General features: G+C 42.4%; 1 protein-coding gene across 1 annotated transcript; it reads left to right on the plus strand.

The window, feature by feature from the left end:
* Nucleotides 1-23883: 23883 nt before the first annotated feature.
* Nucleotides 23884-54219, plus strand: ADTRP (androgen dependent TFPI regulating protein). Its single transcript, XM_009088176.4, has 6 exons — nt 23884-24209; nt 31405-31539; nt 32962-33063; nt 43501-43616; nt 47371-47522; nt 53322-54219. The coding sequence occupies exons 1-6, from the start codon at nt 24057-24059 to the stop codon at nt 53363-53365; spliced, it is 702 nt and encodes a 233-aa protein (XP_009086424.2). The 5' UTR covers nt 23884-24056; the 3' UTR covers nt 53366-54219.
* The last annotated feature ends 17870 nt before the right edge of the window (nt 54220-72089 follow it).

Here is a 72089-nt window from a genome sequence, read left to right on the forward strand (position 1 = left end):
GTTTCATTAAGTGCCCTCTAAAAGCTGCTGTTTTGAGCATTGCTTTCTTAACTCACTGGGAACACGGGGTCCCTCCATTGCCCCTGCTCAGTGCCACTGGCAGATGCACTTCTGTGCAAGACTCTTGCTGACATTGGTGTTTTCCTGAGCAGCACCAGCAGAGCAGGGCTGCACACAAGCCAGGAGGTGCAGAAGGCAAATGAATGTTTCACGTTTAAAAGTGCAATGTCATAGAGTAGTAGAAAGAAGGAAAAAAAATGCAAACCACCACCCTGGTAACTCTGCTCCCTCAAAAGGATCAAGTTCACTGGCAGATTTAGTAGTTTGAAAGCTAACAATGCTCTTGCATTATTGCTTGAACAACTTGGCCAGATCTTCCTCCCTCTGAAGAGAACTCAGACTTTCCTGGAGACATCTCTGCAGCCATGGGTAAATCCTATTTTTTTGGCAGTACTTAAGCATTACTGGGGATCTCTTTTCATGCACTCAGCCATCCGTGTAAAAACACCATCAAGGTCTCCAGTGCCAAGCACGTAGCAAAAGCTGTGGACATCTACATTAGATGCTTTGGAAATGCCACCACGGAGTATGCTCCTACAGATACTGACTCCAGCTATTTGCTTGCCATTAGAAAAGGGCCTGCTCAGTCCAACACCCACAAATCAAGAGTGTTGTGCAGTAATACAGCATTGTTCACTTTCTTTTCTCAAAGAAAAAAAAAAATCAGATTTCATCGCTTCTTTATGTGTTACAGTTGTTTAAAGGAAAGACTTTGCTTCGAATTTTCCTACAGTCATTTTCTGTCTTATTTTTGTTATGCTTCCAAATAACATTCACTTGGGCATTCACTTGGGAAACACAAGAAAAGGAAAATGTTGAAAAGCTATTGATCTGCCAGGTGGAAAACTCTACATTTCAATCCAGGACTCTTTTTTTTTTATTTTTTCAGCTTGAGAAACAACATATTATCTGTTCAGTAAAATTCTGGAATCATAAAATTGTTTTATAACAAGAACAATCACAAAGACAATTTGTTCTTTGAATTTATTTTGAAGCCTGCACATCTATTGTATGCCATGCTTATATGTATAAGTCAGTTGTGAACACAGTTTTGGGTCTTGTTCACAAAGCTGATTACAACCAGAAAAGAAAAAACTGCTAGCAATGCTAAAATTCGTCCCTATGGAAAAAGCATCTCTAAAATGACTGGTCATGTGCCATGGAAGATGCCAAATTACAGCACCTCCCTTTCCATTAGTCACTCCACAACATTGTTCCCAGTTGCCACATCTTGCTCTTCCCCAGCAAGAAAGCAAAAAGGGCCACCAGACTCCCTGCTGTCCTTAAGTGATAGATTGAAAACATTTCCTTTTTGTTTTGTCTTTTAGGAAGGGGAGAAATGGACCATGCATTTAGAGAGGAGTTTGAGATGCTGCAGTTCTAAATTTCCACAAAATACTCATTGGCAGAACTGTGAGAACCAAGAAGGCTCAGCTTAATGGGGTTTCAACACCCCACGCTACATATATTTTCTCCAACTAGTTCTTAACTTATCATGTCACTTCTTTCCAAAATGAAGTGCCTCTCCTGCACTGTCTGTGGCAAAGCCTATACTCTAATGTCCCCTGGTCCTTCTGCAAATACAGAGGCAGCAGCAGGCACTCATTAATTGCCTACCTCAGCCATTGCTATTGTCAGACCTAAGGGGGGGGTGACATCACAGGTTTCTCTAACTTAATGAACACTGCCTGCACTGCAAGGGTCAGAGAAACCCTAGACAAACATCACCTGATGTTGAAAAAGAGCTTTGAAAAAAAAAAAAAGTCAGAATCCTGTTCTTCCTGTGTTTGCTCCAGAGCGGGTGAAGTTGTAGAGAAAGAACAGCTCTTAAAGGCACAAAGTGGATTCTGGCATGTTTCCCCTTTTGTATTCCAAGCTTCAAGTTGGAAAAGGCTGAATTGAGGGTGGGGCTTTTTGTTAGTTTAGTTGTGCTGCTAGACATATACTTAATCTGTTTCCCTGATATTCCTGTTATGAGAAGTGGCAGCCAGATTTAGGGAGACATTTATCAATAGAGAAAGCAAACATGCAATTACTACAGCATGATCTAAAACAAAGGGAGTTCACTTCTCATTACCCTGAAGCATTGAAAAGGCTCTGCCATTCTTAGTATTCCCTCTCTCTTTCCAATACTAAGTGATTGGGAACTGGCACCCATCCTTTCCCCATGAAGACATGGGAAGTTTGCAAGCTTTAAGTGAAAGCTCTGGAGGTGGAGCACATCAGCCTGGTTGGGGTGAGAAGAGACCTGTGGGGATCACCTGGTCAAACTCCCCTGTTCAAGTGTGGTCACCCAGAGGGGGTGACTCAAAAGTCTTCTGGACAGAACCATGTCCAGAAGACTTTTGAGGATCTCTGAAGATGGATATCTGTGCACTTAGAAGTATTTGTTTACCTCATGTAAATGCACAAAAGTGCCTTATCTTACCCAAACTGTCCTTCCACAAGAAACAAATCCCATAGAACATGGATAGGTTCCCACGTAAGGGAAAACAGAGCAAGCCTGAAGATACTGCATGGTCAGGGTGGGCATTAATTTCTCCCATGACACAAATCAATCCTTTCACTTGTTGTGAGAGAAACAAACTCACTTTCTCTTTTCTCTGCATTTTACCTTTTTTGCCTCTCCAAACACCCACGCTTTGCCTGTGGCACTGGGCCACCAAAGGGAATCACCGAGATGGAGGGAGCCCTCTACCAAGATGCCCAATAACCACACAGAGAACTTTCCAACCATCTTGTCCCATCATGAGGGGCAGTAGGGATGACAGACCTGGAATTTTTACGTGTCAGATGGGTGGTTTTGTGGACAAAGGAGTGACTAAGCAAGTTTCAGTTCAGCCACCTTCCTGCTCTTCCCCTGGGGAAACACAAGCCCATGTAAGAATGAAGAAGTGGTTAAATATGGGATTACTTGACCAGATCTCTCACCAATCTTCCACACTTGGGGATTCCTTCAGCCACCAGTACATACATTTCTGAATTTTGATAACATATACTAGTGCAGCTCTGCATATTCTTGTTAGCCTTGGGACTGTTTGTTTGGGAGTCGTGGTGGGGGTTTTGCTGTTCTTGGGGGGCTTTTGTTTGTTTCTGTTTTCTTTGCCTGATTTTTGCTTTGTTTTGTTTGGTTGTTGTTTTGAGGTTTTGAGCGGGTTTCATTTTGGTGTGTTTTTTGGTTTTTTTTTTAATTTCAGCTTGCTAACTTGTGGACTGTACTGACTTGTGGTGGTGACAAGCTTTTCAAACAATTGCCCCTTATTTAAGGAACTTTTTTCACCATATACTCAACAAAGTACTCTTTGGAACTGGCACAGATTCCCCAGAACTTTCCAGTTTTCCTGTTAGGTGTTATAATATCTCTGCTCCAGCATGAGTGGAAATAATTAGGAGACATCTCTCTGGGCTTCAGCAGACTGAGAACAAAGCTTCCAATTTGCTCTCCGAGACTTTTTGTAAAATCATACACAATAAGTTGCCCTGAGGTGTGAGTCTTACACAAGAAGGTGTCTGGGGCAGCTGGGGCTGAGGCCTCTTTCCCTTATCACTAGCAGGGAGATCTATAGTACTGCTTCACTCTAGTGCATGCACTTTTAAAACAATCTTGTCTTGTATTACAGGTTTGCTTATCCCAACTGCTATCCAAACTTAATTCTTCATTAAAAGGATGGTGTGACTTTAACAGCCCAAATATTTCGGCTAATTATTAATGTTTTTGCCTAGGCTGAGACTTGAAAATACCCTATTAATGAAAAAAAATCAGCATGATACATTTGGCTTGTGTCAGCTTATATTTTTCATTTGCCTCATATCTCAGCTTTGGTAATCAAGTTAATTTTATTTTTATTTACACTTAAGTATCACTGGCTGATTCAATTGCAAAGGCTGAAATAGGGAGGGGACAGAATCCTGTATGAAAACCAGCTGTTGACACTGGAATTAAAAAAAAAAAAAAAGGGAGGGAGAGAGAGAGAGAGAGAGAAAAACATCTTCTGCATTTCTTTCCTTATCATTGCCTAATTTGTGGCAAATCACAGACACATTCCTAGGGATGCAGATGATGACAGTGTCAGAAGACTCATTGTTCCGGAGGTCACAGGAAGTCAGTGGCAATCGGAGGACCCAAGTTTCCCCTAGAGAGATACTTCTAGTGTTTTTTGTATTTGTCCATAACAAGGTGAAATTTAAGCTGACAAAACTGCTTCAAAATCAGTGCCTTGGAAAAGATACTGCATATGTTTTCACTTCTACCACATACATTTCACTTCTATACACATACATCAGGGCTTTTTTCATACTTTTTCCACAAACACAAAAAGTGCCAAAACATGAAATTCTCTATCAACTGTGCAGTCTATCCTGTAAGCAGGCTACAAATCACAGTGTTACTCTTGTCCTTAACCCTATAAAAGTGCATTAGAAAATCTGAATCATGCTGTTTCAAAAAGCTCATACACTAGAGATGGGGTTCAGATGTGACACATTGATATCACACATAAAATATCTCTCCTGCATGATGCTACCCAGCTGAGGGGGTACGAGACCACAGCCCCACTCACATGCCCAGTAAAGCCAGGAGGGAATCACAGCAAGGCACAGGCACAGAATTTGCCTGCCTCTACTGGCAACAAATACTATCTACACACAAACCTCAGGGGTGCTAAAATGCTTCACTCCCAGGAAAGGCCAGGACATCCCAGGGAAGCTGTCAGCCAGACACTGATAAATCCCACTTTCCCAAGGCAGTGAGAGCACCTCAGCCACACTTTAAAGAACATGACTTTTAACCCAGCTCACACAGCCCTGGGACAGCACTGTACTGTTTGCATCTTTTTCCTGAAGTCAACAAAGAAGCTGTGGATACCCCATTCACAGTTGCATCCAACACTCACCCCCAAGTATTCAAGTCCAGGTTGTATGGGGTTTGGAGTAGTCTGTCTCATGGAAGGTGTCCCTGACTGTGACAGGGGAGTGAAACTAGGTTATCTTTAAGGCCCTGTCCAACATAAACTATCCTGTGATTCTATGTCTTACACAGTTTTCATATTCTCTCTCACTCCATAATTCGCCGCTTGATTTGGTTTCACACACTGATGAACTCCTGCATTTTACTGTCTCTCACCTACCAACTCACTTTAGTTCTTTAATCAGGCCATTGCTTCTCTCTGATTCAGCAAGCCAGGTAGTTCCACTTGAGTAACCATCAGCTTTGTGTACCAAAGGCTGCTTGTTTTATTCCTGCAATTTCAATTTTCACTAGCTCTGCCTACCTCCCCCGGCTGCAGTAGGCAGCAACATGAGGAGATGCAGGACACAAGCAGACCAAACAGTCTGTGGCTACACAGCTCTGAGGAAGCAGCTCTGCAGTACAGCTGCAGACAGCAGCTCCCAATATCTTCACTTTGAAGGGAGACAGCTTCTCCATAAATGCTACCCAGCAAAAAACTCAGTCACCCATCAATTGCTATTGATGAAAAATTAAGACCTGAATATCTTGGAATCAAACTCAGAAATTAATAAACTATTCATAAGAAATTACCTCTCTCTTCCTCTGTGTGCATTTTGTTCACCAGCATTTCCTAACTTTTAGACATGTGTCGTCTGACATAATTCATCAAATAACTTAATCTACATGACAAAAATTATGCACATAATTTGGGAGCAGACTCCACAAACACTTAATATTCAAAATTCAAGCTGTGGTGATTAGTCTTGATTGAACACCCAAATCAGCCAGTGTCTTACTGTATTTGAATGATTAACTCCATAGTTTTTGGAAAAAAACTCCACACTTATGATTATGATGAATTCAGAATCTGCTTTTTTGGGACTACTGTGATATTTGCTTGTGATTTTGCCACCCCTCCCTTTTTTTTTGGTTTGAATTCTATGACTCTCTCACCATTTAATCCACTTGCAGACATTAAACAGAAAAGGAGAATGTATTCCAGAAATGTATTCCAGGATGCATTCTGGTAGAAATTTGGAATAGGCTTTTTGTAAAAGCTTTCTGCAACACTTGCTCTGACCTCTGATTTTTCAGGCAAATAATGAATTCATGCTGATGAACAGTGTGCAATTGGATGATACCAAGTCAAAAGTGCTTTAGAATTATTTTTCTTCTCCCTGCTCCATCTTTCTTTCCTAGTATCTGATCCGTACATATGAAAGACCATAATCTGGATGTCTTCCATTTAACTATTTTCAGAGGAACATCTTGAAAGTTTCCTTTCTCCTTCTTAAGATGAAAAGTTCTTTTGAACTCCATTGGCACTTCGGTGCCAGAAATGAGATCAAAATGAAGGGTTTCTTATTTCTTCCCCTCAGTGAACACCTGGAAGAACACCAGAGGCTACCTGATACTCTGAATATCTGCCATTTTCTCCTGGTAGCAGATGGTCTCTTCATCCTTAGACACTGCTGTCCTGTACTACACTTAGAAGCCCAGAGTCAAGGAAAAATGCTCTAGAACAAAAAAAAAACCCATAAAAATCAATTACTGGAATGTAAACATCAGTATAAATACCTAATTTGTAATCAGTTTTATTACATTGTTACAGCAAAATGCACATTTCACCCCTACATGGGAGATGACTGAAGCAGTAAGTATACAGCAAAGCAAAACCACCATTGGAAGAGCACAACTTCCCTTGGAAAACAGCCTTAGAGCAAAATCAGAGAAGCACAAAGCCAAGATGTCAAGTTTTGCTGACATTTTGTTTTGGAAATAACATCAAAAAGTAAATGTTGTCAATACCAAAAAGGAATCTGATAGCAGTATTTACAGTTTCAGTGCACTAAAATAAAGTTGCTTAACTTAATTCCAAAGACACCTTTGCTTCAAAGTTCAGTCAGTCATGGTACCTGACTTAATACCCAAACCCTCAAGAAAAACAGTGGGATGGAAATGCTCCAGTTACACTGAAGAATGCTGAGGAGATTTGAGTTTTATTACTGTAAATTCTTCAGGCAGGAATAGTGCAATTTGGGAATGTTAGTTTGAATTAACATAAAGTCACAGCTGGAAAAAAAATTCAGAAGGGATAGTTAAAGAAAACCTCAATCCTGCACTCAGCTCCTGGTGTGGCAGCAAGGGGAAAGTTGTCCAGGTGCTGCAGATGTTCAACCTCTGCCCAGCAGGGAAGATCTTTAGATCTTTTGGGGTTTCCAGTCTCTATACAAAGGAGAAGGAGATGCTCAACATCCTACTGCCAGTGACAGAGCAACCACAGGGCAGGGACTTCTGCAATAGAAACCTCAAGAGGGCAGAAAGGGTAGCAAGAAATTTGGTGGGTGTATGGAAAAGGGAAGAGCAAACAGGGCCAGCTGCTCCTGGATATGGGGCAAAGGTGTTTTCTTGCGGTTTCTGCAGGAGGGGATTCCCCAGCAGCTATTTATTGCCTTTCTGACTGTAAAAGACAAGACTTGGGGAAATACAGCACAGGGGTAGATGGTACTGAGAAATACCCATCCCTCCATCTCCCATTTCTTCTTTAGATGAGGGAACCAGCTGAAGCCTGCTTCTGCTCCTCTAAGCAGCTGCATCACACACATATACAGACTTTATCTGCATATTTCTTTTTAGGCATCTTTTCACATGCCCAGGAGGAGGACAGGGCACAGGGAATGATTACACTTACAGAGGTAGAAAGCCTAGATTGGTTTCCTGGGAAGAGCAAGGTGAGGTCAGATAAGGTGCAAATTGGCAGAGCTATGCCTGTTTATGCTACAGGGTATTTTTGGCAGAAGGGGAACCCCAGTTTCAAAGTGAGCTTTATCCTACAAATAGGAGCTATCTCATGACAAGGAGCCTATCTCCCATGTGCCTGTAGGGAAGTGAGAGTCACAGCACTCCAAAAAAAGTGATGCCTCCAAAGCCCAGAGAGGAGCGAGAAGAAGGAGTCCTACTCCACCTTGAGGGTTCCTACTAAACACTGCAAGACTGGGCATGGATGAGACCCTGTGCTGCCACCATCCCACTGAATTAAAGGATGATACCCTGCAGTCTTGCTGCAGCATCCTTTTGGGATACTAAATCCCACACTAGCAACTTTTCACCTCCTTCAGGGAGATGGGGCTACACTGTGGCCAAGGATGAGGGTGCTCTTTCCCACGCCAAAGCCAGACCCTTTCTCCCAGAACAGAGCAATTTCATACACCGAGAGACCAGATGGCAAAGCTCAAATGTCATATTAGCTTGTTTCTGAAAAAAAGCCACAGCCCAGGACAAGACTGGCAAAGCAGAGTGAGCACAGCACATGAGCACACACACCCACTCACCAAAACACAGCTGGCTGGGGTTATTTTTAGACCCGATTTGACAGGGTCCCTTTAAATTTCACTGGCTTTTGTCAGTTTGTATCACAGAGCGAACGTTGTTTAAACAGAACACATTATTTTTGGCCCGTGAATCACAGGACCCGCTCGGGAGCCTTTTCATGCAACCCACTGAGAGGCCTCTGTTTTTCTCTGCACCGGATTATTGCAGAAAAACCCTTAATCACCAGGTACGGCGATTGGCTTCAAAGATTTGCAAATTAGGAGTAAGCTACCAAATAGCTTCCTAGGGGCTGTAAACCACACAAATCCCATTGCCATTAATGAGGGCTTATGCCACTAAATGACATCTTTCTGTACATGCACACATGTGTATACACATACACACACACACTCGGAGTGTAGAGCACGCCTGGCTGGTTTGCTCCTGTAGGAGGCACATGGGATTTCCCCGATGTAGCAGCCTTGGTAAAGCTAACTGGCAGGCAAGCGGGGAGATCTCCCGGGGACCCCTCACTCATCCCTCTGGGAGCCAGCACCCAGGGAGCAGCGCTGGTAATTGCTCAGCTGCGGTTCTAAGGGAGATGCTGGCAGAGGAGCTGTGGGAGTGTTACGAGGGAGGGTGAAGCACCAGGGGACTTTTAAGTGTGGCAGGGAAAAAAAAAACACAAAAAAGAAGGCAAAGGGAAAAAAGCAAAGGCAGTTTGTTTTAAAGGTCCCAAAGACCTTTGTAAATACGTGTGCCTCGTGCCAGCGGTGACAGGGATCTTCCCGGCTCCTCCGTGGCGGGAGGAGGAACATCCCCATCCCTGAGCTCAGCGCCTACGTAGGCTCGTGGTTCCCCAGCCCCGCTGGGCTGCGGGCAGCCCTCCTCCAGCCCTGGAGCACCACCAGCACCCTGAGTCACAAGCTGCCGGGGCCGGGCGCCTCGGCCAGCCGACCGCAGCCTGCGCAATACTCGGGGAAAGCAAAACAAAAACAAGGCACACGCACCCCCGCCCCGCTGCCAGCCCAGGATGGGTTTGAAATGATTCGCAGCTGCTGCACAGAACTGTCAGCTCTCGGCTGCATCGGTCCCTTCTCAGCGCCCAGGGCACGGGAGGGCAGGGCAAGGGGAAAGCAAAGCCCGAGGAGGGCACAGCTCGGGGAAAGCCAGTCCTCCCGCTGGCCCATCCCAGTGGTTACTGCCTTTCCTCAGCTTGGGCACTTTCAGACCCACTCATTTAGAATGGCAGGATTATCCAAATCATGACATGCATGTGAAAACGAAAGGAATGCAAGTGTTCAGTTTGGGTTTTTTTTTGTTTTTTTTTTTTTTTTTAAACTCAGATCTACAGATTCTCTTCTGCTCTGAATTTAAAAAGGGGAAGGAAAAGAAAAAAATAAAAAGCTAAAAAACCAAACCCTCCCCAAGAAAAAAAAACCACCATAAAACCCCACATAGCTTCCATGTCCCAAGTTGAAATGAAATAATGCAGCGTTTGCTCTTTTGCGCTGGGGATTTCCAGGACCTTCCTTCCTTCCTCCCTCCCTCCAGAGGACCGGCCCCCGAGCGCGGCCGGGCTGCCCGGCACAGCTGGGCCTGTGTCAGCGCCCCGGGCAAAGGGCAGGGCACCACTGGGCGGCCGCCAAAATAAACTCAGCTGCGGCCACAGTTCCTCCTCACGGCCCTTTCTGTGACGAGGCAGGAGCCTTGCCCAACCCTGTCTAGCCCCATTTTTCTTAACCGAGGCAAACGCTGCTGCAGTTTGTCCAAAAGGGTTAAGGAGAAGGCGGTGGGGAGGGCTGGAGCAGAGCCCAAAAAAGCAATGAGCCTGCGAGGGACAAAAGGCAGGATTAAAACAACAACAATCATTTCCAGGATAAAAATGGTAACTCCTGAGAAAGGATGGCTTAGAAAGTCTCCAGGCAGATGGAAAGTCTCAAAACTTTCTATTTCGTTATTAAAAAAAAAAAAAAAAAAAGAAATAGGGAAATAGGAGGAGAAGCCTCACCTAATGGTCTCTGTTTTATACACTTCTTTCCCAGTGTGGCAGCAGCAGTTGTTCCCTTCACTGGCTGCTCAGCCCTATGGAGCAGGCACTGAACATCACACCCCAGTAATATGGCTGAGCCAAACTCCTTGTCCATTTCTATTTTCACCATCATTCCAGCATCCCAAATTCAACCATTCCAGAAGGGCCCAGGAGGTATCTGTGGTGGGAAGCTCAGGACAGGGGGGCTGAGGTTGCAGGTGAGGCACTGGCCCTACCACACACAGGTCACTTCACCTTTCCTCACTGTAGCCACAACAAACAGTGAGCAAAACAAAAGCATTCAAGTCTCAGGGGAAAGTCTGGGACAGGTACTGGACAAGGACTCAAAGCAACAGCAAAAAGAGACCTGTGAACACAAGGTTGGATAGATGGTTCTTTTCCCCTAGCAAACATTTCCATTTTGTTCACCCTCTGATGACATTGTCTCCTTTGTACAGTACTCTTGGAATCTTGGCCCTCTTCAGCATCTTCTTTGAAAGACATATCATCATCTGGGATTTGTGGATAACTTATCCACTTAAAAAAATACACATTACATACAATTACAGCTGTAGCTTAATAAGAATTGTATTCTCTCCAAAATAAGCACTCTGGGCCAGTGAGCTTCAAGTGACTTTCAAACAAGGTTTACCAAAACAGAAACAAAAGTGAAAGATGATACCTACTTTCTGTATCCCTACCTCCCAAATAAAACAGTTTTGTCCTCAGTGGAAGGTTCCACCAGAAACAGAGGAAAGATAGGATTACATGGAGTCTCCCACATTTGGGGGGGGGGGTGGTGGCTATTGAGAGAGGAAAAGACTGATTACTATCTGCTGTTTCTTCTCAACAGTTGAGAAACAAGGGAAATGAGTTAGTTTTGATACTGGGGACACACAGATCTCAGCAGGTTCCAGGGAGTAGCAGCAAGAGAGCTTTTCCTGAGGTCCTTGGAACAAAAAAAAAAAAAAAAAAAAAAAAAAAAAAAAAAAAAAAAAAAAAGCAAGGGCAAAGGAATTAACACTTTAGTGCAGAGCAAGCATGCTAGTATCACCTAGTTTTGGGGGCAGGTCAGATTCTGGGTTTGGGGACAAGGCTGCTATGTGCAAGCTTTGTCATTTTCATTAATGTCTAATTCCAGTTCCAGATCCTTAGCAGCACACTGGAAATATACTGGATTTACTCAAGCTTTCAATTCACCCTGTTTTGGGTAGGGGCTTAACCAAAGAAATAGCAACCTGCAGGTGAAATGTGAGTTATCACAAGAGTGATTATCAATCACCAGGGTCTCATACAGGATTCCAATGCAGACCGACTCTTCCTCCCATCATGGCATCTGATAGAAATGGAGCAACCCATGGAAGGCCATTCAGCATGTCATCCACATGCATGGACATGATATATCAAAATAAACACAGGGACTCCAGAAGACAGAATGCTCCTCCCTGCTTCACCCAGCCTTGGCAGGATATCCTCCTTTAAGGAATTAATATCCAGAGGTAACAAGGCCATTTTGAGCTGCTGCTCCTGACCTAACTGCCTACTTGCACAGGTGATCTTCTACATTTGAAAAGCAGAATACTTTGGAAAAAGTTATGATCCAGCTTCCTGGAGATTGTTTTCTCTTTCCTCTTTCCATGCCTTTAGGCTGCTTTCTCCCTTGCCCTCCTTCTTTCTTCCTGTAGTTCTCATTATATTTTTGAATCCTTGACTTCACCTTTTCTTGCCAGCCACACTTCTCTCAGTGACCTAAATTCAAATCTAAACATCGAGGCTCATTGAAAGAGAAGGTACACTCAGTGAAACCAATTACACAGAACAGACAGCTTATTTCTCCATTGCAAAAAGACACTTTAAGTGAGTTTTAAGAGTCCATGCATATCCCACAGGATGGCATGGCTAACTTCAGATTTGCAACAGCAGTCCTCAAACTCATCAGCTAAAGATGCTCAGACCACTGCACTACTGAGTCAGTTCAGGACCCACTTAAATCTATGTTCTCCTACATGTTTCCATATATATTTCTGGCATTATTTAATATTTTCTTCTATATATTTAGAAAAAATTACCAAAGAGTAAATGAGATATCCATTTGCTGCTGACTGTATGTATTACAAGTCCCAACACTGAAATGCAAGGCTCCTGCTGTAGATTGAAAAACCTGTTATCTTCTGTCTCCTGTAAGCTGGAGCCATTACTGGAATGGCTTCTGCAAGTCCTGCATAGCCATGAATTTTGTGGAGTCACTTGGAAGTTACAAAAACTTATTCTGTGGAAGAAGCAGCTTTGGGGCAGCTTAGCTTTCTTTATATATATATATATATATATATATATATATATATATATATATATTTAATTATCCCTGTAGATGACATTTTCACTAATCTATAGCAAAGTCCTCACATGCCCTGACTTTCGTGTTGTTGGGAAACAAGCTTCTGTTCCACTAAGATGCAAGCCATCTCTGTTGCAGCTCAAATCTGCTCAATATTTTACACTTCAATTTCACTCTGCGCAAGATCTCCTCTGGAACTGGCTTCCAGCAGAGCAATGCAAAGCTGCACCAGCAAATCCCTCTGCCAGCTGTGGGTCCCAAACCTGCCAAAGCTGTCCTTGGAAGGAGCCCTTCCAGTCCTTTGCAGGGTCTCTCCTAATTGACTTTCACTGTGCTCATGGAAACCATATCCAGCATGATCCAGCCTTTGCTACCTCCATGGATGATGCCCTGTTTTGCCTGTGTGCACACACCCCATGAGGATGCATGTCAGGGCTCCTCTGGAAGGACACTCAGGCATGTGGCAGGAGGGAAGTTCAACAGAAGGCCTCATCTGGATAGCCAGGGGAGCAGGGCTGCAGAGTGCAGCACTTTCTACCTCCCACACAGTACAGATGCAGCCCAGGTGGCTCAGAGTTTTTATTACTGCACTGATGCAGAAGCTTGAAGGAATGTAGATTTGGACAGTCTGGAAGTCATTATCCCATGGTGCTGTCTTTAGCGTAGCTATTCTGCCTTGGACAAGCTCCCTGAAAATGTGCACAGGCTAACTCTTATGCAATAATAAATGAAATAGAGCTTTACATAAAAATAGCACTTGCCAGGGTGTATAGATTTGTCTTTGAGGGAAATATGCATTGCTGAATTACAAGAACTGTTGTGGAAAGCAAAGATGCTCTGCTCAAGGTTGTTACTAGATATCTGCAAAGAACCAGAGGCCCAACTTCATTCAGCACAGACCCTCCTTGTGCTGTGCAGTCAGCAAGATTCACATGTGATACTTGACCTTCCTGAACTGCATATTTTACAGCTCAATTTTTTTTAAAAAAAGCAAAAATAAAAGCAAAAAAGACACTTCAAAGCATCTTCAGCATGTGCTGCAGGCATGTTCCACATCCTAGCTACAGCTAGTGGGATTGAACCAGACACTGTCAGCAGACAGTAGTTTGATCCAGTCACTGGGGTCCCAGCAAAGCCTTTCTTCTGGAAGAGCATCAGTTTGCTTCAGCTGTCACACCAAGATGACTAGCAGATTACAAAGCTTATAACTTTTTACATGTTAAGAGTGTATTTTTTCTATTTTCCAGTCACAGAGCAAAAGTTCTTTCCCCTTTGAGTGTCCTAAAACACATTAGATTTTGAGTTCAGAAATTTACATCTCAATGGAGAGGAGAGAAAGACAAAGAAAAGGGTAAAAGAGCAAAATGTCTGAAACTGGGAAGGCTCACCCTTTTAATGTGGCAGCCTCTGTTCCTCCCATTGCTGTGTGAGCTGCGAGTCCCTTCCTTTAACCAGCTAGGTCTGCTATTTGGTTATTCCTCAGTTGTCATTCTCCTCTGTTTGGCTCCTGGTTTCCTCATGAAGCAATACTGCCCAGTTTCCCAGCACTGAGCCCACTTAGCTGACACCACCACCTTTCCTTCCAGCCAGGGCAGTCTGAACCAGGTTCTCTTGCTCCACAATGACTACAGCATTTAGTGAGAAGAGCAGTGGCATCTGGAATCATGCTTTCTGTGTGAGTGCACCAGCAGGCATGAGGAAAGAGGTACAGACTGCTGACATGCGTGGCTGTGAGAGCTTCTGCCACCCAAGTCAGTGGCACAACACCGAGCTAAAGCCGAGGGCACAGGCAAGCCCTGGGCTTTCAGCATCAGCACAGTATCACCTACTTTTCCCCCTGTGCTTTCTGCATACGTGCTGGGCTAAACTCCAGGGTTTAATTTACCACCCACTGCGCAGTTTTGCAGAGGAGGAAGGGATCAAAGATTAGTTCAACAACATGAAGTTGTCACTAATGACGCAGAGGCCGATATTTCCTCTTGGCAGCCCGGAGTGCCGAGAGGGCTGGTGCTGGCACCTCCTTAGGTGACACCAGCCCCACTCTCCATGCCAGAGTAGCACCACTGGAAGGCAGCACTGCCCAGACCCATATACATTTGGCTGCAGGAAAAGCTCCAGGTGTGGTATCCCAGGAAAATGCCAGCTCAGCTTGCATGAGGCTGGTGCTGATGGTACTCAGGGAAAGCGTCGTCCAGATCTGAGGTACTTTTGATTATTTTTACACTCTTATCCTCCCCCCACCATATATTTTCCTGCCTTGATCACCAACACTGAGAGGAGTCATCACAAGGACTGATGGAGTCATTATAAGAAATCTGATTCCTGCTCTCAGACACCTGCAGCATCAGTCCATGTTAGCATGGGGAAAAATTTGTGAAGAAACAAAACTCTCTGAACTCCTAACTGTTCTTTGTCTTTTTACCAGCTTCCATCTACTGTGTTGGAACCAGCACATCTGCACTGCTTGTCTAGAAACTCAGGTTTCCTTTTTCAAAGCAAGGGAGGTGACACCCTCACTCTCCTTCCTTAAAGGGTCTGGAATGCACTCAGAGAAAGCAGTACAGCACATCACCTCCGAGTGCTACAATTAAACACCAGCAGAAAGCTCCTGAAGAAAACAAGCAGGCAGCTCTGTCCTGCGCTCTGCAGATGAACTCAAGCTCACTGCCAAACACAAGCAGTTCTCTTGCTGTGTGAACAGTAAACAGTAGAATTAGCTGATAACCAGCATCTTGAATTTGGCAAAGGCCCACTTTTTTTTTCCACCCCCACTTTTAGGAAGCAAGAATGCATGAAAACTCCAAGGCTTTGAGATGGAAAGCGAACAGCAAACACTGCCTCTCTTCACCAGCTGATCCCAGAAACATAAAGGTGTATAAACTGCCCTATGCTTTCACTAAGCAGCTAAAGCACATGACTGAGAAGGTTCAGATCCTGCAAACATATTTAGTGTTAATGAAGCACAGCATGATTTCAGAGGGCAGGGAAAAGGAGGCAGCACAAGAGCTTCATACCACATGGCCTTATTCCAGTCTCAAATTCCTCACAAATACATCTGATTATCTGACCATAATCAAATGAAATGTTGCAAAAACTGGAGGCACTTCTCCTCAGCACTGAAAATAGCTGTAAGGAAAGGAAATGTGCCAATGTGCATCATGTAATGGAACTGACAGTGGGAGAAGGAAACTTTAGGTGTATGAAAAAGTGGATTTTGTGGAGCATATTTTTTTTTGTCTTTTTTTTCCTCCTTCTTCCCCTCACTCAAGTTCATTTCTACACAGGATAACTCCTGAAGGATAACACTTTGTTATGGGAGACAGCCAGTCTTATGAACAGCTACAGCAAAATGCCCTGTGAGAAACCCTCACTAAATCAATCCAGTCCATGAAATTGTGACGTGCTAAATCAAGTCAAGAGGCCCTGGCTGTAGATGCAAAGGTAAGCCACAGCTGCTCCAGGAAGAACAGAGCTCCCCATTGCCTCTCACTCCCCTGCAGAGGGCAAGCTCAAGCTGTGCCCCAAGTGCAGCCTGCAAAGCAAGAGACGGGCTCAGAAGCAGAAAGAAAGTGCTTGTACTGCCACCTCCCTCACACGTAGCACTGCTAGAGCACAGGTACACTGCAGGGAGGTACTGTGGGCCAGAGCTTGGTCATGCCTGGCACAGCTCTTTGGGCAATACACATCACTACTGGACTTTAAGGAGGTGGGAGAAGCCACCCAGGGAGGAAGACCTGTGAAAATCAGGAGCTACAGTGAGTGTGGATACATGTGATAACTAAGAGGAAGCTGGAGGGAGTAGATTGACATCCTCAGAAAGGTGGTGGTGTTAGGAAACATCTTTATGTGGGGGTTACCAGGGTCCTGGTGATGAGGATAAGAAGAAATGAAGCAGAGGCAGCAGGCCACTTCAGCCTGGGGAAGCAGGGCAGGGCTTGCCCCTTCCCCATCCCAACTTCTCCAAAGAAACAAGAAAATTCAGAGAACTTCCCAGGGTAAAGGGTTTGAATAATAGGGGCAATTTGCCAGCTCTTCACAGTTGCAGGAATACTCATACATGGCTGGTGAAGAACAGCAGCCAAGACACTGAGGTGTCATTGGTATCACACACGGCTTCCGCTGCAGGATTTGCTTTTTTGTTTGAGAAGGGGGAGATGAGGAGCAGCACTGACTTGGTAAGCCCAACATGTGCCTGCTGACAGTGCCCAGCTAGAGTCTGATTGCCATGGCAAAGCCTCCCTGGAGAGCTGAGCAGGGGGTTTAGGCTGTGCCTGAGCCGGAACAGCCCTCTGAGTAACCTCTGCCCCAGCAAGGGTCTACTAGCAGCTGACTGCTCAGTACACAAGTAGGATTGAGAGCCACAGGCTGTGTCAGACACTGCAGATATTTTTTGTGAAAACCACAGCAGTGGCTCTTGAGTGGGAAACCCACTCTCTGTACCCATTGCTTGAACAGCAGTCACACGAATCCACTGGTTCAAACTTCATTATGTTGTTGCCATCATTAAAACATTGCAACCTTTGTTTTATCCTGTCTCTGACAGACTGAAAACATTACTTTGTTCTTCAGTGGCTGGTAGTGAGCAGGAACTGGACATGGATTTGGTGTACAAAGGATATTAGTGTCCCCAGGGAGAGGAGATCCTTGTACTTGCCACTCTGGCCAGCGTGCAAGGTCCCAGCATCTAGGAGGATTTAGTAAATTCTTGGCATTCACACACGTTTTATAACCCGCTGAGTCATCCATCAAGATGATACCAGTGGTGCGAAGCAAATGAGCACCTCTTCAACATCTCCTGCAGAATTATGTCCTTTCCTCCAGCATGATTCAGAGGTTATCAGGACTTAATGGGAATAATCATTAATTTACATTTCAGCAGAAGATTTCCATGTGACCAGAACACTGTTTCACTACTCTGGATTACCCTTCTCTGTGCACATGGCAGGGATAAGCAGTTCCATGCTCTGCTCTGCATTTGTTTCAATTTAAGTAGCAAAGGTTGTGAAAACAGATTTAGGTACTATACTAATACACACTATAGAATGGACTTTATCTTATTATCTAATACATAATCCGATATTATCTAAGATAGATTTGCACATAAATGACACCAATTCAGCAAGCACTTAGTGGAGTCAGTGCTGGATCTCTATTGCCTTGTATGTGGAATAATTACTTATGGTTATAAATAGACCACATTAAGAGTAACATGATATGCAGTATGTTATCAAACACACATCTATTTACAAGACAAGTTCTTGACCCCCCCTCTAGAGAGGCCAAAACAAAAAAAAAGAAACCACTAAAAAAAACCCCGATCTATATATAAATGTATATCTTAGCTTGCCCAACAAAATTGTCTAGAAGGACAGAGTCTGAGAATCAGTTATACTTTGGGTATGCAGGATAAATACCCTGGCATTTTTTCCCTAGTACACTGGGGTGTGGTTTTTTCACTCTGAACTTCAGGTTGTTTGTGCACAATATCTCTAAATAGTCATATCGTAATTTTGCCTCTCTGACAGAAAAGGGAAAAGGGAAAATTAGGAAACAACTTATATGTCCCTTTAAAAAAAAGTGTATAAGTTCTTGGAAGCTGTTGAAAATAAGTGAAAAACATGCGTTTTATTTCTAAACAATATTAACCTTGCTGAGCGAGAACACACTCTTGGGGTTTGCCGGTAAGGTAAACAATTACTAATTTCCCCTATGAGTAGGAGATAATGAGATAGGCGAGCATTTTTCTGATAAAATGTTCCTTAATTTCAACATATCTACTTTTAGAATCCAAGTTGTTAGCTGAAAAGATTTTGTTTTGATTGATGTCATTATTCTCATTCATTTAAAAGAGTCAGAAATGTCAAATCATTGTTACACAGGAAGTTTTGGGCTTGAATCAAAGTGACATTTCATTTAGCAGTCTGAATAAACACACAATTTAAAAGCCAGCTCAATGAGAAGGAGACACTCTGAAATCTAAGCAAATACTTCCAACTACTGAATCCAATTTCTGCTTGTACACAAGTCATCCCTTTGGGACTGAGAAATCCCTCTGAATCTCGGCTTTTTGGAACAACCTTTTAATTCAATTCAGAACAAAGATATCGAGATGAGGTAAGCCATTTCCTGCCTTCTCCTTAAAAATACATATTATAAATATTAATCCTACACAAGAGAGAGAGGAGAGGTGCATGCAGGATGATGCATAAGCTGCCTAAGAACTGTAAGATTTTCCTGCTTGTCACAGACATTAGGTAGATGTTGCAGCAGTGCTTATTCTCAGATTTGTAGTGAAATCTTTCAGGATATTTTTAATCAATCTTTATTACTTGTTGCTGTCACTGCTGCATTGTTGGGCAAAGCCCTCATCTTTTAAAAGTTTTTAAAAGTTAAAATATTTTTACACTTGTTACTTGCACCGCCGGGAAGAAAAGTTAACTCAACCAGAACTCCCAGAAGCTACCAAAGCCCAAAAAAATAAAACCAGAGAGAATTAAGTCTTGTGAATTACACCAACTATATCACTTTGCCTCAGGATTTGATAATGCCTGGAGCAGACTATGCTGAGCTGGCAATTTTGTCAGTTATGTTTCATTTCATACATTGGGGCTGTCATAGAATGAATTGTTGTCGTAGATGTCCCTGGGGACATACAGCTCAGGCAGCCTCACACTACGTGCTAAAAAGCTTTCTCAGACAGGACTTGTCAGAAAAGACATCTTCCACACAGAGCCCTGCCCTACCTGCAACTGAGCCAGCAGGAGGGAAGCAGAGCCCCCAGACACATTCACATTCTGCACAGAGGATGCTGCACAAGAACAGCCCCGGGCCCCCCTTGCAAGGGATGCTGTCCCTAATGCAAGCCAGCTGACAACATCAGGACATTAAAAACAACCAAACTAGGAAATCTACGTGTGAAACAGCAGAACTGCGTCAAGAACAGAAACATGCATCAAAAAACTAGAAGAAATATGTACTTGCCCAGCTCCCTGTGGTTTTTCCACCTTATAAAATCACTCTGGCAGAAGCAAGACCCCCTTCTGTACCAGTCTCTTATTCTTAGATGGTGTCTAGAAAGGAGAGCTAAGCACAAAGGTGGGTTTTTTTAAGTCCCCAAACCTTTCCTAGGCTTTTGCATGGCCTTGAATCTGTTCCTATCATCTGATTCTAACTGCTGTTCACCTGACAGTAATTTCCTGCCTTGCTCTCGCTTGTTTTGCCATCACTGGATGCTGCCATGGCAGGGAGGAAGCTTTGCCAGTGTAAAAATACTGAAGAAGATTCAAAGGGCTCCTATCTGGTCTCTAAACAAATTGTCAGAAGTAAGGAAGCAAGAATATTTGTTTCTATCAGCTGCTTCATTAGTGCAGGTTGAGGTGGTAATTAAACACTATTATGATAATGATGGACTTAACTGGGGGCTGCTCAATGGCTTGGAAATACCAAGCCCATCACTGAAGACACACAATTATATTGCCACTTCACACTGTTTGCTGTCACCTCTGTACCTGAACCATACTAATAATATAAGTGAGTCAAACCCATTTTGGTGCAGCCAAGCAAGCTGGCTTAAGTCACTCTCATAGAATTGGGAATGAGCAAAGGACATTTTGTGGACTTAAACCGGATTTATGCCTCCGGTTACTTGTTCTATCCTTCAGCTGAACCATGCTAATGAACTAACTGGGAGCTCCCAGTTTACTTCAGCACAAAGTCAGCTATTGCTGCACAAATCAGATGAGCCCCTGAAGCGGATTGGGAGCATTGTCAGAGTGTGTGAATGTGGCTCAGCTCCAGGGGAGAAGCAGATGTAAGCTGGGGTGTGGTACCAAGCAGATGGAAAACGGTGTTTCCCTAAACAGTCCCACTAGATCTGCAGCAGCACATCTGCTGCACCTCAGTGTGTGCCTTCTTCCTTTTTCCACTCACTGCAAAAAGATTTGGACCAAATCCCCTATTCCACTAAACCTTCAGTTGATGTTCAGACCCATGGAGAGATGACATAAGATATGACCTTTCCCCGTGCATTTGCTTGCTACATCACACTGGCTGTGAAATAAGAAAGACTCCATGAAGTGTGGAGTGTTGGATTTCAGATCCTATTTGGTGCTCATGCTTTCTTTGCAAAGTTTCTGCATCCAAATTGTATCCCTTAGCTAGGCTGAAGGGAATGTATCTTCCTTCTTGTATATGGGAAAACAAAGCAGATGGTCTCAGTCTGAGGGACAGATGTCCACATCAGAAAACTGTCACCGCACTTGACACCTTCCCAGCCATACTGGCCAAAATCCTCCAGAAAAGAAAAAACACACCTTGCCATTTTGCATACATTTACATTCATTTGCATGCATTCAGGCACCTACTGAGCAGAATGCTCAGCCTTCCCATTTAAGTTGCACTCAACCTCAGAAAGAATGGTGTGAAGATTACTTGTTAAAAGTGCTGACTGCCTGGTGACTTTGGTATGAAAGCTATTAATAAAAAGGACCCTTCCTTTGCCAGTGTCCTGTTCTCTTCCTGCCTTTTGTCACAGGGATGAGTCTAGACATGGAAGAGCAGCTGATAATGGCACTGCCCCTACCCAGAAATTCTGTAAAGGCAAAAGAAAACCCTTTTCTGCTAAATTTTCTAAGATATGAGCAGAGCATTTGACACTGTCCCACATGACATCATCCTTGTTGCTAAACTGGAGAGACACAAATTTGACAGAGGCACCACTCAGTGGATAAGGAATTGACTGAATTAGCTGCACTGAAAGAGCTGTGGTCAACAGCTCAATGTTCAAGTGGAAAGCGGTGGAAGTGGCATTCCTAAAGCATCAAGACCAGTGCTACCTAACATCTCTGTCAGTGACACGGACAGTGGGACTGAGTGCACCCTCAGCAAGTTTGCTGGTGACACCGAGCTGTGTGGTGCAGTCAGCACACTGATGGGAAGGGATGGCATCCAGAGGATGGAGAGGGGGCCTGTGTGAACCACATGAAATTCAACAAGGCCAAGTACAAGGTCCTGCATCTGGGTCAGGGCAATCCCAAGCACAAATACAGGCTGCGGGAGAATGGATTGAGAGCAGCCCTAAAAGGTCTGGGAGTTGTTCACGAGAAGCTCAGCGGGGCCTGGAGACATTCATTTACAGCCCAGAAAGCCAAATGTATCCTGGACTGCATAAAAAGTAGTGTGGCAGTCAGGTCAAGGGAAGTGATTCTGCCCCCCTATGCCACCCTCATGAGACCCCCCCCTGTAGCAGTCCCATTCAGCTCTGTTTGTAAGAAGGACATGGACATGTTGTAGCAAGTCCAGAGAAAGCCACAAAGATGCTCAGAGGGCTGGAGCACCTCTCCTATGAAGACAGGCTGAGAGAGCTGGAGTTATTCAGCCTGGAGAAGAGAAGGCTCCAGGGAGATCTTAGAGCAGCCTTCCAGTGCCTAAAGGGGGTTCTGCAAGAGAGCTGGAGAGGAACTTCTTACAAGAGCATTTGGTGACGAAACAAGTGGGAATGGCTTTAAACTGACAGAGGATGGGTTTAACTAATATTTGGAAGAAATTCTTCACTGCTGGTGAGGTATTGGAACAGGCTGCCCAGAGAAGTTGTGGATGCCCCATCTCTTCAAGGGTTTAAGGCCAGGTTGGATAGGATTTTCAGCAACCTGCTCTGGTGGAAGATTGGAAGATGTCCCTTCCTATGACAGGGGATCATTCTAGGATTCTGTGATTCTATGAAAAGACTGGTGACATTATCAGAGTCCAAAAAACATAATCCCATCCTGTTTTCTTTTTTTTTTTTTTTTTTTTTTCCTGGCAGGGAGTTTTCTCTTCCAACCTCAAACAACCACAGAAGGCTATACGTCTTTATTTTTCATAAGAGAGGCAGCAATAATTCACTGGGATTGGGGTGGCTGGAGTGCCTGGGGGATCTGGATGCGGGCAATCTGAATTAGGGGAGAAGTCAATGAAACACAGGAGAATACTGAAGCGCCTTAGCGCGAGGTCTGTTTCCCAACAAGCAGGCACATTGCTGTCTGAGTTCATAGGAAATTATCCCACATGGAGCCTTGCATCTAGTAGGAGGGGGAAAAAAAGCCAGATAAAAACAAACCAAAGCAAAACACAGCAGATTGCTCAATGCCGTCTGTAAGCCAGTTAAAAGGGGAGGAAAAGGAGATCTCTTAATGCAGTCTGCTTGGCAAAAGCTGAGCCCTGCTCATGGGGAAATGTCTGCAGGGGCAGGAAGAGCATCCTGCCTCCCCATCCTGCATGAGGAAGGTCCAGCTGTGGGCTTGGGCATGATACCTGCTCCCCGTCAAGGCCCCTGTGAAACACTCAGGTGGCAATTACTGCTGAGAGCACAGCAGTTATGAAGACTCTAGGAAATGCTGTGTGTGTTTTCCAGGGCTAGTTATGACTGCTTGGTGAGGCAGGAGGAGAGGGAAAAGCAACCATTCTCATGGGAATTTTTTTGTTTGCTTCATTTTAGGGTCATTTTGTATTGGTTCTTCTCTTCTCAGCCCTGATGCTGAGATGATGTTGTGCCAGGGAGGAGGGGCTGTCTGAAGGTGAATGGCAGCAAATAAAGAAGCAGAGAGGCAAGACAGGCCGCTCAGCACTTCCTGTTTGTCACCCAAGGCCTTTGCCCTGTTGTCTCCATCCCTGCAAGAGCTTCAGAGTAACTCAGGGTTTGTCCAACCTGCCATGCACAGCTGTGATGAATTCCAGCTGCTGAGAACAGCATAAAGGTGGCAGAGCCTTTTCCCACCAAAAAAAAGTTAACAACCAGAGAGATTTTCAGCCCCAAGGACCCTTGCCTATGAATCCTGTCAGCTTCCTTGCCACCTCCATAGCTTATCAACAAATCAAGTAGGTTTTTCTTTCACAAGCCATTACATTTCCCACTTCTTTCTTTGGCACAAGGCAAAAACGGTCACAGAGGCATCCCAAGCGGAGCTGGAGACATGGCTGCACACACAGCTGCAAGTGAGGAAAATGCCACTTGTTTTCACTCTCTACCGACACATGACAGCCCGTTACACAAAATCAGCAGCAAAACTCCCCCCCCCCCACTTTTGCAAAAGAATAACCCAACCCAAAACTTATGTAACTCTGCAACTAATCTTTGGTAATCTTGAGCAAGGCATTTAAATCCAGGGAGTAAGCCTCATCCCCCCACCCCCCAGCCTGTCTGTAAAGTAAAAAGGGAAACAAATAGAAGCAAAGTTCACAGCCTTGTGATTTTTCCTTTTGACCAGAGCAAAGCGGCATCGTGTCCCGAGACTGCTCTGAAGTAAACCCTCCTGCCTTGCCTTATCCCATGCACTGAGCACTTAAGAGAAAAGCTGCTTTCAGAGCAGCTGTCAGTTGCTCTTGGCTGAAGCATGGAAATCTCTACCCTCACCATGTACCACTGCCTTGCTTTTGTCTGGTACTTTTTCGTTGCCTATTCCATCACACACTTAAAAGCAGAGGAGCGGCCATCTGAAGTGTTCCTTTACGGTGGGCAGTGGAAATATTTGACAGTCCTCAATCTGGTAAGCAAATCCTGTTGTACAGTGATACCAATATGTCTGTTTGTTTGTCTGCCATCTGCGCCTCAAGACATATGCAGCTGGTGTATTTGCTGCTGTTAAACTGCTTCCTTTGCTGGTTTTTACCCCGAAGGAAACTAAGGAGGGATCTGTGCTTGTGCTGTGAAATGTATTCACAGGTTTCATGCAGAAAGAATATTGACTGGTGAGATGCTTGGTTTTCAGAAAATACTTCAAAGCTAGCTGCCTCCTTGTAAAAGAGATATTGTCAGTGAGGAGAAGGACAGAAAAGTGAGGGTATGTTCTGTCAGGACACATACAAGTTTCGTGCCTGTTTTCTAGCCTTTGATTCAAAACATTTCAACACTGCTTGGAATTTTACTTCAATTTTTAAATAGGCTTTTATGCCCTTTAAATTGCAGGAAAAGTGAAACAAAGCAGAGAGCACTGTGCTAATTTAGCTATTCAGAGTACCTGCTTCGTTTGACAATCAGTTGAGAACACAAGGGAAAGAAATTCCAGCCTGTGGAGAGAGGTGCTTGTGATATTATTACATGAGTTTCATCAGAGCTTTCAACTTTGCACATTTCCTAGAAGCACACAGAAAAAGAGAGACTGTAATGGGTTCTGGTTCTTCTAATGTGCTATCATTTCACAGCATAGAAATTCAAAGTGAAAGTACATGAGAGACCCAGGGAAGAAGGCTTGTTCAGAGTCCCAGGTGCTCATCAGCAGCTTGGGGAAGTAGTGCTGGTGGGATGGAAAGACCAGGCTTGTGGAGAGGTTTCCTATGAGGGAAAAATTTCAGGCACACTTGCTAATTTGAAGGATGACCACAGGGACCTCCACAGCTTTTCATCCATTCTGTGTGACCATCAGAGTTAAATTCCAGTTGGAGGTCTGGTCTGGGGCATTTTTGTCTCTTCTTTTACCCTTCAGAATGAGACATCCTATGTTGGAATTCAGTGGAACGCTAAAGGCTCCCCAGCTCCAAGTGGGGCTTTTGGAGACCTTCAGGGAGGCAGGGAACTTGGTTCTCTTCCATTCTCAAGCATTCTGTGACTCTGTGAAACATTTGCAACCAAGAGGCAGTGAATGGCAAGTGAAGTGACCACAAAAACCCAGGGATTCTGGTAGCCCCAGCCCTCTCCTCAGTGGCCAAGCCAGCTGTGGAAGGATGAGGACACATATATATTACTGCAGTTGGGTGGCATTTGTACTGCTAGTTGTGATGGCGCCTGTTTATCAGTATTGCCATTCTGGGGGAATAGCTGACCCCCCTAAAATACCACCCATACTTTCAGGCAAAACAGCATCTCCACCCCCTCCCCTGGCATCATTATAATGAGATTTACCACACAGCCCTAAAGCATGAGATCAAAAGGACAAAGCAAATAACCAATCTCCCAGTATTTTGGGATGAAGAAATACTCGCTGAAATTGTCATCCAGCTTCCCTTAGTGACCAGCAGTGGATGGTCAGGGAAAGGCTGCACAAGGCAAGAGCATGTCCAAGCGTGAACTGAAGTTTCCATAGCTTTACTGTCCCACTAGCATAGCCAGCCAAAAAATAAATCCAGGCTAAGGTAGCTAATATCCATTCAAAGCCTTCTTTCATCTACCTAAAGGAAAAACATGCCTGTTCAGACTTCTGGTACTTTCCCTATCCTCTGCTCTTTCTTGTGTGAAAGAGCAGTTCATTTTGTTGGTGTAAACCTGCTTCCTTGACAGCTGAGCTGGATGCCTCATTATTTCTGTGTTGTAATTTAATCATCCATCCCTGTTCACGTTTTCTTTGCCACTCGTTAGAGTGCCATCAGATTATCCTCTCAGTTACTGTGTTCTGCAGGCCGGAAGTCCAAACCTTTTTCAATTCTCTTCACAAAGGGCTGCTTCTCATTAAAGCATCCGTGTCACCCTTTGCAGCAGGTTTTCAAGTTTCAGGAGGGAGTAGGTGGAGCAGGCTGCAGTGGTCAAGTTATGAGCATATGTGGGTTTACACTGTGGCCTAAAGGTGTTTCCTTTTTTGTAGTTTAATTCTTCTTGACTTCTCTTAACTTTCTATTTGTCTTTTTTGCTCACTGGTAGGCAAGGAGACAGCAAGTTCAGAGAGCAATCCACACTGAGACTAATATTTTTTTACTGGATGGCAACAGCTAATATAGAAGCCACTGTTGAAAAATATATAATTGAAGCTGCTTTTTAAATTTTTTCCTGAAATGCTTTACATTGCACTTATCAACACTGATTTTTGCCTACTATTTGATCACTCAGGCACTCAGCATCCTGAGGTTCTTTGGCAATTTTACAGTCAGGTCACCTTGCAAGGGAAAAAAATTCCATCAGATTCATGAAAGTGTACCACCTCAGTATTTGCTCCCTTTGCCAGCTCATTTTCAGATCTGTTGAACAGCTCTGGTTTTATTAAATCTCCATGAGTGAGGGCTCTTGCTCCACTTCCCCAGTCCTTTGACTCCCAAATTTTAACCAGTCATTGATCTGATCCAAATGCTAAAATGGAGCTGCCAGCTAAATGGGAAATGGTTTGGGCTGAAGATATTGCCCATCTCATGCAGAAAATGTGGCAGTGGGAAAGGGTGTGCAAAATTACTCCTTCATGGATGGTAGTCCTTCTTCAGAGATTTATTTCTTTCAAGAAAGGATTGCCAAAAAATGAAGAGGCATTAGGGAAAGAAATGCTGTCACCTCCCTTCTCCTGCTGAACTGGGTAGCATTTTTTGGTAAAGCAGCAGCAAAAAGGTGGCCAAAGCTTCTTGAGCTGCTGTATAAGAGAGGAAGAGTGTGAGAAGACAACATTTCCCACATGCTGTGGTGCTCTCTGTGGCGCTCCACTGGACTTAAAGGACTGATCCCATGGTCTGGCATTAAGCCACTCCCTGTTGATGCTGAGGAGCATCGAGGAACAAGAGGTGCCTGTCAACCACACTTGTGCATTGGGTGCATATCCCATGCATTGAATTTTGGTCAGTCTGAACAGAGCCCTAGAAAACCCTGGGGATGTCAGGAGTTATGGTTGTGGGGAAGAAGAGCTGGTAAAAGCTTCACACTGGGCTGCTCTGGTTCAGTGGATCTGCTGTGCTGGGCAGGCCTGGGCAGTGCCTTGGAGGCTTCCCCAGAGCCAGAACACAGAGACAGCCTTTGTCCAGCTCTTCTGCCTGTGTCCTGCCAGACTGGGACTGCCTGCCTTCTGGCACTGGCTGCCTGAATCACTTGGAAATTTTCCCTCCAAAATTTTTCTTATTTCTTTGGAATAGCATTTAAAAATTTCTTCCTGTGGAAAGCTGCTCTGGCCACCTCACTGTGATCTGAAATAGAAATACTGGGAAAACTAACATTTTCTGGGGATGGAATTGCTGCTTGTCTCCCATTTTGCTGGAGAGATGCTGGAAGAATTCATTCTAGGTACGACCCTCTTTTAACACCTCATTCAATTCCTTGCTAGTCATGTGGCTCTCCCAAGAGAGCTACATCTCTGACATCGCTTCAAATTCATCTTCTTAATGATCATAGCAATCAAGATTCAGTAAGGAAATATTTTTGTAGGGGGCAAAAAAGGATAGGTGGGCATTGTACCAAAGAGGTTCATCGACTCATTACTGAAGAAGCAGAAATGACAGATAAAACCATTTTTGTATTGATTTCATTCATCTGTGACATAAAACAGTGCAAGCAGAATCATTCATTGCCTGAAATATCTGAGCTCATAAAAATCTGCTCACTGCTGTAAATCCATTAGTAAATCACTGCATAATGAGAGCACACTGCACCTTTAAAAACTATTACTTGTGTTCCTGCCCCAGTTTGTTCCTTATACTTTTGTCTTTCATAATGGAAATACTTTCCAATTGTCCTGAAAGCTGCTTTGTATTTATTTCAGAATAGGCTCAGTATTTAGTAAAGATATTTTCCAAGACACTATCATGTGAATGGATGTGTGTCTACACTAAATGTTGACTTTTATGTCTAATAACTTGCTCAGAATATTGGATTTATCCCTCCCTAAAGGGCAGAGCTTGGAGCCCGATTTATTTGTACTGGTTGGAGATTTCAATATACACATATGGCAAGATCTTATACACAAAAGTAAATCATGTCAGGTTAGTTAAACAGAAACACCCTTTTGATCACTGCACCAGATAAAAATTGAGCTTTGTCTCTGTCACTGTGAGTCTCAGTTCGGAAAATTGATCTGGCCAAATTAAATGTTTCTACAGCACCCAGCACCATGGAACTCTGCAGGGTCTAGAGGGGAAAGCAGCCTCTCTCCAGCAGGGATAATGATATCCATATTCTCCTCTTTGGGTTAATCATTAGCTTTCTGAATGCTTCCAGTCTTCCTTCTGTTCGTGTGGGAACACTTTAGGGAATCCTTTCTATTTACAGCCAGTGGATTTATATTCCATGAGTGCCTGCAGTGGATTTGTGAGTGCCAGCACTGCTGCTTGGGAAATTCACAGGACATCTGGAATAATTTGATGTTTTCACATATTTATTTTTTTTATGTCAACATTTTCCCTTTAATGGAGGGCTACACGATTTGGATGCACCTTTCTTACAAGAATAACCCCAGTGGGTTTGGAGCTTGGATTTTAATCTACTGGGGGTGTACAATGCCAGACTGTGCAGTATTAGGGATGATCTTAGCTAAGTTCAATTTTCTGGTTTGAAAATTACTTGCATAACCTTCCATTGCTCTTGGAAATACAGGGTGATCCCTAAATTGTCTGAAACACCTTTGAAGCTATGGTGATGAACAAGGGTAGATTTACAGCAGCACAAATCCAAGCTCCTGAGGCTGAGTTCAAACTTCTTCAGGAGTTGTTCTTCTCCATGTTTAGCTGGAGAAACGGGTCAGGTTACACATTCAGATAAGAATTTTCCATACAGAAGATAACATTGTCCTCCCCTGTGTATAACAGAATATTTACTAGGCTGAGAATGTGGCTGTTTTGGAACTGTTTCTTTTCAGTAATGTTTATTTTAGTTAATTTTGAAGTGGGGAAAGAAGCAGCCTATCCCTGTCCCATGATTAATGTAAGGCTGACCATGAACAAGATAATAATAGCCCCATCCTCTGGGAACCAGGCTTCTCCCTAATTGCTTTATTGGCAATTAGTCACCATGTGTCACTGGACTGTCACCACCCTCACGTTCATTTTTCATGCCTTTCACAGAAAGTTACTGCTGACTCTACAGGGTGTAACAAGAGCTTCTGTTTATTACCAGGCTTTTCTTAGCTCTTTGGGGACTCGGTATTGGTGTCCTGGTGAGGCCAAGGATTGGGACAAGGATTTGGGCTGAACCTGTTTTGAAGTACACTGCACAACAGTGTGGACTTTACTGAACCAGACCCATGACTTGGAGGGCTGAATCCCTACTGACTGAAAAAGTGCCTGCTAATTGTGATAATGGGGAGGGGAAATCACACTTGAAAGAGCTGCTTTGGGTGCCTCAGAACTGAACAAAAACCTGTGTGGGTTCTGATGAACCTATGTGGGTTCTGATTGGGGTTTTTCCTTGATGGGAAACGTGGCTTTGTAGCTGAACTGGTTGAGGCACAACCTCTGGTCCCTGGTCCTGGGTGACCTTGGGTCAGTTACCCTGTGTCAGCACCTCCCTACTTCCACTGCTGTGGGTCTGCACAGGGAGAGGAACAATCCAACAGTGGTACTTACTGTCCTGGCTCTCTGGGCTGTGGAAAGGAGAGGGAAGGAAGACTGCATCTTTTCCTGTTCTGGGAAGAAACAAAATGTTTGGGGATGGTTGCAGATAAGTGCAAACCAAGTTGCCCAGGAAGACTCAGTCTCTGGAAACTAAAGCTTGCAGAAGCCCTTGTTTGACAACAGGCATGGTGAAATCATAGTCTCCTCCTCCCCTCATATATTTTGATAATAAAGGAATTTCTGATGGAAAAAACATTGCACTAATTCCGTCCCCTCCCAAGCACCACCCTTTTCAGCTTCTTCAGAAACTGATGAAATAACCAGCCACAACTTCAGAGACTTTGCTCTAAATAAATATCTGAGTCAGAGTAAGATCATGGCAAAAGAGATCTCATCCTGAAAACTGCAGCCCTCTTTCCATTTAAGCATCACTAGCTGATCCAGTGTTTGCAGTAAGCTGCATTTCCCACATTGCATGTGACAACCTAGCCTTAAAAAGAAGAGGTCACCCCATGAGTTAAGTGAACTGAACTGACTTGGTGCTAAATGTAAGACAGTGGGAGAAGTATTTTTCTGCAGGGTTCTATTCTGCCTTTGTGTGTCTGACAAATCTGGTTCATCTTGATCTGCTGTGGAGTATTAGGAGAGAAAATGAAGCAGTTAGAAAAGCAATATTGGTTTAAACCACAGTAATATGACAATTTTACACATAATTTGGAGGACTCTGTTTTGTTGCTGTGCATGTACTTAATTCTTTACCAAATCCTCCTAGTGTCCTCCCCAAAAAATCCCACCCTCACTACCTATAAATGATTTAAAGAAAGAAGGAAAAAACCTTTAAAACACAACCTCCCAATCTTAAAATTCATTAGTTATAAATTGTTTCATTTAAACTGAAGTAAAACTTCATTTTTAGTTGGTGACGTCTGAATCTTTGCTTCTAAGCCCTTGAAATCCTTTCTTGAATCCCTTTGAGTTCAGCAAAAGAGGTTCTGTTTTTGTAACTTCTGCACCTAATTCTCACCTTAGATCATTTTGAGCTACTTGGCACTGAGATCAATTGCACTGTGAGTCCCTAGAAAGACGAACCTGTGTTGGCTAAACAGTGGAAAAGATATCTAGCAATTGCTTTACAGGAAAAATATCCTGACATAATTTGTTCTTTCAAACAGGCTGACACAGGCTGGGTAACTGCTCAGATATATCCAGTGGTCAACCATTAACATGGGAGGTGTGATGGAGCTGGTTTTCAACATGTCCCTTCACTTCACCCATCTGAATCCCATCACACATCTCTGTTTAATCTCTTAACTGGGATACTGTTAAAGTTATCTCCTGACCAACTTTATTTAATCAGTTTGGGTTAGTAAAAGAGATTTAGCCAACAGCTATTTCCCTCACACAGGCTTGCAGCTCATGAACAAAACAGCTCCCTGAAGAGCAAGAACAGATTTCATTGAGGAACATGCTAATGAAAGCTGGATGAGTTTCCCTCATTAGGTGTAATTACTTTAGTTTTTGCAGGCTGTCTTCTATGGGGTGTCCTTCCTGGCTGATGTGTTGAGACTAATTAAGAAACTGCGATGTGCTAAGTGCATAATTTCCAGCAGAGACCTTCTTTTCAGTGTCCTGGCTTTCCCAGTGTCCACAGTAAGTACCCTTTGTCTCTGTATGTGAAAATAACGTTTGCATAAATGATTAGGGGTGTTTAGCACCAAAAGTATGTGTATGAAATAGATAAGAACTAAGGGCTTTCTTTTACCATTGAATTTGGAATGGATTTGGACCATTTAGAAGAAGAAACAATGCTGAACCTGTCATGGTTGAGAGCAAAGCCTCTTGCACAAACATTAGGGTTGCTGTCCTCAAGTGGACACAGATTGACCCCAAAGGGTGAGTGAGGTGTAACCTCTCTGTTAATCTCATGGTCCAAATAGCTGTGGATTTATCAACTTAGGGCTTTTCTCTAAAGGGCAGCACAGGTCAGGAGGACAGAAGAGGGTACCTAAGAGGCAGCAAAATCTCACATCTCCTTCTTTGACACCAGAGTAACTTTAAATAAGCACTGGAGAGAAACAGATTCACGGAGAAAATAATTATAGTCACAGCCTACGTCAGATTCATCATGGATCACCTACTCCCTCACAGACAATGCTGTTTATCAAAATGCCGTGGGTTGGGCAGGAACTGATGGGTTATTTATACATGTAGGTACGCTCTGTGAGAGTGATGCCTGCAGACATCATTGAATCTCAGAGGGCTGAGAAACACTGCTTAAACATGGTCCGCAAGCAGCTCAGCTAGCTGGCTCCATAAAAAAGCCCTGCCAGGGATGGAGTCAGAGTGTTCACTATGCTGCTCTCATATCCTGCCATGCATCCTCCCCTTGCCCGCAGGACTGTGGCACAGGCTCACTCTTCCAGCATCTCACATCCCTGATTTCTAGCCCCAAGCACAAAGTGCACTCAAATACAAAGCCGGGCCAAAAATTGCAAATCAGCTCCCAGGTATCAGTAACTGATACCAGGGATCATTTCCTCCAGTTAAGTTGTCCCACTGTAATTCCTGATCTACTGGGGAAAAAAATGGGCACCCACAATGTGCAGCTTTCACCTGCAGTTTAGGAATTAGGCTTAAGAGACGTGAAGGTAAAGGGTAAGTTTATGTGAACTGATCCTTACCAAGATCTGGTTTTACTTTCTTACTGAGCAAAACAAAGGCTTAACAGACAGTCTCTTGATGAGGAGAACTACTTGACCATCAACAGATCCCATCTGCAAGGGAAAAGGGAACGAGAAAAAAAAAAAGCAGCAGCTAATCTCAGATTCCACAGAAAATGTCAGTGTTGGCAGTTTATAAAGCAGGGTTTTTTTTTTTCTCAGTATCAACACAGAACACTGCATCTCTGAGTAAATGTGAGATAACATGAGTTTTTCTGGCAGTGTCATCATTTTTCATGTAAAAAAGCATGGAGACATTTTGCCTTCTCAGAAATGAAAGCATTAAGCAAATCCCATCAGTTATGTTTGTCTTCCATTTTTAAATTTCTTTCATTTTGCATTTTGGTTCCAGTTTGTGTGTATATCCTTCTGGACACTGTATAGCTACAACCGAGAGCTGGTTTACCCCAAAAGCCTTGATGGAGTCATCCCGCTCTGGTTAAATCATGCTATGGTGAGTAAGAAACACCTCAGCCTCTTGCAGAGAAAAGGGAGACTTTGCAACGTGTGCCCCACCACTGCATTGTGCCGTTTTCCAGAAGAGCTTCACAGCTTTTCCGTTCTCACCTCCTCCTTCCTGCTTATCTGAATCTGATGTTGAGCTGTACGCAGCAATCAGATGCATGTGCTTGAAGCTGCCTCAAGAAGCCTTTTAGCACACAAGGAACGTCATTTAATCGGTGCTTGTCAAACCTCTGAAGTCAATGAAATGATGTGTAGTCATAAGGAAACAAAATCTCACTTATTGTAGCTCAAAAAAGAAATTGTGTCTGCTAACAGAAGTCTCTGAAATACAAAATGGCTGTGAATGCAACAAAGCAGCCCTTAATTTTTAAAAAAGGTGAAATAACAAAAGAGAATCTGACAGCTCTGCAGCTAATAAGCTAATGTGTGCACAGCTTTGAATAGCTGGATTGCAATGATTGTTTACAGATTTTCTATAAATACTTTCCAGATTTCTCCTTCATTTGCTCTGGCCGTTTTTTATGATGTGTTGAATAATCACATATTTCTCATCAGTCAAGTGAAAGGAGGCTGACAGTAACATGGAAACTGTGGGTGGATTGCAAGGTCAGGGAGGCCTCGTGGGACGAATGGGAAGTGGGAGAGAAGGGAGAGGTTCAGCTCTAGGCTGAATCAGAGAAGCCAAAAAGTATGAAATAATCACATAGAAGACTCATTTCTCTTCAGACTTCATTTCTTAAGAACTTGCCATCCACTGCAGTGGATATACCCAGTGAGTGTTGAAGGTAAATCTGGGAGGGTTTGGGGTATCTGGCTGAGGACAGCTCAAGGTTTGAGCAGCCCCTTGATTTAGACAGGTGCATCCAGAGTTGTGTGACTGGAATCCAAACACACAGAGGCATGTCCGCATTGCTGATACCCGAGTGGTGAACCACAGCCACCATGCACTTTTAACCTCATCACCTGCTCTCTGTCCACCAATTCACTTCCACCAGGATCTTTCTGTGGCTGTTCAAATCTCTGCACAGGTGCAAAAGGGCTCTGCTCTTTCTGAAAACCATCATCCACCAAAATGAAAGATTCTTCATGTCCTCAGCATCATGCTGGTTTCAAGTCCAGGATTTAGTATGGACAACTGGTTTAAAATACTCACAGTGGTGGAGGTGCTGAGCAAGGGGGAAGGGGGGAGTCGCACAAAGTGAAGCTCAGAGAAGATAGGCTTTGCTGCTTGTTTTAATCCTGGCTCACAGCTGAGAATTTGCCCTTTCCATTTCTACATATGTTGTTTATGACATCGGAAGGTTGAGAGGTGTTAGGGCATGCATTTTTATTTCACGTGCAAGAACTCTTTGCAGGAACCCCTCAAACATATCAGTTATAACATCTTCTTACCTTACCTTACCTTACATCTACATTTCATAACAGAGTCATTTTGACTACAACAAAAAGCTTTTCTGTATCAGAAGTGTCAAAAACAGGTGTTAAAAAAGGAAAACCAATTCTTCCTGAAAATTATTTTGACGGGAGAGAAACTTTGCATAAAGCAAACCTCTATCACAACCTGATATTTTATTTCTAAAGCTCTCAATACACTGCAGACATCTTATGCTTGACAGTTCCTGGGTAGGAAATTTTCCATCCAGTCACTATCAAGCATAAAACATCTGCCACCAGCATAGACTGATCCTGCTATTGACAATCCTTGTGTTTTAAAGCACTTCCAACAGGTGCCTTCAGGCTTAGCTGAGGAATTTCCTTCTCCCAACACAGAATATCTGCTGGAGACACTAAGGAGATGCAGGGACACTTTAAGGGACAATCTCCAAGTTCTGATTGCCAAGCAGACACTTTTTCTTTGGGTTCCTTTCCCTGCATATTGCTGTTACATTATGGCTTTGAGATTACAGGCATTTCATGGCAGATTGAAGCAGCATGTAGCTGGCTTTGGAGGAGAAAGACATGGGTGTATCAGTAGTAACCATCAGTGCCATATCATTTGCAGTGGGAGTACTTTTTTTAAAATCTCAGTCTATTTTAATGTTGTACAGAGGGAAAGCATATGTTGTTATGTAACTGGAGAGTGAGCCTAAAAAATAACCATGCAAACCCACTTCAGGAATACCGAGCTCCTTGGCTTTGTAGTGATGCTGCAGTACCTTCCTTGCAGAAATGAATAACAATTTTTTTCCTCACATGAACTGCTCTTACAGTGGATGAAAAGGTTGTTGTTGCCCACCTGGTAGCCCAGAGTTGCAGAGTGAGCACTATAATTTAGCCAAGTTTTTGCACTCTGAACAAAAACATTTTGTTTTGCAGATGGGATGCTTAATGTAGAAAGGAATTTTGCTCATAGTGGAAGCAGACCAAATATTCCAGACTATCTAGGTTTCTCTCTTTGCTTTTCTACTGAGTTTAACCCAAAAGCCGGGCCTCAGTTTCCTTTTCTCTTTGCCTGGGATAATTATGTTTTACCATCTTTATAGAAAACCTTGACCTTTGGGGATGAAAAAAGTCCAGTCTACTTAAGTCTCAAGAACAATTATTTTATTTGAACAAGTTTTTTGAAGTGGAAGATGGCCGAGACAAAAGATACGCTGGCCAATTCATCAAGTGAATTTGTTTATTTCTTTCCCAGTCATCGCTTTCCAAGCAACATCTGGATACTCTCCAGAAGGAGACTTAACTGCTGGAGACAGCTTGGATTAAACCATGTGCATGTATTATTCAACTTAATGGCTGTATTGGGGAACACTACACTTTGAAAGGTCTGACAGAATTGAATGCTAAATAAAGTGGGCCACTGGTGGGTCAGAAGAGATAACTCAAAAACGTTTTTGATCTATAACAAAAGATACATATAAATGTTGAGCAGATGTGTTCACAAAAATAGAAATGGTACAATTGTGTTTTGTAAAAGAAGATTTATATTTTCAGTCTGTTGGCACAGTTTTCTTTATTTTCAGACTGCAGCTAAGTTGAGTTTGGCCACCACTTTTTCTAATTTACCCTGCAGCTGTGTTACCCTTTCACCTTTACAAAAACCAGCATTTTAGTTCCCCGGGCACTCTACTGACACATGGTTATGAATTGTGCATGTTCAGAAGATATTGTAAGCTATAAAGCTGAGAATAGACAAGGAAGGAAGGTAAATGGAGGCTCAGAAGAAACATTTCTTACCTGGCAGACTTTCAGCAAAGATGACAACAGATCCACAGATCCCCCGTCGCCTGAGCTTCTGAAGATCCTTTGCACTTTGCCCTGTTGTGGCTAAGCTGCAGCTGAAAAATAAAAAGCGAAAATGTAAGGGAGTGAGAGAACAAGCAAGGTACATACAAGTAATTTTCCTTCACTGAAGCAGGCCACAGATGCCCTGACAGCAGGAATACCAGCAGAATTCACTATGTCCCCTCTCATCTGGGATCTTTGTATATGAGCTGCTTGTGTTCTGCCTACACTCACCTTACCCAGCGTGGACACATCTACATCAACACAAATGGTATTTTGGATTATGTGATTTATGTCCACCTGGAAAAAATGTAAGTTATGTGAATATAAGTTACTCTTACCCTCATGTGAGGGTATCTGTATGAAGTATTACATCTTACTACAGCTGTTTGAGGAAGCTGCTGCATCACTAATCAAGAAAGGGGGCGCAAATTCAGTTTGTAGGGCAGAACCCTCTTGTCCAGGCCACTCTAACTTGACTCCTACTCCAGGTGTGTACACAAGAACAACCTCAGGTTCATCTTTGGCCATCTTAAACTATTCTCTTTGCAAGTGTTATTTAATGCTTAATAATTCTTGCATATTTACACAAGGGAGAAACATTTCCATTTGTTTGCATTTCACAGTATCTCAATTTTAAGCTGTCTGGCAACTATGGACATTCACAGGCTGCCAATTACATTCAGCTTTTGGCAAAAGAAGAAGAATGTGTGTGTGAGGAATATGGCACACAAAATTAATCACCCCACACATTTAAGAGCAAAGATGCTTAGCTTTTCCCAGTGCTACACAGATTTTTTTGAAGTTTCCATTTTTGTTGACATAAGCCCATTTCCTCAGGGAGAAAGTATGTGTTTCACAGACAAATGTTATGGCAGGGAATCCTCCCGGGCTGCTGCTACCCCATTGTGCACAGGTGCAGTCTCCGTAACCCTCCCTGCACAGGAACAGCTGGAGGAAAATATTCCACAGCAAAGGATGTGTCACTTCAGTCTCATGTCAGCCTCCAGCTGCAGTGCAACATCAGTTTCTTAGACTACATATCTAATGTCAGGGAGGAAGGCCATTAAAATTCTGGCATTGACATTGAGACAAAACATTTGCTAGTAAGCAATAGGATATTCAGCCAGGGCCTTATTCCCAAAAATGCATGTGTGCAGGCAAGAAAATATCTCTAAAGCCCTTTTATCTTTGATCATACAATTGGTCTAATGTTTCATCCATTTTTCGCTATAACGTTCCCAAACTACCTACACGTATATTGAAAAAAAAATTATGTTGCTTTACAGGTGAGGATGAATGGATCTGGAAAGGGCAGAAACAGGTAGTAGCTGATGGTTCAGAGAGGAGTGCTGCTGGAACTAAATTGAGCAATAGCTTCCTCACTAAGCTGCTACACACCTGCTCAGGAACAGGACTCCCTGTGCCTCCCGCTCTATCCATAAAATAAATCCGTGGTTCCCCGAAAAGGCACTGATGGTTGGACACATAAAAGACATGTAGCAACCCCAAGAGAGAATTATATCTTCAACTAAACATGGCAAGATACTAGTTAAAGAAATAAAATGAAATAAAGAAATAAAGAAGTAAAGAAATAAAACAATAAAACTTAAGCCCCTTCCACCCTGAAAAATAAAGAGAGGTTAAGGGAAGAAGAAAACTGTATAGGGAGAGATTGCAAAAGAAAAATTTGAAGGAGGCATTTGAACACAGACAAAATAATAGCAAAATAAATCAAAAGAGGGAATTAGTTCCAAAATTAAGCCAACAAAAGTAGAGACCATACAGAGATTTGGAAAATTATGAGTATAAAATCTAAACAGAGGTTATGGTGACAGGAAGCCATTTAGTTTTATTATGCTCAGATAACACAGGCTGTAACTGTTCATGAAAGCATACAACTGAAGGAAATTTCCATAGACATGGGGACGTTTTCCAACAAAGAGCTGAGTATCTGAGTAAACACCTCAAGGGACAACCAATGAGCACTGGCTTATGAGCCTCATAAGGCAACACCAAAGTGGGTTTTTCCTTTTACTTTGCAGTAACATACCGATGGGGAAGAGAGAAGCACGAGTATTGGCCACGACTGCTTGTCAGCACACAGGCTCTGCGGGGAATTGGTCTGAAAGGAGAAACACAGGCAGTTTTTCAAAAGCACTTGATGGTCTCCAACTGTGCCCAGTGGAGTTTAGTTTGGCCAGGGGTAACTGTTTGTGAAAAGATCCCTCCCTAAAGTCTCACATGTTAATGGAAAGCAGACATGGAGGGTATGTAAATGCAGACGAATTAGAAACAAACAGCTCTGGTCAACCGAGGCATCATTTCCTTCACTCTGGAGTCAAACAAGGTCACACCGAGTCAACTGCGACACACGTGTCAGGAGCACAAGTGATCTCAGCAGCTCTGGGGAGAGTGTTCATGGGCTCAATGCTCAGCCTAGGCTGGAGCCTGCAGCTGAGCACAAACTCTACCCAACCCTGCCTCCTCAGCCCCAGGAAGCTCGCTCTTACTTGAATTCTCAACGGCAAACGAGGATATAACATTAAATAAATACATGAATTACTCAAAATAAGGGAAGTAAAAATTCCATATGGTCTTAGCAAACACTGGAAATAATATTCAGAGAGGACTATTCATCTCAGCTTAAACTCATGAACCTGAAATGTATCCTGGGAAACATACAACACAGGGTAGGAAACAAAAAGTAAAGAAGCAGGGGAATGTTCTTCTCTGCAGGAGAAAAGTTAACGTGCCAATATTTGAGATAAAGTTCAGAATATGTTTAAGAAACATTCTTCCCCCTGTATTCATATGCCAGTGTTTGTATGAGCAACAAAAATAAATTTGTAATTTTATAACTAGTTCAGTTTCACCTGAGTTTTTCAGGAAAGAAGCAAAGAAACTAAAACCAAATGGAAAATCACAATGACTGCCAAAAAGAGACACAAAGGATTTTAAAATGGAATGTTTGGAAGCAGAATTTAGGCTAAAAGTGTGATTAGTTAGCTAAATGTCTCTGATCATTTTGAAAGTCCCATTACATTTATCTCTTCACTCTAGGAAAAAATTTTTAAAATTCTTCTCTTGCAAAATTTGTAAGCTGAAAGCTTTCCTCAACAAGCAGAGGTTGTTAGACAAATAAATACATTAATATTTCAAAGAACATAAAAAATAAGTACTAACAGGATTCTAGCCAAGAGTAGGGAAAAGCTCTCTGATTCAGTTTGGTTCATTGATAGCCTGATCAGTACACACAGCTATTGTTTTAGCCTGTTTTCCTCATCTTGGAGTGAAATAGGTGGGGTTTTCCCCCTCCCTATGTGATAATTATTTTTGACAGTTTCATTGTTTATATGTGAAACTGAGAGACTGTTAATTGAAATAAAAAATGAGTCACTGTTTCCAACAAGTTTTGCCAATGTTTTGATCTGTGTCAATCTGAGTTTAATTATTAAGTTTTCTTTAAAGAAAAAGAGGCAAAACTGTATATTTTAATTTGGCCCCATACAAATACTGTGCTCCTCAGACATACGTCAGTTTAAGAATATGAAATGCTGCTAAGTAGGATTGAAAATATATTTAATGACTATGCACCAGAGACCTACAGCTAAAAATAATGTGGATGAGAAAATATATCTTTTTTTTATCCTACCTTTTTTTTTTTTTTTTTAGAAAAGGATACAAGAAGCCTTTATAGCCTTTCAGCAGATCTGATTAGCCATGATATATGCTCTATCACTAATGATGTTGCCAAAGTCAACGTCTCTGGGCTGTGAGAGGGAAATCATGTGGAAAGCCAATTGTGTGTTGTAGGCGAGGGGCAGGCTCTGTGCCCTGTAGCCATCCACACATTTCCCTGGTGTCTGCTCTACAAATACTCATCTGCTGTCATAAACTTGCTTGGGTATTCGATGGAAATTCCTCTGTGATTTTACTGTTAATACACAAATTCAGCTTGGCAGAAATAGGCTCTGGGATAGCAGAAGTGTGAGGGAAGACTTTCCCACATGTTTACAAGCCTGGGGTGTACATGAGAAAGAACTGGGGGGCAGAGGGATAAATGAAAAAAAAAACCACCTTTATATCCCAAAAGGAAAAAATAATACATTTTTTTTTAAATTGTCCTGGGGGTGCTTGAGGAAGCTGAGAACTGTTGTAGAAATCTGTCTCAAGAAGGCATTTTCACAGCAAATTGAAATGACTCTACAAAAACCCCCACATCTAGTTAGTATACTTGGCAAAATATATTTTAAAAGATGCAATTATTTGAACAGAAACACAGCACACAGTCATGGGCCAGTGACATCACTGGACTTAAGAAGAGAGAAGCTTGCAGCTTTCCTATGCCACAACAAATTTCTTTCTTTGTTTTTGGGGTTTTTTTTGCATTTGTTTTTCCAAATCAGTATAGCTCCAAGAACTTTAAGAAACTGTTTGCAAACCAAGAGGCAGTCAGTCCCACTCCTGAATGCTTTTGCTGTCCTTAGACATGGAAACACTCTTACAAGCAGTGGAAAGCTCATTGAATCTGGAATAGCAGAAATTTCAACCTACCCCTTCCACTAAACTCCTGGCTATTCCCAAAAGCAGCCAAATGTTCCAATTTTACTAGTAACTTCCAAGCTTCTATTGATTTATAAGCCCCCGAGTGTTTTCTCTAACTCCTACATAAGTGGAGGAGCCTGAAAAAAAAAATGAGTAGTAAAGCATATCAGCCTTTTCTAAACCAGCACAGACTAAAAAGCAGATCTCCCAGAAATCTTTTGCAGGCACTACCAGCCTGCTGCTCAGCAGCAGTGCCAATGCACGGCGTGTTTGAGCAGCAGGCTGCCCCTCACCACCCCCAGCCTGTCCCTGTGACTGTATCCTCTGTCCACACCTTGTCTGTGCGCTGCTGGAGTGTATGTGCTTCCCAGCATGAAGGTACATCTCTCCTGTGGGACACTGAGCCACTCATCCCTGGTCAGGGACACGATGGACATGGAACACTCACCCATCACAGCCATCACTGCATCAGTCTCATAAGCCTTTGAAACTTCTCATTTTCTTCTTCTCTCAGGATGCAACAACACATTCAGTGCATTCACAGTTTCTATGCCTGCCTTTGGGCTGCTTCACTGTTCATACTTTCTGGCTTTTTGTGCTGCTCTTTCCTGGGCATGCTCCAAAATACCTGTCAAAATGAGGTGCTCTAAATCAGCGTGCCCGCCAAAGGCTTAGGCTAAAGCCTAAAAATGAGGACGAGGTGTAGGTTTTCCATCACTGCTGCCTTGCCATGGGCATTTTGGGTTTTGTTCAAGGCCAAACTATTGTTCAACTATGGAAAATAAACTCTTTTAAATCTTTTTGAAAGCAGCTTAACACATAGATTTCTGACTAAAAGAAGTTACAGGGATTAAATATGAAAACTATGTGCACTGAAGATATTTTTCTGGTTAAATTAATTCAGGAATCACTTGTACTGCTACAAAACCTCTGCAATCAACCAAGCAGGTTGCAAAGCTGAAGAATATCTTCGTGAAACAGATCAGAAGAAAAGAACAGTGCCAATGACTGAAAGGAACTGGAACATCAAAGAAATCTTTTCTATCTCTTTTCTCTGAAAAAGGAATAACTGAGGTGGAATGGTTATTGTGATAAAAGGGTAGCCAGGTATGAATAGCAGCTCCTGGTTGTGGTAGGAGGGCTGAGGAAGGACACTGAGCTTCTAGGGAGTGGTCCCTTGGAAGCAGCATACAAAAGTGGATGTCCATCTCTTAAACAAATAGCTAAATACGTGCATGCTGTTTAAAGCTCACTGTGCATTTAAAGGAATTAATGTGTATTTTTCACATCCTCGAGCGTAAATATAAGGCAATGGAACTTTGACACCGTATTACCATATCAGATACTGATCGCCGTTTCTGAAAAACATGTACATTAAAAATGTTAGAAACATTTCTTAGGGACAAGAGAAATCTTCATACCATACACCCAGCAGGTTATGCCTTTAGGGAGAAAGGCAAAAAAAAATCCTTAGTTTGACTTTTTTCTATTTAAAACTCTATCTTTCTCTGTTGCTGTCCTCCCATACCTCCCCCATCTACCTATGAAACTGTTTACTTAATTACCAGTAATTTAAGCAACTAATCAGCTACAGTTGTTACTGTAGTTTTTCTCCTGATGCATTTCATTGACTAGTTTTGCTTTGTTGCTTCCCATCATTGTTTAAGCCATCTGTCCTAGGTATTGCAATTCAAAGTTATTGTTTGCTTGCACTGGGAGTACAAAATTTTCAGTGGGGAAATTTCATCCAGGCAAATTATTTTCTGAAACTGCTTCAAATCAGTCAAAAATTTGAGGCATTAGCATCCCATGAATCCCTGCATTGGGCATTTAACATGAGCCCAGAAGGCTTTTTGCTGTGCTCCCAGCATCCCTGTGGTGAGGAGCATCACTCTTGGAGGCAGCTCCTCACCACATAACAGTCAGTGCCACCAAACTGTCTGCCCAGAGCTGAAAATCCTCCATGTTCAGACAGTTATCATTAAAGTGCTCGAAACTGAAACTGCAATTCAAACTCTTCAACAAGAAAAAAAAAAGACAAAGAATAAAAACACATTTCTCCATCAATTTAACTCCTTTCTGATTCTGAGATAAGCTTGTTTGAAGTTTCTTCATCACCTTCAATCACAGCTAACTGAAGTCTCCAGTATGTTTACAACCTCATTTTTCCATTTACAAAGGGAAGCACAACACACTGGGATTGCACTGGAGCAAGTAATAACTGATACTATATAAAGTACAATAATGACTAGAAGGGAACATGAAGGCAATTCAGCAATTTCTCAGTGAGTTCAAGGAGCACTCTTCTGACATCCTCAACTGCACATAATGATAGAGCTCAATATCTTTGTACTGTAATAGGAATTATAAAAAAATTATTGTACTACAAAATGCAAAAGGAGAGCTCACCTATTATAAACATAGACCACGCTACAGGCAAGACTCATTTTTATATCTTATTAACAAGAAAATTTTTGTGCTTATTACTCTAGGGGTACTTCATTGTAAAAATGAAGTATGCACATTTGTATACAATTATTCTCGGTATTGTTAAATAATTCTCTGTCTGAGGAGGTGCCTGAACTTTATGATCAGCAATGACTGAAGGCAAGGCACTGTGATCTGTCAGTGACAGACTCTCTTTTTTCCCCAGCACACGGCTGTATTGCCACTTGCTCTCCTGGAAATCCTTGCCTTGCCGCATCGTTACCCAGCAAAGAAGAAGGGATTGATCCTACTGGGATTTGTCGCTTTTCTGTATATCAGTTGGTAAGAATTTAAGTCTTCTTTTTTCAAGTAATCTACTTTTTAAAATAAGGCCAGATGCTGTACTTTAGATTGAAAGTTCCCACCCAGACACAAGGAGGACAGCAGTCTTTTCTGTGGAGAAATCATTTAAACTTCAGCTGAGACCCATGAAAACTATTTCCAAACGTAAGCGAGGCAGGTTTCCTCAAACACAATATAGGTCCTGAGACCTTACACAGTGTCTCCTGCTCTTGTAAGGCCTCTTAAAGGAAAGTAACTAAATTGTGATAAATTCAGGGATAATTTGAGTAATTTCTTCTGGGCTGGAGTTTTTACTTCTACTGGTACCACCAATTTTACCTCCACTCACTGTCCTTCTAGCTGCAAAACCAGAAAATCCCAAAAGGTCTGGGGGTCATGGGAGCAGGAGAGGAGTAAAACTCAGTTTAGTGTTTGGCAGGGACACTTGACTGGTTTTAGAAACTTGAGACAGAAAATGATAGGCAGAGCCAGGTGCAAACTGGTGGGTAGTGAGGAGACATCTGCCCACCACCACCTCCCACTACCACCAGTGGACACTGCCCACATTTCCAGCAATACACCAGTTAATCCCCAACCTGCTGGAGAAAGATCCTGAGCGAATAAGCTAAATCTAATCGCACTTCCCACAGCTCATAGCCATCTGTCCACCTGCTATGTGTGTGTGATGCACCCCTGGAGTGGGTTTACTCATTGCATCCTGGCTGCAGTGCTGGGATATGGAGGCACTGCCACCCCATGTAACTGTGTGCATCTCCAAAACCTCAAAGCTCTCAGAGGATGCCTTGTATTGAGACCCAACTCAGGAACGGGGCTATATAATTTCAGGGTATTATACAACTTTCCAGAGCTGAGGAAACATCCAGGCTCTAAGGTGGAGAATACAGAGCATGTCTATAACAACGAGAGGAAGCAACTTGTCTTCATGCAAAGACTTCTGAGAAGTCACTGGAACTAAGAGGAAACCCATCCTTCCCATTCCGACTCACCAATTCTCACTCTCATCTAGAGACCATCTTCAGACCAGTGAGTGAAAAATCTGGAACAGAAAACAAACTGTTCAGATGAAACACTGGAGTGACTTGAAGCCCACCAGAATGGCTGTGGAAACAGGGGATTTCACTGATACATTACATAAGCAAATTAGGAGCCATTTATTCTAATCCTCCCCAGAGCCTAATAGGATTACGACCATGGCTTCCTAAATTCCTTTTCTATGTTCTGATTCACCCCATTGCTTAATGCCAGCTTTGTTTTGCTTGTCTTATGACAACATTTGGGTTTTACTGTCTTTGAGACCAGACTGCTCTTACAGGCATGTGAACCATGCTTTCCCCTAAAATCCCTATCAGCTGAGCAATTTCATCCCTCAGGAGACATGGCTCATATCAGGACCTGAATCCACACCAAAGAAGGAAGATCAACAAAAGCATCAACACATTGGAGCCCTTCCAGTGTCTTCTATGAGTTGGTGCTGCATTGTGTTGCCAGGGTCCTGAGTGGAAGGTGGTCCCTTAGAGTGCTTGTCCCCTGTGTGCCAGGCCCCTCATGAGTGGATAAAAGATATTAGGATGTCAAAATGGTTTTCAAATCAGCAAGGAACCTCCTGCCTGCTTTCTTCTTGCCTCTACTTCGTGGTTCCCAGCAAAACACAGACAACAGCTTTCAACCAACAGAAAAATCTTCTGGCCTGTGCACTGAAATGTCAGCACAGTGCAGAAATATGTACACTTGTACATATTTTACTGTTGGTGCTACAACCTGGTGATTTAATCTCCCCATTTGGGCACCATATGTTTCACAAGGAACAGAGTCCTTCCTCCAAGCCTCTCCTTGGACTGTCACTGCCAGTGCTGCCGTGCCAATGGGCTGAGAAGTGACTGGTCCCTCCAAGGCAGCAGAGAAACTGAGCAGCCAGGTACACCTCACACCAGACACCTGCTTCTGAGCAGGGTGCCACTGTGCCTTTGCACAGTCATTTACTTGGGTTTGAAAATACAGGTTGGAGTGCTTCATATGAGACACACCAGCTGGCCAAATTGCGTGAAGATAATCTAGTTCCTCGCTATATAAAAGAAAGGTGGTTGTCACTCTCTGTTTTACTGTTGGAGCTACGATATGGAAAGAGGAGTCCTGTGCAGTGAAGAACACATGCTGACATTTGCACAGGCTCCACTTAGCACTTGGACTGCAGTGTTTCTGCTCAGCCTCTCAGGGGCCTTTCCTGCAGGCTTTTTTTTTTCTTTCTTTTTTTTATTTTTTTTTAATTACTTAGGTTTCACAGCTCTGTTTGTTAGATTAAAGAATCTTGAATCATAAAAATGAGTCCCTACATTTAAATATTTCCATGCTCAGTCCAGACAGCTCTACTATCAATCTCCTCCATTTCTCCTCTCTATCCCTCAGGTGAAGATAGTAAATCTTTATTTACAGGCCAGACAAAACCACCTTTTAATGCCCCACTCCTTCCTTTTTTTACTAGAGAAAGGAAGAAGCATCTTTTCTGCGTTTTTGTTTTCCTCCTTAGCATTCTCTCATTCCTCAATGTCATGACACAGTTTCAGGATAGTGTGGCAGCCCGTTTGTCACTTCCCTTTGAGGCATGATGCTCAGTAGCAGGCTGGGTGACATCAGAAAAAATTGCAATTGTGTTCCCATGTTAGCACTGGTGGTGAAAAGTATGGCATAATCCTCAGATATGGTTTTTTTAATGAAGAATTTAACTTTTTAAGACCATTTGGACCCAAAAGTTTGTTTTAGGGAAGTACTGCCCTTATTAAAATGGCACATTGTGGTAACAATCAATGAAGACTTACACTATTTCTTAAATTCTTTACATAATAAATACAAATATAAATAATTTTATTCATTAAAAGTATTTTTAAAACCCCATTTTTTCCTATACTTAAGATAGATAAAGATAACTTTTATATTCTTTAGTTCAGGCATCCTCTATTAACCACTCTTATGAGCCATAAACAACAAACATATTACCAGCAAACTGACAGCCACTACAAGATATTTTCTGAGAGAATAAAAAAAGGCAAAAGAGAGGGTACAATTAGAAGAAAAGAAACCCTATGAAGCAGGCATATTAATCTTCTTTCTTTTCCAAACCATGTTTGCAAACAGTTCTGGTACAAAAGGGTGAAGCAGCCACATCTGTTTCCCACCTAGCCATTCTTCTTTTCTTTCTCTTACAAAAGAAAAGCTGCTGGAGAATTCCCTTTGCCCTCTCACCTCCTGAAAACTTCTTTCAACTCCTCAAAACAGTGGTCAACAGCAGAAGGATTGAGGCAGGGAGGAACGGCTCTGTGTCTCCACAGACTCTAGGGATCTGGATAGGGGCTGAAAGGCTGTTGTATCTAAAGAGCAAACATATGTGAGAGCTTATTTGAATAAGCTTCACTTAGCATAGCCAAGTGCACATCCCTGTTCCTGAATGTTTTGCTATTTTACTGCGCTTTTACTGTTGTTAATAGCCAATGCCACCAGGGTGACAGCAGAATATTGCATGCATTTCAACCTGCACTGAAACCCATCTAATTTAGTACTGGCTCAAGTGTGCTTCACAGCAAATAGCCCAAGTGACGAGGAGATATAGTGACAGCAGAGCTAATTTTCTCTGTATCGAGCCTGTTTTGATAACTCAGCCCCTCAGGAGCTGGAAATTTTGAAGTGGTTCTTCTAATTGAATGGTCCTAACCAAAGGTAAATTCTCTTCTTCCTTGCCTAGGGTCCTGTGGATTTATTCTGTAACAGGAGAGTGGGTATATCCTCTCTTTGCTTTGTTCAGCCCCCCTGGACTAGCAGCCTTTTTTGCCGGTAGCCTTGCCATCATTGTCGCCTTCTACAACTTCGGAGAGTTCCTCAACCGTATGATATGGGGTCAGTCCAAGCTTTCTTCATTTACTTCTATCCATGTGAAAAAAAAAACCTGAAATGAACTGCTGTGATTGCCCAGGCAGGCAGGAAGAGGAAGGGGGCATGAGTACACTGGGGAAGGTGTTGGGATGGTGGCACTTGGGTGTCAGATAGTCATTGTTGTGTCCCACATGCGTGCTAACAAATAGAGAACAGATTGGAGCAAGGATCCCAACCCTACCAGACAAAGGTTGGACCAGCTTCCTCTAATTTGGGTCAAAAAGCACTTCTTACCAGCATAATCACTGGATTTTGAATTCCTGCTCAAAGAGGGGTCCAGAGAAGCCACATGTCTTGGGCTAAAACTCTTACACCTGCATCACATGTTGTTTGTCAGACTAGGGATTAGCAGCGTTTACTGCAAATTTACAGGAATGCATTTGTGTATCCAAGGAAAAGCACTGTGGCAGCAGTTCCATGACTAAAACAGCACTTTGGAAACTTTTACAAACTGTTGAGAATTTTTCCCTTCTGCTTTAGCAGTGGTATGACCAGTAGTGACCTAAAAAAAGTGAAAAGCAGCTTCCTTGGATATAATGGGCAGTTGGAGGGGGGAAAACAACATAGTTTAGGAAAGCATATTTAACAAGTAGAAGACAGAGAGAACTGAGGAAGCACCTTTGGGGGTTTGGCATGGGATACTATTACTATTGTTATTATTTCTGTCATTATTATTCCTTCTGGATTCCTCTCCTTTTTCATTCATTGAATTTTTGAGGATGAAAGTGTTTCTGTCAGGAAAACGTGTGTATTTTATTTAGGACAAATGTGGGAACATTTGCAATTTCTTAAACTAGCTTTCTGATTAAAGAAAAAACACTGCAAAAACACCTCTGAAAATAAATAAGACAACCTCCCTCTGTTCTCAGGGAACATTTGATGCATGATCCATTTTGCAAAGTCTCACATGCCTGTCAAGCCAAAGTAGAGTGTCTGTAGCTAGTCTCTCACCATCCGTACTCAGCTACCTAAAAGCAGCAGATTGGCTTTCAAATGTGCTGAATAACCAGCTTCACCACTTGCTACCTTTGCAAACAAGATGCTTGCTCTACATGTCCATGTTTGGAGATTTTGGCCACATTCTATTCTGCAAAAACATCATATGAGATGAGGATTTCTGGTAAATGAAAACAGATCTGCAGCCTTTCCGCACTAGCTCTGGTTTAAGAGGCATCACATATAAATAGTAACTACTGCTAATCAAAGACTGTACCACCACCACATGATGGCATAAGTCTTTATATGAGATATCTGATACATTTATGTATCAGATTTTTTCATCACTGAGTACATATTAGTAATTTTAGGGCTAGAGTATGCCAGCTGCATAAGCTGGAGATAATCAGAATAAAAATAATTTGATTTCCAATGTGTTAACTGATTGGACAAAATATTGTGCCAAGCAGAGATCAAATTAACTGCAAAAATTAGATGCATATTCAACAGCTGACTAAAGAAACTTGGGCAAGCACTCAACTTTGCTGTGCACACAGAGAGGCTGAAAAGCACCCCAGTTGTGGTAGCATGAATGTAACCTCAGAGTATGTATATAAACAATACACAATATTCTCCATTGATATCTGGTGTGCTCTTGTGATCCCTGGAGGCTTCATCTGTGTGGTGGGTCTGCCTTTCCATGCATAGCTGCTTTTTTTCAAAGGAGCCACAAAATCCTGGCCTTAACAATTACATGGTGTTTTCATCCACGTGCAAGACCCTCCCCTTGAGTTACAGTTCCCCGTGTTGGTGCCAAGTGTTTTTACTGATCCACATCCCAGCTGTGTCTACCCAAGAGAAGCGAAGGACTTCCTTAAGCTGGTATCAATAACGAAGTCCCAATAAGCCTTGAAACACAGCCACAGGGAAGCTATTCCAAATTACAGTGTGCCAGAGTTTTAATATATTCCTGACTGAGACAAATTTTTGGTTCAGCATTGCCAGAGAAAAAAGAACTGCAAACTGAATGAAGATGTGATTCCAACATACCTTTGTTCCCACAGCAAAAATGGTTCCGCGTACTTTTTTGCATCCTACCCTTTCCTCTCTCTCCTTCCCATCACAATAAGGCAGAGGATGCAGTGGAAATGATCTCACAGAAAAAAAAAAAAAAGCAACCAATCAACCAAAACACATCCCCCCCCTCCACCACCACCCCCCCAAGCAAAACAATCAGTGGTGGTAGAAGACAGACCTCTTAACCTTTCCATATTCTCCACTCTGCCCACCTTCTCTCTCCTTCAAAAGATAAAGTGCATGGAAGGGCACTTTTGATCTCTTTTGCTTCCTCCTCATTCCCCAAAGGCAGTTGGTGTTACAGGTTAATACAGATATCTATTAGGTTCTTATAAGCACATCTGAAAATACCTTGTGTAATAACACCTGAAGCCACCAAAAAATTAGACCTGGTGCTGGTGGAACCTGACAAGGCAGAGCTCTCTGGCTGGGCTGCTGGCACCAGGATTCTCTCCAGTGGAAAAAAAATCTGAGGCTGTTGCTTCTTTTTATTTCTTTCCCGCTCGAATGAAGAACGGTTCCCTAGAAGTGTTTATTCAAAGGTGCAAGAAGGGATTAACAAACAGCTCCACCAGAGTGGCAAAGCCTGACTCCCTTCTGGACTTACATCCTGTGGCAGACCATAGGCTGCTAATGAAGCTTGTTCCACAGCACACCATGCTTCATTTGGGCTCTTCCACACTCCCTTATAACTCCGGGACATTATTATTTTTCTAAAAACCAGCTACATAAATATTTACTCTTTTTCACACTTAAAAGTATATTTAGTTCCAACTTATTCCAAAGTCTGTAGATGGCAGCTTCCAGCTTCAAGCAAGTAAGTGTTAAATCTACGTCCTGTGCTTGACCGAAAAGATGCAGAATCATTTCTGAGAGCTGGAAAATCTAGGCTGTAGAATAATATAACCTTTTTTTTCCTTTTCAGGATGCCAGACCCTAAATTCATTTTATTATTTATAGACAAACTGTTTCATACAGTATTGGAGGTTTTAAAAATGTATTATCTCTCATGTGCCTCTCCTCTCCCTCCCCTTGCACAGTTGGATTGGTGGTAACTAAGGCAACCCAGCTGCACAGCCTGAGAGGCACAGAAAATAGTACCAGTAATGACTTCTTTTTGTTTTAAATCCCAGAGTTTCTAGAGTACAAGACAATGTTGAGCAATAGAGAAACTCCAAAGAGGATAATTTGAAACAATGAGCTGATTCTTTTACTGCCATAAATTTACCTCAGCCAAGAACTTGGCTGCAGGGTCTGAGTACCAAAGATGAACCCTGTGATAGTTTCTCCCCTTCCTGATGGGTGGAAAGCATCACACAGGCAGATGATCTCATGTTTCTTTGACCAGTCAAACTAGAATCCTCAAAAATAAAGCAAAGCAGTGTTTGCTTGGGGTTTGCTCTTGTTGGGACAATCAGATCCTTGGGAGAAATTTGGATCAAAGTTCTCCACATGAGAAAGAGCAACCTTTCAAGTGAGATCTCTTATCTAGAACTCACATTTGAAGATGGAGCACATTCATTTATCTTCCATCTAACACATCTGAAAAAAACCCAAATTAACATTTATCAGCTGCTTCATTTCAATACTCTGAAATGCAGCTGGAGAGGAGGTATAGCTAGCAACAGATACTAGCTCCACCAGTGACTGAAAAGCCTCCCAACACTTTTGCCTCTATTTGCAAGATTTTGTGGGCCCAAGGCCTCTCCCAGAGAAATGCTTACCCCCACATGGTGGAACTGTCCTCTGGAAGAGAAACAGGGGAGGAAAGGAGGCTGATTGTTGGAGTGGGCAGCAGCTCCAAGAGACCCTCCTAGAAGGTTGCTGTCCATCAGAAGAGAAGTCTTTGGCCAGCAGCTGGCTGAGGAACACTGTCAGGGGAAAAACAAAAATTAAAAATATTATACTGCAAGGGGAAACGCAGCTCAACAGGAATAAGAGCCATTGCTTTGAGGAAAAGGAGAAAACTTATGGTGGAATACCTTTCTCATGCACTGGGCAGAGAGGGATGCACTCTTCCAGATCTTCTATGAGCTCTTAAATATCTCAGGAAAACATTGCTGAAACCTATTTACCTAAGGCTGAAATAAAGTTAAACAACAATCTTCTCTTTAGCCTGTTTTTCCTCCTTTTTATTTTGGAGTACTTTAGCATTCAACACATTTTCCAGAATCATATAACATGTTTTCACGACTGATTATTTTCCCTGAGTTTTATTTTTGTATTTATGGGCTTTTGAAACCAAGCTCCCTTAATACCCTGTAGCCTTGGGAAATCCAGCCTATGTGACAGCTCACAAATCTGTGCAATACAAAGCAATACTATAATAAGATTGAATTCTTGATGCTGTCATTATTCCGAGCAGCTGTTGAGATTGCAGAAACCCAAATGGCAAATAAAGGAATGCAAAGGACAATTGTGTGGGGCATGAAGCTGTGCCACCAATGTACTGGTACAGGCTTATCAACAGCAGGTTTTGTATGAAAGTTAAAATGCTGATGTTCTGCACATAGTTAGTACTCCAGACACAGGTTCTACTCTTCGTTATTACAGTATCCAGGAGGGATTTTTAAACTGAGATTCCTTTTCAGAGGATTTGTTGTATCATGCAAAGAATAAGAGTCCAGAATCTATTCCTTTCAGTGACCAAATGATGTTTATAGCCATAATTTCCCTATCTTGCCGATGATTAATGGAACTCAGATTTTACAGAATTTAAATCCCAGAGTTTGGAAACTAAATATGAATTTTTACTTTTGACTCATCCATTCGTCCTAGTATTACCACAAACCTGTGATGGCACATTTATGTCCTTCATATTTGTCACTCCCCAAAGCTGCAGTTTATCCCTCAGGCAGAGATGACTGACTGTGTAAAGGAAACCTGCACTATTTGTAACAGGTCCTATTTTTGGTGATAAGTCTATCTGGCGATCCACTGGAGGCAGACTGGATTGGAACCTCTCACAAACCAGAGCTTATGAATTCATCAGTGGAGGCCAAACATTAAGAAGCGCTGGTTAACACACTTGTCCTCTCCTGCCAGGCTATTTTTTTTTTCTTTGTGGTTTGGATTTATTTTCCCTTACCCATAAATATAAATTTGGTCAGTACACACCAAGACAATACAGCAATTAGTGTTTCAGAGCCTCTGAGGTACATGGACAAGGAAAGACCTTTTAAAGGAGAGCTTCCTATGAGTGAATGATCATCGGAGGGGAAGAAGAGAGGCTGAGACAGTGTATTAGAAAAGGTACCCATAAACAGTTGATTATTGCCACACTGGGTGCCCCAGAGCAGCACAATAACTGGTGCTTCAGAAAGCTGTGGGATTCCAGTAGGTCCTGTGCCGTCCTGACCAGGCATGTGAGGATCCTCCAGCTTTTCACATGCTCTTACAACAAGCTAGGTTTGCATGGTGGCAGATAGTTTCTCCTGCTGGCAAAGCACAATTATTCTCAATGGGTGTGGCCCATGGCAGATTTCAAATAATTCTTCAGTCGTTGAGTAATCTGTTACTTGCTGGGGACATCCCAGGCTCATTTGACTTCTGCAGCACTTTAGCATTAGCAGCTGGTCCAAGCCATGCACTTGCAGTTCACTCCCACTTCCAGATGGGTAGAGTTCCCCAGGGATGTTGGGAGGCTGGGGCCAGTTTCAAATCCTCCTCATCCCTGATGTGTGAAAGGACTTCTCTGTTGTGCCTTCCCCCTCAGATCCCAATAATGTCTTCTCCTCTGTCTCCAAACAGGAGATTCAATAGTAATACTGGACCACAAGTGGAAAGGCAAGTGAATCCTCCTCTTGAAGCCAAGCAATCTCTCCATGAATGCTGAAGCCATGAAGTAGAGGAAAATAAACATAGCTATGATAAATCCTTTCTCCGATGCATTGCAGCTTCTGGTGAAGCCATTATGACATCAGACATATGGAAAACTGGTGGAAAATATGAAATGTTTGCTTCTTTCATGATAACTCTGCGACTGCTATGAATAAGAAAATTGTGTTCATCTGTTTACACAGATTTCTCATCTCTTGCACAACGTACGTGAGGATGCGTCCATGGTTAAAAGTTGTCACTGGTAAATTCACTCCCTCATGAGCCTCACACCGCTCTGTAAAAGACCTGTGAATGCAAGCCAGCTCTTGTTTGGATTGCCCTTCATCAAGTCTGGAAAAAATTAAGAGGAGAGATAATTTTAACAGTGCTGCGACTTCCAAGCTAGCTAGATAACAAATTGGGCTAACAAGCACTGTAATTAGAAATGTCTGCTCAGAAAGTTCACCAAGAAGCCGAGTTCTTCTAACGAGAAACTTTCTGTAATATTAATATGCTTATATTATGCTTAATATCTCCCCTCCATTTTAACATGAAATCCAAAGGCAACAGATTCTTCCTTTTTCTTGGTTTCAGTTAATCTCGCAGCAAAAGTAACCTAATTATACTGACTGTATGATTGCTTTGACAGAAAGCATGTTAATTTAAAGCACTGTTTAACATAAAGCTGCCTGCCATATAATTACACTCCATTCACATGTTTACTAATTTTCCTCAATATAGTTGATTTCTGTTATTAGCCTCAACATTTTGTTAACATCCAAAACACTGGAGATCTGCTTTGCAAACTCCAATAAACATGCAAAACTGAGAGTAGCACAAGTGTTCCTTAATGGTCAATGTGAAAAAGAAAAATCTCTCCTATTATTCCTGCATTCAAAGAGGATTCGAAACTAGTTGCAGTACTTAAATGTCTAAATCCATCCCCATTGCCAAAACCCCTCTCTTAGAGCTACTGTGCATGCTGTTCACCAGGGTGTTATTTTCACCTTTCAAATGCCGCTGGAGCTCAGTAAAAACAAAACACATTGTAAGCTGCCTGTGGGCAATAAAAAGATCATGTGTATACATAAGATTGTTCTTCTCATGTGTTAAGCACCTGATAAAAATTCTAATCTGGGCAGTTAACATGCTAGGCCTAGGCTGTAAACTAAGTGAACTCAATGAGTGACGTGCATGCATTCAGTAATTCCCAGCCTATCTAGATAACTCGCTCTAGTTAACTTTGCAAGGGGAATGCAAGCAATTACACATGCCCACGCACAAGCACACTCCTCCTTCCTTTTTTGTTGAAGCTGAAAGATGCTGGTCAAAGGAAATATATTGGAGAGACAATCAGAAGAAAAAACACAGAGAGAATTAGGGAAGAAGAGAAAGTTATGGGAACTGTCTGTACAGGTTTGTTGGGTGTTATTGTATCTACCTCTCTTTTTTTAAAATTATTTTATTTTGTACTGTTACACCAGTACAAAGAGTTTAATAGTCAGAAACTCAAAACGAAGCCTGGGCCCCAGCACAGCAGGGATAGGTCTTTCCACTTCCACCCAGAGAAGCCAAATGACAGACCTCAGCTCCTGCTCATACCAGTGGTACCTTTGGGATCTGATGTGGTGACTGAGCTGCTGGACTACAGGGCTTTGGGTAGAATCACAGGGAAAGTTGTTTATTTATTTATTTATTGTTTATTAAAAATGGCTCATAAGAGACACTTCTCTCTGCTACATCCTGTATGGAGAGAAGCTGGATTCTAGTAATGCACTTTGGGAAAGCAATGAGGAATGCCTGTCCCCAAAATACTACTGCTGGGATCTCGGATTTGCTTTGTTCCTTTCTCTCATATCCACAAAGCTCTGAAAGGAGGAAAATGTGTCATTGCTCACAAACCAACATTTTCCCTCTGATTTTTCAAAAGGCTTTGCTGAGACACCCTGTGTAAGGATCTGGCCTTGATGCCATTTACACCCGATTTCTCTTTCCAGTCCATCAGTCTCTCCCACTTCATTTTAAGTATGCGCAGCCAGTCAGAACTGTTTATTTATAGCCGTCAGTGTGCACGGCTGTATAAATTAGCAGCTATTACCGAAGGAGGTGCCCGCCCACTCGCCCAGAGCAGCTGCACAGGAGCCCTTTCATGCTGCTCCACGGAACGCAGCCCCAACGGGCAGGGAAACGACGCTGTCCCAGGCAGACGAAGGGACCACGGCTCAAACCCCTGGGCGAAAAAACAGCAATTAATTTTTTCCACAGTGCAATCTGCAGCATGACAACCACAATTACCTAATACTGTTTAGACCTGCCACTTGCATTTGGCAGAGAGAGAGAAAATGAGGGATTAAATTCATCAGAGGAAAAAAAACCACCCAGACTAGAACCTACCCCTGGACTTTCGTTTTATAAGATTAGGCGATATTTGTTTAGAGGGGGTGAGGGGGAAGGGACAGTGGGGGGATGGAAATGCAAAACTGGTTTTTATTTGAGACAGAGCACCATCAGAAAATAAGGACCCATGCCATACACACACACACTGAGCTGTTTCCAGCAGAAACAGCTGGAAAGCAATATCCACCACCATGAGGATCTTTCATCTTAACTCACACCTTTGTAACAGTTTACTTCCACAAAAAGCATAGGCAAGTGCTAATTTATTCCCTCCCCAGTTTCCCACACAAATTTCTTGGTTTGGGTCTCTGCCAGAGCTTCAGGGTCACAATGTGACCTCAACAACATAATTTAAGATTGTTCCAAGCCTTCAGTGGAACTACTGAGGATTTACTTTGATGGATATGGAGCCAGGATCTGGCATGCAGAAAATATGCATTTACATTCTACCAAAGTGTCTAAAATAGTTGCCCAGGGATGCTGAAATTCAATTTGAGACCTTGTATTCACTTGGCAGAGCACATAATTAAATATTTTGTGCCACAAAATTAACCAGAGTCTCAGGGGTATGGGTAAGGGACGGCTTAGAATCAGCCGTGAGAGCCAAACTAAGACCTACTTCCCAGGCAAGTTATTCAGTAAATATTGGAAAAAAATCATTGCCAAAAAAGTCATAGATGGATTCATAATAATTTTTGCTAGTATTTAATCTTGCTGATTATCTGTACTAACCTCTTAAATAACCCAATATCAAGAACTGCTCTTGAACTAAAACTCCTGCTTTACAGCTAAAAACTGTTCTTGAATTACCCATTTGGAAAGAAGCATCAGGTAAAAACCAAATACAATTACAACAGGCCAGACCTTAGAACAAGTGGTTAAAACCCCTAAAGCAGAATTTTTGCCCTTTGCGGTCTCCAGAGACCCTACACTGTAGGAGTTCCATGTTCCTGAAAAGCAAACCAAATTCCTTTAGTGTTTGATGTCACTACCCTTCAGTTTAGATTTCAGACATGGTGAGTCTAAAAACAAGGGTTTGAGTTAAACCTCTAGGATATGGCCCAATAATAGTTCTGAGCTATAAAATTTAATGGTAACACTTGGTGTTTCAAATGTCACTTTCTATCAAATGCTCTCAAAACATAAACATAAAGCTGCCTGCCATGTTTATGAAGCTTTAAGCAAAGCTTCAATTTCCTTCCACCTTGAGAGGGAGATTTCCCTCAGTACCTGGAGAACAACACACGTATAAGAGAATAATGCTTTATTTTACACCTAAGACAAGCAGAATTACCTCCTCCAAGTATGCAGGACAATATGGTTTCACTGTTGGTATGGACTAGGTCTCTTAGGCAGAGGAGAAAGAAACCAATATATACCAACACAAAACTGCTTTTTGAGATGTTAGTTCAAGTTTTTGGTGTGGAAACCCGCAGTGAGTGTGCAAAAGCATCAGTGTTCAAGTGGGAAATGAAGACACGTGTATAAAAGGAGCTCCATGGTTAAGCATTTCTTTCCATCAGGCTTTTCTAGCTGTGGACAGAGAAGCACAACTGTGGAAGCGTGCTTCAAACAGGGAAGAACCACACTTTCATCCATAGAGGTATTAAGGCTGGAAAAGACCTCTAAGGTCATCGAACTCAAACATCAACCCAGCACTGCCAAGTCCACCACTAAACCATGTCCCAAAATGCCACATCCACGCGTCTTTTCAGCACCTCCAGGGACGGCGGTTCCACGACTCCTGTGGGCAGGCAGTTCCAGCGCCTCCAGCCCTCCATGTCCCGGCTGTGGTGCCCAGAAGCGGACACAGCACCGGAGCCGCGGCCTCACCGGTGCCGAGCACCGGCCGCACTCAGCACAGAAGCGGCAGCGCCGCTGCCACCGGGCTCCCCAGCGCCAGAACCAGCGCGGCACAGCCCAGCAGCCCCGCTCCACCGGGGGTGCCGGCAGCCCCGCTCCGTGAGGGGCAATTCCCGGAGGGAAGCGCGGCAGGGCGGGAGCGCGGCCCCGATGCGGAGGTGCCACAGCGCCCCCTGGCGGCGGCCCGCCCCGCAGCGCTGGGGGGCACAGGCGGGAGCTGAGATCCCGGGGCGACTCCAGGGACAGCTCCGCCGGGAAGGGCCCTTTCCCACCGCGGAAAGCTGCCACGTCCTCCCCATAGCAGCTCCTTGCATCGCCCATGGGTGGGCGACTCCAGCGTTTCAGGGGTGCAGCGGCCTCAGCGTTCTAAGCGGCGTTAGTGAATAATTCCATCAGGACACGCCTGGTGGGTTCTCAGGGATGCAGCCGCGTTCACCTCTGGAGCACGGGGGCAGCTCTTTGGCGCTGGCGTTCTTGCACTCGCTCATCTGCGAGCCCAAAGCAGCCCCAGGACAAAGCAAATCCCCGCGGTTTCCCACTGCGGCGCCTCGCAGTCAGCCAACACCACCTTATTAAGTCAAAATCGCAGGAAGAGGGAGAACAAATAGAATGTCATTTTGATCAACGCATGTGACAATTATGTGCAAGAAGAAAAACCCCGAAAGTTAGTAGAGCACATTGTTTTTATCCATAGGTTCAGTTTTGTGGATGTTTTGCACTTTTTTCATTTTTTCCCCTCTTTACCACCCCTCTCCTTTTTTTTTTTTTTTTTTTTTTTCTGTTTTAAAAAACAAGTGTTGCCAAATGTTTTTGAATCACACATACTCCAAAATGCCTCACAATCATTTGTGGAACCACCCCCAGGCTCTAAACCCTTATATCACTAATGCAGCCTCCTTGTTGCTAGCTTGCCAAACAATAGCCATTGTTCCTGAAGGGTCTATCCAAAACTAATATGATGTGCAACTGCCTTCCCACTGTTGTCTTTGCAAAACTACTTAAAAGTTCCAGAGATGCCTTTACGGATGGTGTACAGTACAAATAAACCCGAAAGGAGCAGAACAATTGGAAAAGCTCGTAGGAACATTGGAAGTGGGTGGAGTAGAAATAAAAAAATTGTGGGGGGTGGAAGAGAGAAAAGCATTATGAGAAAGAGTTTATATTAAATGATAGTGAAGTGTTTACTTATGCAGTTGTTTTTGTGTTGTTGCAGAAGTGAAACCACAAATATTTGAGTATTCATATCATTACAACTTGCATATAATTCATGAGTTTGGTAGCTGTACAATTGCACCTTAAATGATTCTTTTATGCAACTCTGATTTTGGAAAGAATCACTTTGAATGAAGATTTGGGAGGGAATATAAAAATGGCTACCATTTCTGCCTGGAGTAATACATTATCTGAAGAAGAAATATCTGGAAATCCTAGGGGGTCACAGACCCACATATACATATATATATACATATATATATATATAGCGCCTGTAGCTTATGGGAAATCTGGTCTGTATTGAATTCAAAACGTAAGCATTGAGGCACGGAAACAAAAAAAAGAGTTATTTTGAACTGCCATCATAAAAATTTAATTTATTTCCTACGTGTAGTTCATTAAATACCAGTAAAGGGTCAGCTTGACTTTTCTGCTATTAGTAGTCCAGGCCATGAAAGAGGCTCCTTCATGAGCCAATGGAACTTCCTACGGCTGTTCTCTGTTGTACATCTCTGGAAATAAAGATCATGCATCTTCCGTCAGCAGTACATTTATTGATAAAGAAAGCCCTGCAAGGCAGGTCAAATACACAGGCACACTGTGTGCGGTGTGAGAATCGACTCTCAAGTGTTCCTTTGCATTTCTACTTCTAATCATCGATCGCCTTAGTCATCCTAAGTCTCAGTCCTAGACTCTGATACAAGTTCAGAGCTGAACTTTGACAGCAGTCCTGAATCAGAGGTATAGGAAAAAACTGAGCAAGTGAAAAAAAGTCACCACAACTATTTCAGAGGAAAGCTAATTAAAAAAAAAAAAAAAAGCAACCCACAACATTCTGGCAAATACCAAAGCTGATATTTCTACCTAATGTAACTCAATTATGAGGTATTTACTAATCACATCTTATTTATTGTTAACAAATTGTTGCGAGTGCCTGCTACAATGGGCCTCTGTTTAGCCATTACTGGCTTCTTGACAAATGATCTGCAGTGTTAGAAGGTCACAGAAGAGTAGGAGAGAAGCACTGGGAGGGGGAAAAAGAGGGAAGGAAAAATACCCCAAACCCCAACTATACAGCAAGACGAGACTGTGGGAGAATCTCAGATATGCTCTTTAAGTAGAACCAGCCCTTATAAGGAAGAAAATCATTACTAACGTAAAGCACAGCCTGTGGGCAAAGCCTGTGCCACTCAGATGTACCCCCAGTGTGTGTCTCTGGTGACGTGCCCGTGTACTCATCATGCAAGTATGTTCCACTCAATGCACAGCTGCAGCGTCTTCCTCCCCGGGGGACACGGCATCTATATGTCCAGAGAAACAACACGTGGGCCCAGGTCTGACCTCCTGACCTCCACATGCTGCAAGCTGCTTCCAGAGCTGAGGGAAAGGAAATGACCCAGAGGAAACAATGCAGGACATCATTCCATGAGTGCACTCTTGTGGTCAGCTGGGAAAACAAAAAACCAAACCAAGAAACGAAACAGTCATGACAGAAATTAGGTTGAGCTGGTCATTACACTGACAGAAAAAATGCCTTTCCTTTTAGTGGTTGTGGTGCCTTTTAGGAGTTTCTGTTTTGTTTTGCAGAATTGCTGGGGTTTGGATTTTCCCGATTATCAGAGCCCTCCCAAAGCACTCCTACACTCTCTGTCTGTACATGCGAGTGCTGTCTCCTATTCCCCAATGAGAAAGGCATTTTTAACAAATTGATAAGACAGAATTTTCCCATACAGTCACTATCAGGCAAGCAGAGCACTGCACGGAGTGTTAGAAATGAAAAAATGTGCTCTAACTTGGACTAGCCCTCCAGTTCCTCCCCCTTCCTTCTCCCAGCGTATCTGGGAGCCAGATAGAGAAACATCTCCCAGTCTACAGCACTCACATTCCTGAAGCAAATTCCAGATGTCGTCCTGTGCCCTGGGTTTGGTCCATTTGCCCACCTGTGTTAACTGATGAGGAATTTCAAGGGAGCAGGAAAACCAGCAGCTGAAGGAATGAAAAACCAGCCACTGTATCCAACATTGGCAGCAAGCACACAAAATCTATGTGCTGTGTCTTCCTTGGGTGTTGCCCCATATGCTTTGAGGAGCAATCAGTAAAGCCTGATTTCCCTCATACAGATGGAAAATATCTGAGACCTGAGCCTGTAATGAAAACCATGCTTAGACAGGGGTTTGTATAGGAGGGTTTTTCTATGGGAATGAGGCAAGGGGCAAAGTAGAATTCCCTTTTTGCTAACAAACCATCCCATAGAACACCTAAAATGTCCAAAGCATTGAAGAGGAGATTGAGCTTTGGGCAAGAAGTATTGTCACAGAATAATTTAATAATTAATGGACAGGTTCTTTTGTTTAACTCCATTTGCAGTGAGCTTTCAGTTCTCCTTGGTGTCAGGAGCAGCCAGGGCTTTCCAAGGGTGGGCAGCATGAGGCAGCAGGCCATATCTGTCAACAAGGCACTGTGTGGGCCAGCTTAAAAACTTCTCTTCCTGCCATTGTTATCCTTGAAGCCCTGGAATTTCATCCAAATGGATTTGACCCCTTGCAAAACAGCCTGTGCATACTTCCCTGATTGGGGTATTCCTGTTAGATGAAAAGAAGGAGGGGGTGGAAGTGGAAGGAGAGTGCCTTTCTCCACCTCTCTCCAAGCAACACAAGTGTCCTGCTGTATGCTGGACTCCAGCATGGGCACGTGGCTTTGAGGAAAAATAGCTTGTCCATTGTCCAGTGGGGGAGCAGGTCTGTGCACCTCAGGTGTGCCCCACAAGCAGCGACTGCGAAAGGGGAGAGAAAATAACTCAAAGGATACAGTTCTTCACCCAGCTTGCATTTGCTTGTGGAAGAAAGTTGTTGGTGTCATCTTGACCCAAGCTTTAAGAAAGGTCTTTTATTCTGGCAAATTCAAGTTTGAAATGTATTGTCCTATCCCATGGTGCAGCTCTCAGTCTGCCCTAATGCTTTGCCATGCTTGCAGGTAGTTCTCAAACCTCTCCATCTCTTTCTCTCCTCATTTTTGTACCAGTCTATGCCCTGCTAAATTCCCTGTACCTGACTAAATTATCTCAAAATTTCATATAACTCAGAATAGTCACTGATTAGTATTACCATCTGCTTCCAGCTCTCCCACTTTGTTTTTCTCCATTCTATTTCCCCAACCTTCCTACAAAAGGAACTTCACAGTTTCTTCCTTGACAGGGCTGCTGATGTCCAGGACAGGCCACTGCTACCACTTCAGCTCTATCACTCAGCATATCCCTCTGCCCATACTTCACGGTGTTCAGTAATCAAACTGGATTTCCTGGAAATAGAAGAGCACTTAAAGCAAAAACTACCTTCAAAACACGTGAAACTAAAAGGTCTGGACAGAACATTCCAGACTTAATCAGAAGAGGATCTGGGTCTTCTCACTTCTGGCACAAGCCTTCATTCCCTTTGTCTTCACTAGGCTTTGGATCAATGCATGCAAAAAATATTTCCACTGGGCTTTAACTTTGGCCATTCACCCAGCTATGCACTCCTGTACAGCCATGTGCTGTTATTGTGGTTCTAATTAGCAAAGGTTACACAGCCATATCTATTGTTTCAGCAAAGTTTGGGCCACCAAGTTCACATGATCATTCTGAGCTGAAAATAGAGGTTATCAAGCAATCAGGCTAAGCACATTACTTGCAATTACAGCTCCTTATTTGTTTTATTCCCATACACTCACCTTCTTGTCCTGCCTTCCCTTCTCCCCAGCCACACTGCCAACATTCCACTTGTAGCAGTGCTGCACCTTTGCTGGGAGCAGTGACCCTGCATCGTGTAGGCAGCTGAATTAAACCCTATCACTGCACCCATCTAAAGTGACATTGGGACAGGGGTGACATGGGTTTGCCTTGGCAGCCACCTGGCAGTAAATGATATTACAGCAAAGACACACCACTGGAAAGGACAAAGCACATTGAGTTAAACCTGAAGCCAGGCTGTTTGTAGGCAGGGGATGCAAATGATTGAGTGAGAGTTCTCCCTGTGCCAAAACAATAATGAGAGATAAGAAGGGATTTGGACATTGTTCCCTTTTCACTTTCAGCCAGAATCCAAAGAAACATCACGCATACACACATTCAGGTATTTTGAAACAAAAGTGCACACAGAAGATTGAAATTGTGCACCCAGCTCTGTTCTTAGCATCACTGGCAGTAGTTGTGTAAACTACTATGGCTATCTGGCTATACATGGCTGTTTTCTTATTTACAGTTCACTCTCCTGGACCCTGTTGATGAGTGAGACCATTTTACTTTTATATTCAGCCTGTCATGTTTTTGATTCTAAGGAGCTAGCATGAGGTAATTATGCTTGGATCACAGTGATGAATGCTGATATTCAAAATTTGCAAAAGGTTAGCTTAAAATAGATTGTTAATTGAATTAGTTCAATACCTGGGATGTATTTTATGGATAGTGTTACCTGTTTAAGCCCTGCTTGGTTCAGTTTAGTTGTGCCTCTTAGAGATTTAGGTTACTGCTAAGTGTGGTCTGCCACCACACTCTGCTTTTCACTGACTTTAAATGCCATTCTGAAAAACTGTGACATTAAGGGTTCTTCAGCCTGGGGATCTTTTTGTTTGTATTCTGCCCAGAGGCCCCTTAAGCTCTATGCTGTTCTCAGAAGCAAAATGATGTCTAGAATTTCTTTTTCTGCCTTTTGTGCTCTATTTATGAAAAATCAGATTTCCTCATAATTAAGTGTCACTAGTACAGTTGACTCTAAACCAAGATGCCACGCCCCTATTTAGGGAAGGAAAACTAGGGGTTTCCAGTGTGGCTACTGCACTCCATAGAAACCATCTGGTACTATAGCTTCTTCCCACAGACCACGTTTTGTTCCTTAACTTCTCCCACTAGTTTATTCCTCAACAGCTTCTCCATAAAGAGGAACCTTAAATAGCTCTTCTTGAACTCTCTAGCTTGAGAGAAAAGGTTGCCAGCTATCCTCAAATCTAGCAGCGATCCCTCCACAAAAACTTGTTAAAAGCAAGGGTTATTTGTAGGACACACAGATCTGTTGTTAGCCAAACACTTTGTGCTTGTCATGGACTGGTTACCTCCTTTCTCATAAATACAATCACAGAAAAATCACATTTAGTTTAATTAAATGGTAAGATTTATCCTTTTCTCAAGAATTAGAGGTGTTTCAATTATGGTGGTGAAAACAAACTTTTCTAGATCTCAGTGCAAGTGAAACCAAGTCCTTGAAGACAGCTATTCTTGGAATACCCCAAAATGAACATTAAGGGAAAAGGTGCAGGCAGTTCTTTAATAAGAGGCTACAGGTCAGATCTGATATAGCAAGCAGAAAATTTTTGTTCTTTCTCAAAAAGTAAGCGGAGAGATCTGATCAGGATTCCTCAAAAAGCTGTGCAAGAACTGACTTACACAAAACATGGTAATTCTGAATGGTAATTCTGCTCTTCTCAAACATCTGTTTTGTTTTCCCAGGTAATGCATTGTTAAGCACAGTATTGATTAGCTTTGATTTAATGCAGGTTCTCCTGTGACTACTTACCCATAACAATGAAGATGTTTCCTCCCTAAATGGAAATAAGAAACAATAACATTTTAGAGCAGTAGGTATGAAACCCAATGGTGGCTTAGACCTGGAATATAAGAGTTCAGAAATTAAAATAAAAAATACTGTTCATTCTTAATAAGCCAAAATTGAAATATTCCCTTTACTATATCTACTTTTTTATTTCCTTTCCTAACTTCCACATTAATAAAGGCTGTAGCTATAATAAAGTCTGGGAAGCTAATGGAGACATAAAGTACCTTCAGAACCAGGTTGGAGTGGTAAATATCAACCATATTTCATTTGACTCAAGGTAAGAGAAACATCTAGTTGTCCTTTCCCAAGCAAATTTTTGTGGTTCTTTAGGAACACAGAACAGTTTGCATTTTGTTAAAACTGGTGCCACTTATGGAAAAAAATGCAGACTTTCTGATACAGTGTTTTCTAATACAATTCTTCTGTCTCTGCAGGAAATTCATATTGCAATGAAAAATGAGCAGCATAGCTCAGTTGTACACTGGAGACCTTTTGCTAGCCATTTCATTCCCAAGCTTTGAAAAGGCTCGCAATTAAAACTGGCAGGCACAAGAAATTACATAACATGAGGCTCACACAACACAGAGCTCCTGAGAAAGGCCAGAACAGCAGACACTCCCATCCCAGGCCTCTGCTGCTTCTCGAGGAACAGTGGCAAGAACACCTGATTGCACAAGTGCCATTTGTTTAATTAATCCAGTTCAAGCTGTCCTCATGTGAGGCATCCAGCCACTGGATGGCTGAGCAGGACACAACAGGTGACACAGGAGGTAGGATGCCATCAGACAGTGCCAGACAGCTTGTGCAAGGGCACTTGACTGCTGAAATAAAGGTTTTAGATCGTGCCCACCTTCTACCCCTTCTGGCAATGACCCCTGGGTTCTGTTCCAGGTCTGTTCAGCTGACTCCCTTACACACATGTAGAGAGCAGAAAGGAGCAGTGATGTAAAGCCTTGGTTGGCATTTTGGAAAGGTCTCTGGTTGGGTTTGTTCCCCCTGCCTCACCCCAAGAATAGTATTTCTATTTCTGTCTCTGCCACTTCTCCATCTCTAATGGCATCTTTAATGTCAGACACAGAGTAAGAAAGAAGTATAACAGAGATTTGGAAGTTACTACAAACCAAACCCTTTTGCTAAATTTCTCTCTGCATTCCCAATTTCTATGAGTACATGTTGAGACCAACATGAGCTTAAAGAGACATCTAAAAGCCCCATGTTACTTCACAGCCTTTGAGCCAGGTTTTTAATTATTTTCTTTCTTTTTGTGTGAAAGTGTTCAATGAACCTAAAAGAGCATTTTTATTAGAAACTTTTAAAGTGCTTTAAAAACCACAGTGGTGCAAGGACAGAGCAGAACTCTGTGTAATGGATACAAAAATATTTTAACACCAGAGCTGGTGTTATAGACTTACTTTCTATTCCACAACTTGCTCCTGCTTGCTTCCTTTTGGTCTCCTACGTGTTGTACATATTGATGGCAGTCTTCCAGTGGTGAGGTTGCAGTGAGAGTGCAGACAGCAGCCCTCACCTGCAACAGAAAATGAGCTTTTATTTGTGCCATGGATATCCTATGCCATTTCTAAATGCCAAATTGTTTAGTTGTGGGATTGGGTTTTGGTCTTTTTTCCCAAGATATATGCATTTTGGAAAACATGCTTGCTTCCTCGAAATTCTAAGCAGCTTCACAATGTCTCATAGGGAGGAAATATAACTAATAGTCATCTTTTAAAAAGTGACAACTGGCACATGAGTAGCAACTGTGCCTCATGCAATATAATTGCTGGTATTTCAAAAGGTGACTTGGTAAGCAGGGATGTTTATAAGGCACCCTGCTGTCTGCATGCTATTTGAAAGCTGCTGTGGATTTGCGTGATTTTCTTTTAAATTTTTGTTTGTTTTGAGCTTTTATCTTCTCTGTAAAAGCAACACTTTGACATTAAAGCAGAGTTTGGCAGGCAATTTAACTCTCAAGTAACAAAACTGTGGTCTCATATAGTGTCTGGTATCAGAATGGAACATGGAGAATAGAAATGAAACATGGAGATAAATTCTGAAAATTATTTTAAAAATACCTACTTCTAATATTCTGTGTCTCTGTGTGGAAAAACAGCCATGTAAGAGAGAAGCATAAAATGCACTTTTACCAAATAATTTTTTACTGAAATTTCCTCAAGTGATGCATTTAAGTCACCTGCTTTCACCTCAAACAGGTTCATAGCATCATGGACTAAGCCAGGTTAGAAGGAGCCTAAGGAGAACACCCAGTCCAGCCTCCTGACAAAGCAGAATCAGCTGTGAACATGGGGGTTTTAAAAAAAAAATCTCCCAACTCTTTTTGTTTATATCCTAACCACCACTTAGGACTGGAAGGCAGCCCCCTCCTCATCAAGCTCTTGAAAACAATTACACAGGAATTTCTTTTTCTTCTTTAGGTACAAGGGTATTTATTTTAATATGTCAGAACATGAAGCCTTTTCCATGGTGCAGTGAACAAAGCGGGGAAAGAAAAGCCTCTCTTGGTAAATAAATACATCAGCACATACAAGCAAGGATTCGTGGAGACAATGGAAATGTGGACATCTGACTTGTACCAGTTAACTCCAGGGAAAAGAGGTAAAAATACTATTCTCTAGTTACAGCTTTACCATATGGAATTACAGTGATGTAAGCCCAGACTAAGTGAGCTCAAACCAGGCTTTTCAATCCAGTCAAAGGAGGTCTTGGGGGAGGTAATGCTGACAAGTAACTAAAGTATAACTGATGCAGTATCATGAACAAGAAGTAGCAGAAGAAGTCAGAAAAAAATATTGCTACCCCCACAAAACCTCTGTCAAAACAATAATTTTACTTTCAGGTCTGACTTTGATACTGTTGTTCACATGTACTTGAGTTTAAGCCCAGGACAGCTTAAGGGTTTCCAGGAAAGAAAGTGGCTCAACAACAGAGTAATAAAAAGGTAAGGAAGTCCACATCATGTGCTGAGGACTGAATGTCTGCTCAAGGAGTGAGCTAATGTGCAGTGTGACGAAGTAGGAAGCTGCTAATGACAGACAAGCTCCAAACTGGATTGTTCCTGGGGATTCCCAGGTGCATATCAAATGAAAAAATAATAGCAGCAAGAAAAATGCAGGAAAGCATTAAAAAAAAAAAAAAAAAAAAAAAAAAAGAGAGTATTCTTACGAACTCTTGGTTATGTAACCTTCTCCATAGCCTCATCTTGAGTCACTTTTCCAAAGCTTTGTCAAGTCAATTGTAAATACAACTCCTAAAGAAGCAGAATTGCATTGGCAGGGAGAAAGACGTGGTGATCCAAAGGGTCTTTTCTATCTCTAATTACCATGACCTCAGCTGGACATGCCCAAAATCTTTTAGAGAGGAATGTGTGTTAACACTTCCATGAGGACATGGGCCCCTGGGGAGGTGAATGTGTAGTTGCTCCAGCAGAGAAACATCATCTAACTAGTCAGGAATGAAAAGTTATTGTATACTGAGCCAGTATTAGTCCAGTTGAGAAATTTCTTGTCTTTTTTTTTCCTTTATCATCAACAGTTTGCCAGTGTGATTCATTTCAACTAGGCTTTCTATCCCACTTAGCAAAGAATCTCCCAAATTTCAAATATTTTTAAACTTCAGATGAACAGTTTAATTCAGCATTTTATCATAATTTTTAAAAAAACTTTATTATTATCAGATAAGCAAAATTTAGTTTTGGGAAGAAATTGCAACGTGTTTCCAATAGTCTCTTTACTGAGTATGCCTCTCCTCTAAAAATCAGTGTCTGTAGTAATAACTGGAAATTATTGTACTGCTATTGTTAATGTTACTTGAGTGAAAAAGAACTTTTCAGGAAATCTAATGAATATTTCTATGCTGGAAAGTTTTTAGCTAAAAAATCCCCAGATTTTAGAAAAAATATTTATATTTTTATAAGTTTTCAAATAACAAATATTTTCTTTTAAATTGTTACAGAACTTTTCAGCAAAATTTTATGCAAGTTTTTTATTTACATCTTTCTATTCAACAGGTACAATAAAGTGTCATAAGAGATTTTAAAAAACAACAAATTTCAATAATATCCATCTATTTCCTGTGAGGGAAAAGGAATTACTGACATTTTAATGTTGTTTTATTTTAGTAAGAAGAGGCACAACTGGTCTGTTTTGATAGCAAGACCTGAGAACTTAAACTTACCAGAACAAATATTACTAATGACTTAAGTGGTGCTAGTTTGCTGCAATTTAGGTTCAGCATTCCCAGAAGAGCTTATTGCATAGTCAGTTTGAACCTCCATGGTTAAACCAAATCAAAGGATTAACATAAAAATCAGCACAGGAGCATATAACCATGTCAGACCTAGGCACACTTCATCTCTGCTTTCACTGTTTGAGGCAAAGACCTGGGAATAACATTGAGAGTGGAACTACTGAGAAAGCTGGGGAGGCCTCAGCCTGGGACAGCAATGGGGTACCCTTCAAGTCTGAAATCAGGGAAAGGTGTTGTGTTTTAGGGTCTTTCCCACCACAAAACCTGCCCACCACAACCCATGGAGCACTAGCTTAAAACTTGCTGAGACTGAGAGGTTTGGAAAAGCACATAACTGTGGACATATGCCTCTGGCTCTTGATATCAGTTTTGTCAGTGCTGAAGATAAATATTTCAAGATAAAAACTTACACATTTTTATTTTTCTTTGTTAAAATAATAACGGAAAAATCTCCTGCTTCATGCTCCACAGTGATGTGATTTTTTTTGGTCACTGATAGCATTCAAATTGCCTTAAGGGCTACAACAGGAAAAGCCTACATTTAAAATAAGGTTTGAAAGAGGCATGAACTGCCACCCAATCTCTGAGGGAAGTGGAGATCTTTTTATTATCATCATCATCATCATTACTTTGTTATTGTCTTGAGATTAGCCTTAAAAACAAGAGCTATTTTTGAAACTGAAACATGGGTGAAAAATGCTTGGGTACTGAGCCAAGGTTTCCTAGGGCACTGTTCCTTAGCTGGGTTTTTAAACATTGTAGAAAACACTTCAAAAAGTTTATTGTTTTTAACTTTTTTTTTTTTTTTTAAGTAATATACACAGTACAATGCTCCTTGATAAGGCTAAACCAGACCTGGAGATGCTCGAAAGCAGCTGGAGGCAGGCAGGGCTCCCTCTACTCCAGCTCTGGGAGCTGCTCAGCTTTGGGGCACTGAGGGGAGACACAGCCATGCCAGAGGAACCTGTTTCTGTGCGTCAGAAATCCCTTTGTCCTCCAGCTGGGTGAAAGGGCTGCAGTCAGAAACTTACTTAACCATGCTCTTTGAGGGTCACTACTTAGCAGGGCCATTAACCCCACATGTGGAGCCCAGCTAGGACTGCAACAGATGGGAAAAACTGCTCCTTTTCCTCCCTATGGACTGGCTTTCCATAAGAGTAATGCTCTCCTAGAATGCAGCTTGGCTATGTTTGTTAAAAATTCCAAACTGCATGGACTGCACATGACAGATGCACATCAGCAAGGAATTTGAGTGTGTGTCCCACCTTTAACTGCTGAATATGCATTTATCCATCTTGGTAAACTGGAAAGGATAAGATCTGCAAGGGACTGCTACAATATAAATGAGGAACATATTGCTCTGTTTTCTCAGTTAGGAATGCACTGTTAAAACTTGGAATGACAATCTAAGGAATGCAAGATGAAAGAAATGTTTTTCCATGTTGTTATGAAAATTCTTATTGATTAAAAATAAATATTTACAACTGACATTTTTTCTGAGGTAGTTAAGGAAAGAAGAGCTTTTCCTGTCAGCAAAGTGTGATTTTCAGAAGGTCATTACTTGGTGGAGAGGAGATAAATGGGTACCTGTTTCCAAAAATGTGATGGCTTCACTGTGTCCTCAACTAAGATAATTGATTAAGTGCATGTTGGATTAAAAATTATGTTCTAGGGGGATCCTGTCAACTGTACAAATGCCCTAATGTCTACAGTATTACCATGTGAGAGCTGTAAGATGAATTCCTAAAAAGGGATTATTTATTGTTTTCCTCTCAAAACTGAGTTCTTAAAAAAAAAAGTCATAATCAAAGAAAACTTGGCATCTGTCCAGCTGTATGTTGGAAATAACTTATGAATTAGCACTTTGTAAAGCACAAACTCAGCCTGTGTTTTGGAAGGGTTTTCTGCCTTGCCCTTTGTTTGTCACTGGGCTGCTCTGCACCTGTTTCATACTGTACATATTTGGAATTTTTCTGTATTCTTCCTCATTTCAAAGACAGGAACATAAACAGCTCAGCTTTTCCTGAGATGCCTGTGTCTGTGTGTATATATGCATCACTGAAACTTCCTAGACACAAATGCTGTTTTCTCTTGCCAGACTCGCCTGTGGGCCTTCCTGAACAGCAGGCACTTTTTCAATAGCAACTGGGAGATACTGAGGGAGAATAGAAGGTCATTTTCTAAGACAGGATGCCAAGAGGACGGGAATTGAATGGTGCTGGCTGGCCTCTAGACGCCATGCAAATCAAGAATGCAGCGTGGTCCCCAGGGAAATGGTTCATGAGCCTGGAGTATACGATAAACCTGCAACCAAAGCCTTCTCAGGCAAGTGCGATAACGTGTCACATTCCAGAGGAGTCAAAAACAAAGGTTGCAAAAGTCCCCGCAAAGCAGCACTCCCTCAAGACAACTGTGCTTTCAAGGAAAAGGAAAGATTTGGCAGGTTCTGTCACTTCTGGCTATTTTCTGAAAGCAGCGCTGAACGGCTTAGGGTCAGTCTGTCTCGAAGCCTCTATGTAAGTGACAGCAGAAAAGAGATGTAAGAATCTCTAACCTTTTAGAGGTTAAAAAATTGATATGCATATGCAGCCACATACTGAAAATAGAGTAAATGCCACAATAAGGAGGTGGTAAACAGATATTTCCACAGTACATTACAAATAATTATCTGTTTTGATGTAGTGTTAGCCACCAGCTAGATTAAGCTATCTCTTTAATTACTTTCTTACCTTCCTCATTTGAATATTGCACTGCTTTCATAAATAAGCAGTCACTTCATTGCTGCTCATAAATTGAGAGTAAACAGCTCAAGATATGTACTCCTTCTGTTTGCCATTGTTCAGGGACCAGTGTGTGCAAACAGATTATGAAATAACTGCACTGAGGAGATGTTATTTACTATTAATTACTGATGTTGGCTGGCTGGCCAAGTCCCATGGTCTGCAAGAGAGGGGGATAAGGAATGGGAGAACAAATAAATCGCCCTTGCTAAGGTGACAGACAAAATCCTGACATGTGTGCATGAAGCACAAGATTCCACAGGTAGAGCATAACTTATGGCGTCCTAAGAATCAAGGAAAGAAAGATCAAGTGTGCCCCAGAACTCAGAAAGTAGCTACACTGTTCTTCTGTGAATCAGATCAAGCTTACTGCCTCACCCTGCTTTCAGCTTTGAGGTTTGCTGCTCCTCTTTCAGATCTGAAGGTTATCTCAGCTCATATGCTCCTTTGTTCCAGATATTCCTGCCAATAGCAGTACAAACAACACAGACCTTTGTGGTGTTGTTTCGTAAAAATTCTTTGATATCATCAAAGATCCCTTCTCCCTAGCAGAGTATCACAGTGCACCTCACAACACACCACTTCAGCAGTGGGATAAA

This window comes from Serinus canaria, chromosome 2, assembly GCF_022539315.1.
Source record: "Serinus canaria isolate serCan28SL12 chromosome 2, serCan2020, whole genome shotgun sequence".
In the NCBI taxonomy this organism is placed as follows: domain Eukaryota; kingdom Metazoa; phylum Chordata; class Aves; order Passeriformes; family Fringillidae; genus Serinus; species Serinus canaria.

Excerpts from the sequence above, each read along its gene's own strand:
- ADTRP (XM_009088176.4), top strand. The coding sequence starts at position 24,057 with ATGGAAATCTCTACCCTCACCATGTACCACTGCCTTGCTTTTGTCTGG. Across the intron at positions 24,210-31,404 it reads ATTTGACAGTCCTCAATCTG|TTTTTGCAGGCTGTCTTCTA; the intron begins GTAAGCAAATCC and ends TAATTACTTTAG. Across the intron at positions 33,064-43,500 it reads TCTGGTTAAATCATGCTATG|CACACGGCTGTATTGCCACT; the intron begins GTGAGTAAGAAA and ends TTTTTTCCCCAG.